The following is a 72,089-nucleotide window of genomic DNA, read 5'->3' on the forward strand; positions in this document are numbered from 1 at the left end:
AGATGCTTTAAACTTGTTTTTGTCGATCTGATTAGTAACCGAGCAAGCTGTAATTGACTCAGTAATTTTCGATTAGACAAAATTGAGATTGTTGTGCCACTTTTAATTTGCGAGTAAAAAAATCACTAACATCTGTCCAGATTCAAAGCTGTAAGGAAAACATATTTAAGGTCAAGGTGTGAAAAAATCAGAAACTTAAGGCCATATGTATCATTCCAAATTGCGATCGCAAAAGCCGAAATTCGCAGAATTTCCGTGTTTGCGATCCCAATTTGGCTCAATGGTATGTATGAAAGCAAAACTGCCTCGCAAAATAAGAAATCGCAAAATTTGTGATTCCTTATTTTGCGATTGCATGTAAGGAATCGCAAATTGCTATTCCTTAAATGCAATGTAAGAAGCACAGAAAAAGTGCAATTTGGTCTTAAGGAATCACAAATTACCACCAACTTCAAGTTGGTGGTAATTTGCGATTTGTTTTAAAAAAATGCACTTTTTTGCATTTTTCAAAGTGCCATGTGGCACACATACATGCCCTTAGGGCATGTTTGTGTGCCACATGTGCACACATGCACACTTCAGGGGTGCAATAGGGTGTCCTTTTGACACCCTGGCACCCTTGAAATTGCATTCTCAATTTGTGATTCTCTAATTGAGAATCGCAAATTAAGAATGTCTTCCCATTCTATGGGGAGATATTCCTTAATTGCGACTTGCTATTTGCACTTCACAATTAAGGAATATGTAGGATTCGCAAAAGGATTTGTAAATCCTACTTACATAGCGTTTTGCGATTCTCAAATAGCGTTTCTCTAAAAATCGTATTTGAGAATCGCAAAACCAAAGTTTCATACATATGGCCCTTTATATTCATACCTTTCCACACCTGCGAAGTTCAAAGGGTTGCGAGGCAGGGTCGGGGGCCTATGAGTCTCAAAAGACGGCAGAAATGGGACAATACAGAAAACCTTTGCACGACAAAAATGTCAAAATCATAAAGGTTTATTCAAATTTGACAGTAAATACAGACGCAAACTTAGTTTCATATTCATGAGCAATAATGCATCAAATAAAGTCAGTTGCAAGAGATAACAATTGAAGGTCACCCAGTGGCGTAACGAAATTTGAGGGGGGCCCCCTTGCAAGGTACATGGAGGGGCCAACACTACGGATTTAGTACTGTGCTGAGGGTGCCCCCTGCAGCTCAGTGCCCCCCGCACCGTGGGGGGTTAGTGGGACTGTGTTACGTCACTGAGGTCACCATCAAAAGTATGTTAAGTATTTCCGCCTCTCCCTCCCAGTGAAGGGGAAGGCCGTTCCAGGACTTGGCGGTGAGGTAAGAGAAGGAAGAGCCTCTGCTTTGACTTCCGTGGATGTGCAGTGTTTGTGCAAGGGGGATGGAGTTGATGCAAAGGTCTCTGGTTGGTTGGTGGAAGTTCAGGCAGTGGTTGATGTATGCTGGCCCTAGGTCACTGAGGGCTTTGTAGACATGGGTCAATATCTTGAATTGGCATCTTTTCTAGATGAGGAGCCCGTGGAAGTTCCTACGGTGTGGGGTGATGTGGGTCCATATGGGCAGGTTCACGATGAGTTTGGCTGCTGCGTGCTGTATTGTCTGAAGTCTCCTCATAAGTTTGGTGAGGGTTTCTGCATACAGTGCATTGCCATGGTCCAGCGGGCTGGTGACTAGTGTTCAAGTGAGGGTTTTCCTCGTGCTGATGGGTAGTCTTTTGAAGGTTCTTCAGAGCATGCAAAGACTGTGAAAGCAGGGGGAGGAGACTGCATTGATCTGTTGTTTCATAATTATTTTGCTGTCCAGGATAATGCTGAGATTGCGGCCATGTTCTGTCTGTGTGGGACTGGGTCTGAGTTTGGTGGGCCACCAGATTTAGTTCCAGGAGGAGGTGATGTTGCCAAAGATCAGCAATTCGGTCTTGTCAGTGTTGAGCTTCAGTCCGTTGGCCTTCATCCAGTCAATGACATTCTTCATGCAGTTGTGGAAGTTGGTCTTCTTGGTGGTGGGGTCTGCTGAGAGCGAGACGATGAGCTGTGTGTCGTCGTAGTAGGATCTGATGTTGAGATTGTGGGCTCTGACAACATAGGCTAGAGGTGTCACACAGATGTTGGAGATTGATTGATTGTGGGTTTCTAAAGCGCTAGAATCGACTTCCGAAGGAGTATCTCTGCGCTGTAGACCGCTGGGGAACCCGTCCTGGCTTTCCCTGTGAGATGGTCCCTACTTGGTATCTCCAAGGTAAAACCAGGCATCCCCGGCGTATGTGGGGGGCCGTTGTGGAGATGAGGCAAGCTAATGCCCAGAGTTGCCGAGTGTGATCCCTGGTTAGAGTGGGCATCGAGGCGAGAATTATCGAGTCCGCTGACCCTGGTCCACGACCCTGCCGCATCGGGGATAGAACCCTGGTCCCGGGCCATCCTCTGCTTCCGGGTCTGCCGCCTCTAACCAGTGAGCCACACCACTCCACGGGGGGGCTGAAGGAAGAACCTTGAGGGATGTCACAGATGGTGTTCTTGGGTTCAGTGGCAAAGAGAGGCAGGTGGATTCTCTGAGTTCATCCCATGAGGAATAATGCAATCCATTTGAATGCATCTCCCTGGATCCCGATGTGATGAGTGTGGGGTTTGCAAATGGTGTTGCACACTACAGAGAGGTCAAAGAGGATCAGGGCTACCAATTCTCCCCTGTCGAGGAGGGTGCGGATGTCACAGTGGCGGTGATCAGGGTGGTCTTGGTGCTGTGGTTGGCGCAGAAACCGGATTGGGAGACATCAAGCAGGTTGCTTCTCTCCAGGTGTTCAGTGAGCTGCTGATTGATGGTGTTCTCGAGGACTTTGGCGGGGAAAGGGAGCAGTGAGATTGGGCAGTAGTTCTGGAGTTTGCTGGGGTTGGCAGAGTGTTTCGTGCAGAGAGGTATGACTTCTGTGTGTTTCAATGTGTTGGGAAAGGTGGCTGTGGTGATGGAAGCGTTTAGGATGGTGGTGAGTTAGCAACTGATATCCTTGCCTCCGAGGTTAAAAAGGCAGTGGGGGCAGGGGTCCGTGGGTGCTCCTGGATGGTTGGAGTTCATGATGGTTGTGGCTTTCTGTGTGTTGAGCTGTTCCCATGCGGTGAGTGCCTGCTTGGGATGGCTTGTGTTGGAGTTAAGAGGCTGTGGAGGTCAGTGGGTTGGAGCATGAAGTTCTTGTAGATAGTAGATATCTTCTTCTGAAAATGGTTCACAACAGCATCGCTGAGTTCCGGTGAAGGAAGATGCATGTTCTTGGTGGCCATTGGGCAAAATTCTCTGACAATGCTTAAGAGCTCATTGGTGTGATTGGCGCTTTCTTCAATGTGGTTTGTTAGGGCATTTTTTTGCATGTTTGAGTTATTGGTGGAAATAGTTGAGGGCTGACTTTAAGGTGGCTCACTCCCTCTGTGGTGTCTCTGCTGGTGTGCCATCTTCTCTTTAGTTGTTTGCAGCTATATTTCAATGTCCTGAATTCAGGTGTGCAATGGCTGGCTTGTTTGATGGCTCTGCAGTCCTTTGCTGGTTTGATGCAGGTGAGTAGGTTGGTGGCATAGGTGATCCAGATTGTGAAGTTCTGTACTTCTTGTTTCAGGTTGTTTAAGGGTTTGGTCTGGGTGGTGTTGAAGGTGTCTATTGATTGGGTCTGTGCCACCTTATTCCAGTTGTGGAAGGGGGTGTTGGGGGGACTGGTGGCAGTGCATGGTGATTCTGCAATGTTTTTTTTTGTTTAAGAAGTTTTTATTGGATTTTCAATTACAAGAAATACAAGAAGAAATAAGAACAATAAAACTAAAGAAGTCATAATACATACAGCATGTTATAAAACATAAGATAAAAGACATATTATAATAGTATTAATATAAGCATAATCTGCTGGAGATAAGAAAAAGGAAAGACGAAGAAAGAAAGGGGAAATATAGGAAAGAAAGAGGGAGAAACGGAAAGGTATGAAAGGTCCAAAGAGTTGTAGAAGAATAATATGAAAGAGAAGAAAGAGAAAAGAAAGAATTAATGTACAGGAGTATGAGTAGATAGATATGAGGAAAAGGGAAGCCAGAGAAGGTCAGATTTAATTTTTTGAGAGATAGAAATGGAGGAAACAGTAGCAATTCTATGCTCGTCACAGATAAAATTCCACCATGCTAATGAAGATAATGTAGAATTATCTTTCCAAGATGATAATATAACTTTAAAAGCTAATGCAATAAAAAGATCAAATAACAAGGAAACAGGAGATGAGACATCAATATCAGACGATAAAGAACCTAGAAATACATTCTGAAATGATAATATAAGATTGCACTTAAAAATGTTCATGCATATAGACCAAACAGAGTTCTAAAACGTAAATACATTGGAACATTCATAAAGCTGATGCTTCAATGTGCCAATATCAGTAGAACAAGACCAGCAAAGAGGAGAGGAAGAGGGAGAAAACTTAGAAATATCAACAGGAGTTATAACAGCTCTATTATATATGAAATATAAAGTTTGGGTAATAAGAGCAGCAGCAGAAACTTTAAACAATTTAGACCACAATTTATCCCAAATTGTAATGGGAAAAGAAATGGACAAATCAGTTTCCCATGCAATTTCAATAGGGGATTTAGGTCTCTCAATAACATTAGATAACAATAACTTATAAACAAGAGCAGCTTTAGGTCTGTGTGTGGGAAATAAAAGGTATACATGAGAGGGCGCGGTAAGAGAAGGTGTAACATCAGGAAGGACAAAAGTAGTTAATTGTGATTGTAAGGCGTTGGTAATTATATCATATTCTTGAATACATGAGTCAGGTAAGTGATATTGTTCTTGTAAAGTAGAAAAAGGGATAACAGAATTTTGGGAGATCAATTGGTGAACAAAAATAATTCCCTTCTCTTTCCAAAATTTGTAGTAGAATGATTCACCTTTATATTTAAGATATTTGTTATACCAAATTGTGGAGGATAAAAAACACTGAAAGGGAGTAAAACCATTAGAGAATGTATTATATAGTAAACTCTGAGAGTATTTTAAAATAGGGTTATGTGACAGGAAAGTGCTGTTGGACATAAAAAGTACACTTTGAAAAGAAAAGTCTTTTAGGAAGGAGCGTTCAAAAACAATCCATCTGGGAATAGGAATATCAGCAAAATCATGTGATAAAGCAAAGGCTTGACTGATTAAGAAAGCTGAATGATAAGCTCTAAAATTAGGAAAACGAACACCACCCTCAGATTTAGGTCGAATAAGCCTGGTAAGAGCATGACACGGGTGCTTTTTGTTCCACAAAATGTTATACAAGTGGAGTTAATTTGAGAAAAAAAGGAAATGGTAGTTTGAATAGGTAACATAGATAATCTGCAGAGAACATTAGGTACAATCATCATTTTAATAGTATCCAACCTACCCCGCCAGGAAAGGTATAGGGGAGACCAAGTATGAAGGAGCGATTGGATTTTAGTGAGTAATGTATTAAACGTGTATTTAAGTGTAGCGTGCATCGAAGTGGAAAACCAAATACCCAAATATTTGATTTTAGTAGGACACCAAGTAAAATTAGTATCATTAAATATAAACTGATAACATATGGAGCTTAAAGGTAAAACTTCTGTCTTTGAGAGATTTAATTTATAACCGGAAACACTGGAGTATAATTGAACCTCTTCCAAAAAAAGGCGAGAGGGATTCTGTAGGATTTGACATGTACATTAAGATATCATCTGCATAGGCAGATATTTTGGTCTCAATGGAATTATGAATAAAGCCAGAAATTTGTGAATTAATACGGATACGCTCCAGGAAAGGTTCAAGGCATAAGACAAAAAGTAAAGGTGAAAGGGGGCAACCCTGTCTTGTACCTTTGGATAAAGAAAAAAATTTAGGAAAGTGATTATTAACAAAAATACTAGCTCAAGGACAGGAGTATAACGACTTAATAAGTGAAATAAAAGTGGGGCCAAAACGAAACCATTGAAGAGTTTTAAACATAAATTGCCAGTTAATGCGATCAAATGCCTTTTCGGCATCCAGTGACAATACTACAAGGGGAGATTTATATTTTTTAGCATATGAAATAATATTGGCAAACATTTGTGCATTATCTGATGCCAATCTAACCTTTACAAATCCGACTTGATCAGTTTTAACCAATAGAGGAACAATTGTTTCAAGTCTTGACGCAAGAATCTTGGCAAATATTTTACAACCATAATTTATTAAAGATATAGGATGGAAATATTTACACTGAGAATGGTCTTTATCTGGTTTGGGGATGATAATAATTAAGGCATCCATAAAAGAACCAGAGGCTTTGGCATAGTTGATAAAAGAGTTAAAAAGTGCTAAAAGGTGAGGAAAAAAATGGAGGTAAAAGTAGCATAAAATTCAACGGATAGACCATCAGGGCCAGGAGCTTCGGATTTTTTTAAAGAGTTAATAGCACTAACGATCTCCTGAGATGTGTTCTCACTTTCCAATGCATTAAATTCATCCGGAAGAGATGGGGGAAGGGAGGCCCGAGAAAAAGGTGGTTACATTTTGATTAGAGGGAAATGTGTCATCAGAATAGAGAGATCTATACAACTCATGAATAGCCTCTGCAATATCCTCATCTGATGATACCATTTTTTTAGTAGACTCATTAAAAATGGGACCAATGTTTTTACATTCAGATTTAATTTTCAGATAATTAGCAACCATTTTACCGGCTTTATTTTGACCACCATGGTATTTGGATTTAATTTTGAGAAGAATATTGCAGGATTCAATCGTTGCTAATTTATTGAGTTCAGATTTGGCCTTAATTAAGTCATGGAGAGTAGAAGGAGATTTGGAGGTAAAGTACTTGTTTTCTAGTAATTTGAGATGGTGTAATTGGTCAACATATTTCTTCCGCATGACCTTCTTTTTAGTTGAGACATATGAAATAGTGAAAGCACAAAAAGAGTCTTTAAAGGCATCCCAATTATTAGAAACAGAGGTATCCAATGGATTATTAAGTTAAAAAAATTCATTAATAAAAGTGGTGGCTTTTTTAATGTAAACAGTGTCAGATAATAAAAAACCATTAAGTTTCCAGCGACTAAATTGAGGAGAGGTAAATGAAAGGTCAAGGACAGCATATACGGGAGCATGGTCAGAGATAAAAATGGATCCAATCTCCGAAGATTGAATAGAAGGGAGCAGGGATTTACTAACCAGAACATAATCAATCCTAGAGCGAGTGTGCTGGGCATTGGAAAAAAAGTATATTCAAGTAAGTCAGGATTACATGTCTTCCAAACATCATAAAGTGGACGAGAGGTAATGGCTGATTGAAAAGCTTTGTGAGATTTATCAGGGTTAAACTTGCATTTAGATAATCTATCAGAAAAAGGATCTAACCATTGGTTAAAATCACCAGCAACAACATTATTAGGGCAATCTATGGAAGAGATAAAAATGTTAATGTTATGCCAAAACTTAGGATATGGTTTAACAGGGCCATAAACATTCAACAAAACTAGAGTCTTGTTGTGTATAACAACCTTTGCGATTACCCAACGTCCAACATCATCATTCTGTGTAGACAAAATTTGTACAGATAATGACTTATGAACTAATATGGCAACACCCCCATTTTTATTAGATGCAGGAGAATATACAATTTGCCCCACCCAATGCCTTTTCATCTTAAGTGATTCTGCATCAGTACAATGAGTTTCTTGGAGAAAAGAAACCTGAGAGTCAAGCTTGGATAAATGAGACAGTACCTTTTGTCTTTTGACGGGGTGTCCAAGACCACGAACGTTCCACGTGACAAACTTACACATAATGGAAGGTTAGGAGGGTAAGATACAGGTGGGGTTGATACACATCAGGAGTACTGCTAGAAAAAATAAAACAGCACATATGAGATACATAGAAAGAGAACATTAAAAAAACACACACAACACCAATACACACAGACCTCAAGTGGAGTATAATGAACAATTGAAGAGAAATTAGTGAGAAGAAAAGAAAGAAAAGAGAGATATGATGGAAAACAGAGAATAAATGAGAGAAGGAAGTGAACAAACAGATCAAGGCAAAACAACCAGAACTGTAAGAAGAGTATAGAACAATGAGGAGGGAGCATAATGACGCAAGGTTAAGCGGATCTCATAAGGGAACAAAAACGATAGTAAAAAGAGAACCTCTATAAAAGGAGAAACGTAGAGAAAAATAAAAATAAAAAAACAATATATGTCAGAGATAAGGGAGACAGGGAAAACAAATGAGTTTAAGGAGGCATTCTTGGAGAGCTAGAGAGAGCTAAAAAAAAATTAAATGTTAGTATCCATTCCAGTGGAAGAAAAGGTGCGAAGAAAAAGTTTGAGTTTTTCCGGATCATCGAATGAGCGTGAACGTCCATCATGGGTAATCTTGCAAAGACATGGATGGAGTATTCCGTATTGAATATTAAGATGTCTCATCTGGGGACGCAGGGCGAGGAATTCCTTACGACATGCGTTAATGCGTTAGTTGCATTAGAGATATCCTCCGAGATGAAAATATTATGACCAGACCAAATAAGACGCCGTTTGAGTTTAGCAGCCTTCAAGATATTCATTAGTTCAGTAAACTCCAGAAAGAGCATGATGATGGCACGTAGTTTTGTGGGATTAGAGGTAAGGCGACCCAAACGATGAGCTGTATATTGAGGGGAGTGGTTGGAGACGGAATACCTAGAAGCTCAGGAAGGAATTTCTGAAGAAACAGAACCATATTAGAACCTTCAACATTTTCCGGAAGACCTTATAGGCGTAGTTTGTTTCGACGATTATAATTTTCAAGGTCCTCTGTGTGTAGTTTCAGTTTATGAATTTCTTGTTCTAGTAGTGGGATCTTTGTAGAAATATCTTGTATGTCGCTAACCCGTTGTTCCAGTTCTAATACTTTGCCCTCCATGACAATCCATCTCTCCTCAATTTGCTGTCGTTTTTCAATTGTTGCAGACATAAATGGTTGAAGACCACGAACTTCATCTAAGATAGAGTCCAGAATTGGGTTCTGAGAGGAATGAATAGGAGACGGTGGGTCAATTTTATGTCTCTTAGGTTTCGTGCCCGTGACAGAGGACCTGGCAGAGTGTGAGTCGTTGGCCATTATAGTGTAGAAAAAAAAAAGTGTCCAATGTGAATGTAGCTTGAAGCGAGAACACAATATGCACAGGAACAGTTTCACAGGAAAAAAGACTGATGATAAAAGTTTCCTCAGTTGAAAATATCAAATGAAAAATCAAGCACAGGTGCAGCAGATTGCCAATTGAGAGAAGGGCATTAGCATTGGATACAAAAGGCTGAGTCCTTATTTAATTCAGCAAGGGCAGCACGAAGTTTGCATTGTAAAATAAGTATCGCAGCACTAATATGATAGCGATGGCACAACAAGAAAAATATGAAAACATGAGCTCAGTGGTCAGAAGTGACAGCCGCAATACAAAAAGAGTTGTCATAAAACAGGTAGAGGTTATGAGCAATAATACTTGAATTGGTGCAAACCTAAATCGTTGCACAGGACCAGAAAATCAAATGTAGAGCTCTGTAAGCTGTAATAAGCCGTCACCACACTGGAATCCGAAATGAATCCAAAGACTGTTGTCATTCACATGCACTCAGCAGCTAGAATTACTTAAATAGGTTGCTGGAAGAAAGGACAACAATAAAAAAGATAACCAGGTAGGTACAGGCACAGTAACCTAAACTGACAATCATCCACGACTCAATTGAGGAAAAAATAAAAATAAAATCAGCACAGTTCGTACAGTTTGAAAAGTGAAGAACATGCATACTCATAAACTTTGCATAGGATCAGCAAAACAAAACGTGTGCAAAGAAATAATAGTCTTCCACGTCGGAATCATAGAAGGACCAATAACTATTGCCATCCACTTACATTCTGTTTCTATGCCCTCTGAAAAAATGCTGCAGATGAGAAGGTGCCTGGGAAGATAACTTGAGGTAAAATTACCGGGCTGAAGAAGAGATGCAGGCTCAGCGACCTAAAATGGCGGCCGCCCGCTTCTCAGTTGAGTAGAAAACAGCGAGGACCGTAAAAGGAGACCAAAGGCAGAGATGAGCACCAAAAGCGGTCCAAGGATTCACCGCATCCTCAGGAGCAGATGTCCAGCACTCCGGTGCAGAAAAACGGCGTAGAAGCGGCTCTCAATAGGTTCCGAGTCCCGCTGAAGGGTGCAGCTCATGCCGGATCCGCCATTATGCCGTGGCGTCCAAGCCACGCCCCCGATTCTGCACTGTTGAATTGGACGATAGAATAATCGGTCCAGGTGAGTTTTGTGGCATAGCTGTATTTGACTCTGTCGCTGGCCATGCAGATCGGGTCCAGTGTTTGTCCTGCTCTGTGTGTGGGGTTTGTGACCAGCTGGGTGAGGTTTATGTGGCACATGCATTCCAGGGGGTTGGCAGAATTTGTGTCTGTGGGGTGATCCAGGTGGAAGCTGACGTCTCCGAGGAAGATTTAGTGCTTGGACTTGATGGCTAGAGGGGGGATGATGTTGGTAATGACGTTGCGGAAACCGGTACTTGGTCCTTGGGTCTGTAGGCAAGGTTGCCTCTGATGGTTGTTCTGCCATTGGTGTGGAGTCGGATGTTAAGATGTTCCATGATCGATGTGATGTGGTTTTCGTTGGTGGTGCATGGATTGTTTCTTTGTGGATGATGGCGATGCCTCCTCTGTGTTGTTTGGTGTAAATGTAAATGTACAGGAATTTATATAGCGCAAATCACCAAGCGGTTTCTAAGCGCTTGCTTAGGGAACCCGTCCTGGTATTCCCCTGTGAGATAACCCCGGCAGGGTATCCGCAAGGTGAAAGCCAGGCATCCCGCCGCGAGGGGCCGTTGTGGAGATTAAGCAAGCTATTGCCCAGAGTCACAGAGTGTGAACCCGTGAATCGAGTAGGCACCGGAGCGAGAATTGTCGAGTCCATGGACATTTTAGGACTCAAGAACCCGCCGAGCCGGGAATTGAACCCTGGTCCCGGGCTGACCTCTGCTTCCAGGTCTGCCTCCTCTAACCAGTGAGCCACACTGCGGTGTGGTTGCAGTGTGCCATCTTGTTGCCGTTGTGCATTACAGTTGCAATGTTGGGCTGGAGGAGAGTTTGAGAAAGGTGTCTGTGATGAAAATCATGTCAGGAGAAAGGTTGGAGATGGTGTCCCAAACGTTGATGGCATGTTTGCAGAGGGATTGGTTGTTGAGCAGGAGGCACTGGCATGGTTCTAGGGCAGTCGTGGTCAGCTAAGTGCGAGTGGCGTGGATTTCTGTGAGGGTAGGAGATCCAGCATTGCAAGTGAAAAGGCAGTGGTGGCAGGTGAAAGGTCCTACAGTGGATCGAGGAAATGCAATGCAGCATTCTTTGTTACCGTATCTGTGATCCTGGTCTCGGAGTTCCAAGCCACAATAGGCCACCACCACACCTTTGGGTTTCATAAAAATGTCCCTGTGGTCTCATGGGCTTTCTGCTATCCACGGGGGAGGCTGAAAGGCTGACAGTACTGGTAAGATTGCGGAGGCTGAAGGGGAGCCTAGGCCCTTGCCCAAGGGGCCGGTCCCCATATGAAAAAAATGCTTGGCATCTAGTGGAAGCACCAATTGGTCACATCTCACTGACATTGCTTAGTGCTTTGCCAAGAGGGAGAGGTAAAGCTGGAAAACTGAGCGGGTAATTTGCAAGCCCCTTCTGCCTCCTCTGCATCTTTTCTTTCGTGATGAATAGTGATGCACTGGTGGAGCAAGAGGCTTGTAAATAAACACCTGAGTTTCTCAGCATTTCAGTGATGCCTCCCTTTTTGCACAATTCCCCATCTACACCCCCAGGGAAACCGGGAGGCCGTTTCCTGAGTGCTCATCCAGCAAATGATATAATTGTGTCACTAATGCGGTCATGCGATTTGCAGGATCATCACACCCCCCTAAGACCAGAGAGGGAAAGTGTCCCTCTCGACCCAGATGGGAGTGAATGGAGGCACTAGACAGTACACAACTGCAGCTTCTCTGGTGCCAGACTCTTTGACGCGACCTTCACTACTTGTCCCAGAGGTCCACAGGATTCTCCCAAAACCTGTGTTGGTGGCAATGATCTGGATTAATGGATTAAAAGTTCCTCGTATTTCAGAGTGGTATTTGCTAGGCAATCAGGATTCTAAAGTATTGCCATTGATAGGGAAGTGTGCGTATATTGTCCAAATCAAAGGTACAATACTAATGCATATACATTATGGTATAGGAGATGAACTTGTGCCACTGATGCAATTGCCTCATTTTCAGGGCAGTCACACCCTTCCCCCCAGGCCGGAGCAGGAATGGCTCCCTCTCAACCAAGGAGGGACTGACGAGTGCCACTCGAGCAGAACACAACTGCAGCTTCTCTGGTGCCAGACGCTTTGACATGACCTTCACTACGTGTCCCAGTGGTCAACAGGATTCTCCCAAGACTAGTCAGTATTGGTAGTAGTCATCATCGTAGATTCATGGAATAAAAGTTCCTCGTATTTCAGAGTAGTACTTGCCCAGCAATCAAGATTCTAAAGTATTGCCAGTAGTAGTGAAGTGAATGTACGTTGTCCGAATCAAAAGTATAATATTATTGCATATACATTATACTACAGTAAATTACTTTGTTACATTGATGACAGATGTCATTTTCACATCGCTGAACGCAATTATCTATTTAGAAACATGTATTTCAGTTCAAATATTTAGTACATATATCACAAAGGTTTCATTTGTATTTCAGCTTTAGGGTGTAACATACTTTCATCCAACTGTAGCGTCATTCAGCAGAGATTGCCACAAGGTCTACTGTATGTCATGTTTGGAATAGTGAATTTAAATGCAAATGATGAAATACTAAATTAATTATTTAATGGTGCAGATATTCACACATCTAATTACTCATTGCACTTATGGCATGTCAGGCTTTTGGGGGCCCTGGAGCAATCAGATGTTGCTGAGAAGCCTCAATGGTGATTAATGGTGATTAATGCGGCCCAAGTCCTAAAGCAAGGAGTCCATTTTGATCACCATGTTACCCCACTATGCTAAACTCTTCCTTGAGTGGCAGAGTTAAGTAGGCAAGGGAATAAGGGGTACATACTCTGCTACAAAATGACACACTAAATAACACAAGGAAAACTGAATGTCTAGTCAGAGCTATAACTTTAAAAAAAATAGAATTGATTTACGTATAAGCTCAATAGGACAGTTCACATTAACAGAGACAAAGAAAACCATGAGTTACTAGCAAAAAGTGAATGACTAGAATATGATAAAATATGTTGTTGTTTATGTCTGGTTGTGTGTGTTTTTGTAGAATTTTTGTGAATGCTTGATTGTTTACTGTTTGTACTTTTCGTTTCTTTTTACCCCTATTTCGATAGTGTGGTAAATTATAAAATTATCAGAATTTAAAGAAGTGGCATACACCGCAATCATTTAAGGCTTTGAGTGGCAGATTCTTATAGGTCTGCGCAATGACTATCAGCGAGAGGTAGTCTATCAGTTGTAGACAAATTGTATTTCAACACTCCACCTGTTTGTGCACTTGCATCTATTATGAGTTGAAATAGTGGCTTTTATGTTTACCAACAGCTATGGAAACATGCAAAAAACTGGTGAAAATGGGAGAAGCAGTTGCTTGCATGTTATGCCCTGTCATTCTTCTCTAAACGCCAACATTTCCATTATGAAGCTGTTGGTAAATATATCAGTAATCCTGCGAAAGAAATGACATTTCTGACAGCAGGTACTGACAACAGGTAATGATTACTAGCATTAAAGATACAAGGTGATCTTTAATGATTGGTAACTTTGGGATAAACAACATTGTTGCCGATTGTTATTTATGTGTCCTCGCCGGAGCAATCATTAGCTGCTGGAGACTGTTGCAGATATTGCTGAAAGATGTGCAGTATTGCTGTCAAAACTAAGTGTCCAATTTATATCTTGGCAGTAAGCATACTTCATTTCTAAGGCGATGAAGTATGCTTTCCGTAAAAGATAATGGTCTGCTTACCCATTTCAGATGCAGGCAGACCTTAGGTTTGGCTACGACGACGGTGACTACTCCGTCCCCACCATAGCCAAACCTCTCCGACAGCCTGACTGAGTAAGGGCCATCTAAAAAAATGGCTATATGCTCACCCACCCAATTAGGATGGGTGGAGATATAGGGGCATATTAGCAAGAACCTCGTTAAAATGATCGCCGTGTTAGCAGCAGGAAACTGCCGCTAAAACTGAGATAATGGGCTTGCTAATATGCGTTATAGAATTCCAATAGAAGCCCAGGTTAGATGTCCTGCACCTCAAACCTGGGCTTCTATTGGAATTCTATAACGCATATTAGCAAGCCCAATGTCGCTGTCTTAGCGGCAGTTTCCTGCCGCTAAAACAGCGATAATTTTAACGAGGTTCTTGCTAATAAGCTCCATAGTTCTTTCTTACAGTCCATCTCCACATGTAAACCCTGGTGGTAAGAGAAGGTAAAAAGGAATAATGCCCACCTCAGCATGGGAGAGGGCTCCCCTGGTGAGTGGGGTATTTTCTTTATTATTTTCCAAAACAAAATCCTGTGTCAGGATTTCCTTTTTGAAAATAAAAAAGAAAGCTGTTTGGTGCAGTGCTCTGTCATGTAGCCAGGGCCTTGCACCAAATAGCGAAGAACACTGCGTGACAGTGGTTACCGCCAATGCTTTATAAATAACCAGCAGCTTGGAAGTCATTTGTAAATTTGGTTGGCACACCCCCCACCACGGGGATGGAGTTATCTAAATCAATATTCAATATAAATCAGCAATTTTAATTGGACCGAAGTTGTCTGCTTCCACTGAAGAACATTGTTTGTATCACACTTTTTGGCTTGTGGTAAAGCTTATGGTAAGCACAGCAGAACTATGTTGGTTATGGCGACAAGATATAGATCAAACCTAAAGGACTCATATATCTATTGTGAAACGTTACGTCAAATACAGCAGGCCTGACTTATTTATTGTGAAACGAATATGCAAAAGTCAAAATGCCTTTATGATTGGATTGTCCTTACACTGTGTTAAAGGCTTTAGAAATGTATTTTGCTGCAGAGATTCTTAAATTAGCAAACCTGGCAATGGTTGTGATGTTTTTCCTCCTGTGAAACTAACAATAGACGATTTACACTTGGAGACTGCTTGGTATTCAGTTTTTTGGGGGTTGTATAATGTTTTTGCTGACTGAAATTTTGTGCATATTTGTAATTTTATGACTCCTTAAAGAGTGGCTTTGAATCCAACAGTTGAATCCCCTGTGTATAGATTTTGATTGACAAAAGTTGTGTGCTTCTGCTGACAAAGAGTTATTATATTGCACTTTATTCCTTGTGGGAAACAAAGGCAGACTCAGATATTTATGGCGACAAATTACTGAATAAGGTTATATGTCAGACAATTTTTTTTGAAATGCTATGACAAATGCAGTATTTATGACTTATTTATTGTGAAAAGCATGTAAAAGTCAATAGGTCTGAAAGGTTGTATTGTCATTACATTTTGTAATGGCTTGTTGACGGGTATTTTCTTACAGGGAATTTTACTGGTTTACATAAAAGTCTGTGTTGGTTATGGGCACTAGCCATTAGTGACGCCTATAAGCCTGATCTGTTTATTATGAAAAAGCTACAATAGAAGTAGGTGGGTGGATTGATATTACACTGTTTAAAATGTTCATGGAATTTCACAGGATACTGTAATAAGCAAGGGTGATGGTGGTGATTACTTCCTTTGATAAACCCTGGGGTAGGAGATTTGCACTGTGATCATCATTGCTGGGCTCTCTTAAGAGGGCCTGGCAGGTATAGATGTCTCCTATTGTAATAAAAAAATAAAAATGCTGAATACTGCACGGGGAACGTTAGGCCAGTTCTGCAATTGGTTCTATTACCACATGAAAAGATGCATTTTGCCTGAGCATTTGTGCACATCAGCATAAAAATGGCTGTGCGTCAGAGTTAGGGTTGGTAGCCAGTCCTTTAAGGCCTCATATACAAGCCCATTGCGCAGTTGGTGTGTCACCTTTTTAGATGCACCGGTGGTGAAATGTGTCTGCTCATATTTACAAGGCCAAGAAAAGTTACCCTGCATAACTTTTCATGGCCTTGCAAATATGAGCCCTTTCACACATTACTCTGCGTGAAATGGGTATTCCATGGGTGTTGCTGTGGCTGTTCTCTCGCAGCATCCATGGAACCTAAAACATTCCCAGATTTACAAAGTGTCATGAACCTGATTATGTGTCAGAATCCTACGTCTCCCAAGGGCAGGCATAGGAGTGGCGCAACGAGGAGAAATACTTGTATTTCTCTTTGTTTTTCCTCTTTCTATGTGTGCTGCATAGCACACATGGAAACAGCACAACACCACTAATGATTATTTTTGTGCAGGAATGTGTACCTTCCTGCACAACAAAAATCATCAGTGCGACACAGGCACCCTTGCACCATGGCGCAAGAGTGTCTCCATTGGCGCACAGCTGCTGTTTGTGTGTTGGCGCAGAGGAGAAGGACAGGAACGTGCTGCATCTTGTAGATACGGTGCATTCCTGCCCTTTTATTTTGATGCATGGCCGCGCAGCAGGATGGCTTGCTGAGCTGCCATATATCAAAATATAGTAAATGAGGCCTATCATTTTTTGGTTTTCCTTTTCTAATTTCCCTCTCCTTTTTTGTTTTTGTTTGAGCCCTGCAACTTTGTCAACACCCCTTCCAGGCCACTCACTTGTTACTCATGTCCTTTGCTGTGTGTGCCCTCCTGTGTGGCCATAATTCTAAACTAGGTGGTTATATTGGAAAAGTATAGTTCATAGTGTATTCTTGTTTTACCATTCCAAGATGGAAAACATGTTTATAAGAATAATATTGCCACCTTGACTCTGGACTAAAGTGATACACTGTACATTATAGAATTAGATGCGATGTTCACTGAACAGGTATCTTGGAATAGTCTTGTGACTAGTGTATCATTTTCTTATTGCTCCAAGAAAGGCAACATAATGGTTTTTAAAGTGGCTGCATGATTGGAACTTTAAAACAATACACTAACTACAAGACCAATGGCCATTTGCTACTATGTTGAATTGTATTCATGTTATGCAACCAAGTTTAAGTGATGGCATGTTTTGTTTTTCATACTTTTATTGTCTTAACTTAATTTCCATATTCTTGCAGCAGGTTGTGTGCCTGTTTTATTACTGATGAGTACATGGATGAATGCAAGAATGGATCAGTGGGTGGATAAATGGGTATGCCTGCAGGATTGAGTGTCAAAGTACATGTATAATGGGTTTTGAGTGCCTCAATTCATCATTGACCGGAAAGGCATTTTCAGCTATAAACAAGGCCTATTGGCATTCACAAAATGTGTATCTGGAATGCTGCTCCATGATTCACATTCAACCGTTTGTGCATCTCTATAAAGCTGGAATATCCTCACTGACACCATAAATCCAATAGAAACAGCACGGCGTGAAGAAATTGAATATTTCTCTGTTTTCTTCACTTTAAAATATTCTGTCCTTCTTAAGAACGCTTCCTGCTGGGTGCATTCGAATATGACTTCAGTGTCAGCGCCAAAGTTAATCCCCCGGGAGGAAATGGATCTGTGGAGACGCTCATGCATTTCATTTTGCCCAAGCAGGCGCTGTTAAGCTTGCATTCGCTTTTCAGTTCTGGTGGGTAATACTGCAGGATGCAGCCAGACTTGTGCTACCAACTCCATGATCTCTTACAGAGAGAATGCTAAAGTAGCAATTTCCTGTACAAAAAAACACAATGGCGAAAATGAGTCTATTATCCCTGTCATCTCAATTGTCTAAGCCCATTGTTGCTCACCGAGTGCTTGATGTCAAAGCCTAAATAATATGAACCGGTGTATTTGAGAACACCCCTTACCGAAGTTTATTACTACATTTAGTGGTTAACCTGTATTTTTATAGTATTCGAAGACTATTGTATGTCAATTTTAGTATTTGATAGTGTTCTTTTTGGGAAGGCTAATGCATGAAGGCTACTGATATGTGAGTGGTACTTCTTGAATACTAACAGAATACTAAGCACATACTTATTTGTAATCGCATAGTCTTCATTTACAATGCAGAACATGTAGTTTCAGTTTCATCAACTTTTATTCGATTATCGAATTGAAAATCATAAAAAGTACATTTGATACAAAGAAAAAAAAAAACAATAAGATCACAGAAGGGTTAAATCACTATATAGTAGGACTTTTTAAAACGGTGGAATAGTTTTTACAGGTTAGAGAAATATTGATTTAGCTAAAGAGATTACGGCGTATTAATATTACTGCTTTAAGAAAGGTTGCTATAAGTTTGGCTTCATAAGGGGATTTCGGGGATTGTAAGTAGGAGAGTGCTAGATAAGAATGTCTGAGTCCACTGGATCGGAGAATAGGGATAATCCATGTTTTTCTTGCTAGTTTGTAATATTTGCAAAAAAGAACGACATGGATCGTAGATTGTGAGGCGACTCCATCACAGGGGCATCTCATCAGGTTGCGGGACCAGTTCTTCATTTCTGGGAATGAAACCAGACGGTAAAAAAGATCGAAACGTAATCTAGTGAGTAAAAACTTTTCGTGGTTCGATAAGAAATATGTCAAATAGGGCTGGATAACTTTTCCTGGCTGCACTGAACAGATTTTTCCGTTTTGTGTTTTAATAATCTCTGCCTGATTTCGGAGTTCTCTCAGATGGCCCATACACATTTGCTTTAGTTGTTTCCTTGAAATGTCTTCGACTGAGGGTGGTTCGTGGAAATAGTGCTCACAGTCCAGATCTTTAAAGAAATTATGTATGTAGTTAAGCCACGGGATTTTCCGCCAGTTTGTTAGACCGAGACAGTCAGTAATAAGGGAGCGGGTTAGATGACTTTCGGTATTACACCATATTCGATGCCACAGTAAGATGGGCTGACATCGGATGATGTCGGTAATGTATTCCATACCGAGCTCCCGGTGCGAGGCTAATATCGGGGAACTTAGGGGGAGGGCTAGGATGTATTTGATAAAGGCGTTTTCGGTAACCTGATCAATACATCCATGTCCCCAGATTCCAGCTCCATAGGTAGCCACACTATGACATTTTGCATAGTATATGGCTAACAATTCGGGTGGGGCTGGTTTGCCCAGTTTTCTCGAAAAAGAAATTAGTGCTGAGGTTGTACGGCGGAAATGAAGGTTTCTGGCTTCCACTGCCTTATGCCAGTTCATTGCGTCATCCACTAAGATGCCCAGATATGGATACACCGGGGTTCTTTCAAGACTGTTATTATTAATCAGTATGGATTTGGAAGCTTTTGTCCTGGGGCCAATATTCATTGTAAACGTTTTTTTGATGTTAACTTTAAGGCCGAGTGAGTCCATAAATGTTACGTATTTATTAAGCTGCCGCTGAAGTTGGTTTGGGGTCCGTGCTAGGATTACAGAATCGTCAGCGTACAGGAGGGTAGGAATCGGGCGGCGATTTATCTGGGGCAGGTCCTGGCTCCCTTCCAGCATCACCTGTTCAAGCCCGTTTGTATAGAGGTTGAACAGGAAGGGAGCCAGTACACAACCCTGCCTTACTCCTTTCGTTATTTGGAAGGGTCGTGACAGTTCACCTCTGGTGCCAAATCGTACTCGACCTTCTGCATTAGTGTAAAGTTCTCTTAGAAAGGTTAATATCGGGGGATCCACTCCAAGGGCAGCTAGTATTTGCCAGAGCTTTGCATGCTGGACACAATCGAATGCCGCGCTTAGATCTACGTAGACAAGGAAGATGTTGCCTCCTTTAGCGCGAGCATATTTTCCAGCCAGGAGGACGAGATTGAGGGCCTGTTCCACGGTCCCGAGCCCCTTCTGGAAACCATATTGCAGGTCGGTTATGATGTTATTCTCCCGGGCCCAAGATTGTAGTCGGTCCAGGAGTAATCGACCTGCAATCTTGCCCGTGGAATCCAGAAGGGAGATCGGTCTATAGCAAGCAGGGTCGTTGCGGTCACCTTTTTTGAAAATGGGTAATAATGTTGAGGTTGACCATGAATGAAAGAGACCAGATGAAACTACTGCTGACATGACCCGTGTGATTATTTTTGACCAGTAGTCGACGTCATGTAAGAACAGATCCATTGGGACCCCGTCGGGGCCAGGGGCTTTACCCGTTTTTGAGGCCTTAATTGCCTTTATAATTTCATTGAGGGTGAAACGTAAATTAATCGGGTAGATGTTATTCTTCACCAGTCCAAATTCTTGTGATTGATTGTTTAGTACAGCGTCTATTGGTGTTCCAAAAATTTTTGAAAAATGGGAGACCCAGTCCTCCTCGGTTATTGCCACATCGAGGTGGTCAGGGTCACTGCTGTTGGCCAAGAAGGGCGATCTTACGGTCTGCCAAAATGCAGTGCTATCTTTCCTTTGAGCACTGTCATGTAGACGCAGCCAGAGGTCTTGTTTGATCTGCTTTTTACGGTTTTTCCGAGCAGTGTTATAGGTTTTCCTCAATTGCGAGATTTTTGGGGGGTCTCTCGGTTGCTTGCATAGAGCTTCTTTGAGGGAAGTAAGTGCCTTCCGGCAGGAGGTGTCAAACCATCTCGTGGTAGGGAGCCTGGACTTGTTTTTTAAGTTGACAAATAGCTCATTCTTTATTACTTCCTGGATGCTTTGGAAGGAGGTGACAATTGTTTCTGGTGGTGTCTCCAGGGTCATGCATTTGGCTAGCCAATGGTGTGTTTTTCCGAGGATCCTCTGTGACATCTCCTCAGGATCAATCTTTGACCATTTAATTGAGTACCCATTCAGTTTGTTCATGGACATCGAGTGTTGATCAAGGGAACTAAATTTTGCGGGGAATGCGCCTGCTTGTTCCATGAGGATTTCCACGCTGAGTGAATAGTGGTCGCTTATTGGGTTTGACCCAATTTCGTAGTTAGTTAGTTGCCCTTTATAAGAATTTGAGGCTATAATGTAGTCAATAGTTGTAGAACAACCTCGCCCATGAAAGGTGGGTAGATAATCCTGCTGCGGATCGACTAGTTCGTTCACAAAGTCGAGGTCTAAAGTGAAAAGGATTTCATTTACTTTGTTGCCACATGGCGTGTGCGCGAAGTGAGGGATGGGATTCCCAAGTTCATTTTGGAGCCCGCAGTTCCCATTTTTATGCTTTGGGCACAGTGTGAGGTTGAAGTCGCCACCCCAGATAAAATAAATTGGGGATTTATTATTGTCTTTTTGAAATGAAGTTAGAAATGTGACTATTTCGTCTAGATATGAGCAGCATTCCAGAGTGCCTGAGTTATTGTAATAATTTATGAGTATGTGATGATTTCCTTTAGATAGTGATGACTGCGTGATTAGTATAATTTGAAAGATGGGTGATTCCTTTAATAGTTTCACTCTAAGAGGGAGGGTGTTGGCTATATAGGTCGTAAGGCCCCCCTTTGGTCTGCCCATATTTCCAGGTACTGCTTGGGTGAAAAAAGTTTTGTAACCCGCTAGATGCAATGGGGTTGTGCACCAGGTTTCCTGCAGACACAGAATTTGATGTCGCTTTGCTGTGTCGAGCCACGTTGAAGATGTTATTTTTGCGGTTAGGCCTGCGATATTCCAGTATGCGATGGAAAAACTCAGGTTTGGAGGTTCCATCAAAGTGTGTGGTGGATTTTTCGGGTTGTTAGCAGCCTCTACTACTGATAGTTGTCGTGGTTTAACCCAGAGGGGTTCAACTGGAACTTTAAAGGCTACAACTAGCTGGTGGCACATTCCTGGGATAGTGTCAGCTTCTGCTGAGGGAATGACAGAGGTAGCTATTTTTGAAATGTTGAGAAATGCATTAAGTGGTTCCTGAGTCGTGTGGGTAGCTTTTTTGGGAATGATAAAATGAGTATTGAGAGGTTCTTGGGATGGATTTTCATGTTTATCAGGAGGGGACTCTGGGGGTGCTGAATGCTGCATAGAGTTAACTAGTTGCGGTGTGGTAACAAGTTTTGAATGTCTTGGTTCAGCCCTGAGTGGTCAATCGACCATCTCTAGACAGTCGAAACGGTTTTGCGTTGAGAGGCCCTGCCAGCCTTCATAGGTTTGATAGGGTCTTTCTTGCCAATGGTGCCTCGGCCGTTCTCTTGGCCTTTCTCTCGGTCCATTCCTACCTGCATGGTCATATGTGTATTCCGGCTGGTTTCATGGCTCTTGGTTCCATGGCTCCTGGTTCCATGGTTCTTTAGGGAACTGGTGCCATGACCAGGGTGCGGTATTACGATGATGTTTTACTGGGGGATAAAAAAAGGAAAGATGGCAAACATCGATCCCCCCTTTTTTTTCGAGCAGGGGCCAGGCACAGATGTAATCCACTGCGGAGGGGTCTCTGCATGTCACTATGATGCAGTCTCCGCGGATTGATTTTGTTGTTTTGCCTATCCAGGCTACCCTGCGGGCTGTGGTGATCCCTCCAGATAGATGGGATTCAAGGGGTCTATTAATGCTTAACCACTGCATTACCTTGTTTTTAAGTGACCATGCAGTTTCAGGTGTATCGTCGGTTAATTCTGGAACACCTGTGAGGACTATCGTGTAGGGAGTGGCTTCTGGGGGCAAGTGAGCAGGGCGTCTAGCTGCTAGTGGTTTTTTAATGATGTTTTTAGGAGACGACTGAGAAGCCGCTGGTTTTGATGGAAGGGATGCGGGCTTTTTATCCAGAGGGGCTCTACTGGTGTCTTTATTTATCGCTGGCCCTGGAATATCCGCAGAAACTGGGACCGGGTTTTCCGTTTGTTGATTAGGTACAGCAGACATTTTATTCCGCTGTGGTTGGGGCGTTGTGGGTGGTGACTTGCGCTGTGTGGTGTTTTGTTTATGACTTTTCTGGACTGGGATAGTTGAGTTTAGATGTTGAGCTACTTTCTGTAATTGTGGTTGGAATTGTTTTTTAGGTGGCTGCGAAGAATTCCGCTGACCCTTTATATCTATACGAGTGTTGGTATCGAGAAGGGTAGCAGAAATTATAGTTAGCTGGGCTTCTAAGTTCCTGATACTAAGTTGAATGGGCTTCAAATATTGAAATAGCAGATCTTTTGTTGTGGTGAGGACTTGGGAGGTGACTTTGCATGTTCTACATAGGTTATCAGAGGGCTCATTTGATATTGCCATGTGAGATAGATTGGTTGCAGCAGGGAGTAAACTTTGCGGCGTTGTGGAATTTAGATGAGTTATCGCATGATCTGAACACGGAATCATGGTTACTGCTTTTTCGGCAGTTTTTGGGTTTCGTTTTGGGATTGCTCCTTCCCTTTCGCCTTGTTGGAGGAGGTTAACGTGTGTCTGGGCGTCCTCCTGAGTTTGACAAATTGCCAAATCAGGGGTGACTTCCAGGTCATCAAACGTTAATGAGAGGTCAGACTCGGTCTGTGTTACAGAAAGGTTTACTATCGATGGTACTGTATTTATGTCTAGTGCTGACAGGGTCACGGGGAGAGAACAGTTTTGTGAGTTAAGATGGATGGGAGAGGTGGCGTTTGCTATGGCTCCTAGAGAGGAACGCTTTGCATTCGCGTTCATAAGGTCTAATGACACTCTCTTTTCCATCAGAGCGATACTCTGATTTATTGCCTCGTGGGTCCGTGAGATGAATAGGTCAATAGGACCCGTTATTTGAGCTACCTCCTGTGCATTTTTGGATTTAGTCTTTGTGGTACTCCTGGTTTTTGGAGGCATGGTATTATCTGGCTGCGAGTTCTATGATGAAAGGGAGGAGGCCCGGTCCGGTCTCTATCGGGCACTAACGGGCAACAACGGGCCCGCCCTTGGCCCGGGCTTCGCCCGGACTTCGCCCCGCGCGCGTCCCGCGATGCGCGGTCCAGGTAGCGCTTTTAAGGAGTGAGAAGTTTTTTAGGGGCGGGGCACTGGAAGGGGGCGCGGCTCTCACGGGAAGAGGACCAGCTGGAGTTGGTGTATGCTGGTCCTCGCAGTCCCGGGGCCGGCGCCTCGTCCTCCTCTGCGGCCTCGCGGTGGTCTCAGACTCCCAGCGGCACTTGGGCAGAAAGCTGTGCTACTCCTGTAGCGGGGACGGCAGGAACAGGCTTCACAAGGTCCGTGGCAGAAAAGTAAGCTCCACGAGTGGCACCCGCAAAGCGGGTGCCGCGAGAAGTTGTAGCGCTTCACTGGGGGTGGGGCACTGGAAGGGGGCGCGGCTCTCACGGGAAGAGGACCAGCTGGAGATGGTGTATGCTGGTCCTCGCAGTCACGGGGCCGGCGCCTCGTCCTCCTCTGCGGCCTCGCGGTGGTCTCAGACTCCCAGCGGCACTTGGGCAGAAAGCTGTGCTACTCCTGTAGCGGGGACGGCAGGAACAGGCTTCACAAGGTCCGTGGCAGAAAAGTAAGCTCCACGAGTGGCACCCGCGAAGTGGGTGCCGCGAGAAGTTGTAGCGCTTCACTGGGGGCGGGGCACTGGAAGGGGGCGCGGCTCTCACGGGAAGAGGACCAGCTGGAGATGGTGTATGCTGGTCCTCGCAGTCCCGGGGCCGGCGCCTCATCCTCCTCTGCGGCCTCGCGGTGGTCTCAGACTCCCAGCGGCACTTGGGCAGAAAGCTGTGCTACTCCTGTAGCGGGGACGGCAGGAACAGGCTTCACAAGGTCCGTGGCAGAAAAGTAAGCTCCACGAGTGGCACCCGCTTCGCGGGTGCCGCGAGAAGTTGTAGCGCTTCACTGGGGGCGGGGCACTGGAAGGGGGCGCGGCTCTCACGGGAAGAGGACCAGCTGGAGATGGTGTATGCTGGTCCTCGCAGTCCCGGGGCCGGCGCCTCGTCCTCCTCTGCGGCCTCGCGGTGGTCTCAGACTCCCAGCGGCACTTGGGCAGAAAGCTGTGCTACTCCTGTAGCGGGGACGGCAGGAACAGGCTTCACAAGGTCCGTGGCAGAAAAGTAAGCTCCACGAGTGGCACCCGCGAAGTGGGTGCCGCGAGAAGTTGTAGCGCTTCACTGGGGGCGGGGCACTGGAAGGGGGCGCGCCTCTCACGGGAAGAGGACCAGCTGGAGATGGTGTATGCTGGTCCTCGCAGTCCCGGGGCCGGCGCCTCATCCTCCTCTGCGGCCTCGCGGTGGTCTCAGACTCCCAGCGGCACTTGGGCAGAAAGCTGTGCTACTCCTGTAGCGGGGACGGCAGGAACAGGCTTCACAAGGTCCGTGGCAGAAAAGTAAGCTCCACGAGTGGCACCCGCGAAGCGGGTGCCGCGAGAAGTTGTAGCGCTTCACTGGGGGCGGGGCACTGGAAGGGGGCGCGGCTCTCACGGGAAGAGGACCAGCTGGAGATGGTGTATGCTGGTCCTCGCAGTCCCGGGGCCGGCGCCTCGTCCTCCTCTGCGGCCTCGCGGTGGTCTCAGACTCCCAGCGGCACTTGGGCAGAAAGCTGTGCTACTCCTGTAGCGGGGACGGCAGGAACAGGCTTCACAAGGTCCGTGGCAGAAAAGTAAGCTCCACGAGTGGCACCCGCGAAGCGGGTGCCGCGAGAAGTTGTAGCGCTTCACTAGGGGCGGGGCACTGGAAGGGGGCGCGGCTCTCACGGGAAGAGGACCAGCTGGAGATGGTGTATGCTGGTCCTCGCAGTCCCGGGGCCGGCGCCTCGTCCTCCTCTGCGGCCTCGCGGTGGTCTCAGACTCCCAGCGGCACTTGGGCAGAAAGCTGTGCTACTCCTGTAGCGGGGACGGCAGGAACAGGCTTCACAAGGTCCGTGGCAGAAAAGTAAGCTCCACGAGTGGCACCCGCGAAGCGGGTGCCGCGAGAAGTTGTAGCGCTTCACTAGGGGCGGGGCACTGGAAGGGGGCGCGGCTCTCACGGGAAGAGGACCAGCTGGAGATGGTGTATGCTGGTCCTCGCAGTCCCGGGGCCGGCGCCTCGTCCTCCTCTGCGGCCTCGCGGTGGTCTCAGACTCCCAGCGGCACTTGGGCAGAAAGCTGTGCCACTCCTGTAGCGGGGACGGCAGGAACAGGCTTCACAATGTCCGTGGCAGAAAAGTAAGCTCCACGAGTGGCACCCGCGAAGCGGGTGCCGCGAGAAGTTGTAGCGCTTCACTGGGGGCGGGGCACTGGAAGGGGGTGCGGCTCTCACGGGAAGAGGACCAGCTGGAGATGGTGTATGCTGGTCCTCGCAGTCCCGGGGCCGGCGCCTCGTCCTCCTCTGCGGCCTCGCGGTGGTCTCAGACTCCCAGCGGCACTTGGGCAGAAAGCTGTGCTACTCCTGTAGCGGGGACGGCAGGAACAGGCTTCACAAGGTCCGTGGCAGAAAAGTAAGCTCCACGAGTGGCACCCGCAAAGCGGGTGCCGCGAGAAGTTGTAGCGCTTCACTGGGGGCGGGGCACTGGAAGGGGGCGCGGCTCTCACGGGAAGAGGACCAGCTGGAGATGGTGTATGCTGGTCCTCGCAGTCCCGGGGCCGGCGCCTCGTCCTCCTCTGCGGCCTCGCGGTGGTCTCAGACTCCCAGCGGCACTTGGGCAGAAAGCTGTGCTACTCCTGTAGCGGGGACGGCAGGAACAGGCTTCACAAGGTCCGTGGCAGAAAAGTAAGCTCCACGAGTGGCAGTGCAGAACATGTAGTGAATACAAACAATTTGAATACTACTGGACTTTACCCAGACTACTATTAACATTCTATTCAAGCTGCATGCTGAATGTTAGATTGGTGCCTGGTGGCCGGAGCACTCTAAGGTTCTGCCGCACACACAACAAGAAGATCTCAGGTAGCAGCACTGCAAGCTACCACGTTCACTGACAAGAACAGTTGAGGCATCAGTGCCATCAATCAACCAAGGATTTACATAGTGCTGCTAATCACCTGGTAGGGTATCCAGGTGCTTGCCGGTCCTGATGGGCTTATTCGAACAGCGGCAAGTCCAGTGGCATAGCAAGGGGGTGGGTGTGGGGGGGCAGTCTGCCCCGGGCTGCATGAGCTTTGGGGGCAGCCGCCTCCTCCCGCTCTTACCCGTTGTCTCGGGGGAAGAAATCGCCCGGCTCTACATCGTGGCGGTCACAGCCAAAAGTCGCCACCCCCCAACGTTCAGCAATGGGCGGCAAAAGCAGGGACCGCCACGGGCAGCCATAGACGCCTCCAAGCAGGTCTTTAGGGCCCTTTGAAATATCAGAAGTGAGGTGATGGTCCAAAGCTGTACTGGTAGGCTGTCCCAGGTCTTCGCTGCCATGTAGGAGAAGGAGCGTTCTCTGCTGGATGCGGTGTGGAGTGTAGATGCATGGATTTGGACATTTGCACAGAACCCTGGAGTGGATACTTATTCTACTGAATTGAGTGTATAGATAGATGAGAAAGTGAAAGTACCCCTTTCATTCAATTGTCATTTCCGTTCATAACACTTGCTGTTATGCTGTTTCGTGCTCCTTTCCCTCCTGGAGCATTTGGTGATGGTTCTGTCATATGCAGTAAGTCTGTTGCTCTGTTCTCTCCGGAGCCACAGTTATTATTTGTATGTCCTGTACTTTTGCTGCTATCACTTCATGTAGATCCTACTGCTGCCATTCTCTGCTAGACCTTACTGCTACATCTGCCACCAGTGCTTGCATCCTGCCCTTCCAGCTGTTATTTTGAGTTTGGCTGTCATTCAATCAGTCAATCAGTCTTGGTTTATATAGCGCAACAACTCACCCATGAGGGTCTCAAGGTGCTGAGTTGGGTGGCCTTCTTCTCCAACAGTTTAGCTGCACTCACTGAATCCTGTTGTGAATATCTTGAGCTTTGACCACTGTCATTATAAATGTTTTCTCCTGCTGTAATTTTATCCCGCAGACTTTACTTGCTTCTTCTTTTCACACACCTTAACCTCCCTTACACTCTTCCTCCAATTATTTCTCCATTTCTTTCTCGCCAACAGTTTCATACACACACTTTCACTGTTTTGCGCACTCTCTCACAGACACACCCATGCCAAGGGTGACTTTGTTTCCAGACTTCCTATTAAAAACGGAAATTTTGAATATTTGCTTTTCAAACTTACTCTGGTGAAGACAAAGTCGTGCCCCAGAAATCAGAAAGATCGACCATTACGATCATTTCTGAAAGTCATCTTTGACTTAAATCATTTCAGTGACGATTTCAAGAGTAAAGATACATATTAAGTTGTGAAAAAGAAGCAAAATACATAATTTGAGCCATATAAAAACTTCTGGAGCTTGTGTTAGTTTATAGGTTTTCCACACATTGAGGATTGCTTGTGGAGCAGTGTAGTTTTGGCTCTACCCCTTCATGTTTCATTTGGCCACATATATGTGTACGCATGGCCTCATGTACTCATGTGATGTAACATTATAATTAATGTAATGTAGTGCACTTGAACAGAGTGCAGAAAGTGCATCTACTGTGTAATCTCGACCTTCATATGAGTGTGCACACAAGCGTTTTTCTTTACAGTAACACGTTGTAGTTCTCGATTACATCTACATTTGTGTGGTTGAATAGCGTATTGCTTATATGTTCACGTATTTCATGAAGTAATACTCTCCATTTATTTAATAATTGAAAATGTATCCATTTGAATAGTGCTCTATATCTATATGTATCTGTAGTTATGCATTTAAATGTGTATTGAAATGCTTGCCGTACTAAAGTTGACCAAAGGCCTTAAGCTTTGGGATGTCACACTGCTTAACTTTTCTCTCCTCCGCAGGTGCAGTTGCATTAGATCAGGCTTAAAGAAAGGCACACTGTGTGAAAGAGATAGTGAGGCTCTTACAGAGTCTCCCTTGGCAAGGATAAGAACATTTAACGAGGAGGGGAGGACTACTGCCCGAGCGGAATAAGGGGACGGGAGGAATTCAAGAATGTTATAATGTGTAGACTTAAGGAAAGAAATCTGAAATGTAGTTGCCAAGTTTATGCGTCTGAAGCTGGGAAATAAATGGATATGTGTCATATGGTTCTCAAAGGTTCTTTTGGTGGGTATAAGTGGGCATTGCACTGTAGCTTTATTCAGATTCCCCTTTAGAATCTAAGAGGTACAGACCTCTTTGCAACATCTCTGTTGTGTAGTTTCATGTTATACAATATTCTATACCTTGAGAACTGCTACTGCAGTACTGCTATGCTGACACCTTTCTCTGCTTCCCTGACTTAGTAGGGTTTATCTGATGTAGTAGAGCTTAGTAAACAACCTCATGTAGAGGCAGGAGGATCGACATTTTCAATCTACTCACCAGACTGTATTTCTTCTTTGTGTAGTAGCACTGAATTCCTTATTTACTTCTGTTATTGAGTGTCAATTTTATTTGCTGTTTCACCTATCCTCTAGTAATTCTGTATTTTTATACTAGGTTTTTGTGATTGATTTATGTCAGCTTGGCTGTGAATTTGTAATAAATCCATATTTAACCTTATCAATTGACTGAGCTTTTGTGTGTGACCAAATGCACTATAATTGTACTTGTTTCTAACTCTTTTTATTGCTCAGGCAGCTGGAACTTTTCATTGCAGGGGGGACCAGGAAGAAGTATTCCACGTTTTATGCATTCTCGCTTGTATGTCAGAAGATAGAAATATCCTTTTACAAAAATATTGTGTCTTAAATATCAAGAAACAAAATATGGTGAAGGTAAGTACTTAATGCTAAGTATAAATTTAATATTCTTAACTCCACATCCACAACCCTTGAGGCTATTGATACCTATTGTCAATGTACATATATGTGTGGTTAAGGATAGTGAATCTATGCTTTCATTTCCTGATATTTTTATTCTGGATATTTTGGACACAGTACTTTTGTACGATAGCATTTTATTCTATAAATTCTGATACAATACCTTGATAGGTTGCCGTAACATTTAAGGCCAGCGATATTCTAAACCATCCTTTCACCTATCAAGTAACCATAAACAAGTGATGCACACATGACAGACTATGAAAAGCTTTGAATGCATGCACACCGAATGGTTAACCATCACAGTCTCAGTGTTGCACCCGTTTAAATAGTTGAGCACCACCACTGGATAAAAATGAATTAGTAGGGCTTCGACATGGCTTAACCTGCGGACATCACATTCAGCCCAGCCTTGCATGTGACACACTGGGTGTTATTAGACAAAAGCTTTAAGAGCTCCCTAAAGGAATGGATGGGTAAGTTGGGGGATGGAGTGTTCTGATGTAGTGAATTAATCTGCAGGGTTGGTGCCAGACCTCTGACACCAGAGCTAATGCTGGTAGGAAAGGGGTGGGGAACATCCTTTTCAACGAAACCCTAACAACGCGGTACCATTACAACGCAGGTTTTAGAACGAAAGTCGTTACAATAACTTTCGCTGGAGGGCGCTCTAGGATAGGGAATAGTTTAATTTACTATCCAACACCTTCCCTACTATCCACGGGGACTGGAGTTGGAATAGTAAATTAAACTATTCACTATCCAGCGCCCCCTAACGCAAGTCGTTGTAACGTCTTGCGTTGAAAAACCTGCGTTGTAACGGTACGCGTGGTAATACCACGCGTTGTACCGTCATACATCCAAAGGGGTAGTTCAAACTAGCAAGGAGGAATGTGAGAATAGAGCAATGAAGCAGGCCCAGCCAACAGATTTCTAGCAAAGAAATTCACTTTTTTATCATACAGTTTATGCTTCATTAAGGAAACCAAAAAGGATAGGGATACACCATGAGGTAGACAGTTAGAAGCAGACAAAGGCTGTTTCCAAGAAACCCACATTCTGAGCGGGGACAGACAATAAGTCCATTCTCTGAAATACCATCTCCAACTCGTCTCCTCAACAAAAAAGTGGTGTAGGGGTTGAATTTAAAGTGGGTGATCATAGAAGACCTTGAGAAGGAAGATGGGTGGCAGTGGGGGCATGCATAGGGGCACCCCCTCTGCTGATAGCCAAGGAAAGACAGGAAGAATTTCTGAAGGAGACTCTATACGTTATTGTGGCCTCAGCAGTTGGACCTTTGATACCAGGTAGGCACCCTAATAGGGTTATGGTCATGTTTGAGGACCTAGACAGTCGTCAGAAAACACATAGAGGCATGGTAGTGATCTACCCAAAAGGTAAGAATGAGTATCTGCGGATTGCCGACAGAAAGAGATTCATTTCATCCATTTATTTAACTGCTCTAATTTACTTAACTACTCTGGCTAAAGTTGCCACAGCTTTGATCAATTGCTTGCACAGTTGGTTTAAAACTCCCCTGGTTCAAGCCAATAGATATTATTAGCAGTCATAAAGTTGTCAGATTTCCACTATTCTTGATTTCAAACACATAAGTAAAATTAAGACAACTGTGCCATCTCCTTTTCTTCATTGCTTTTTTGTTAGTTACTTCCCCCAATTGCCTGATGATTGCACTTTATTTATTATGAAACATTTATGATGGTTTCTCTGAATAATCAACCTTTGACATTGGCTTTGTTGATTGCTTTTGTGAATTTAACACTTCCCTGAGACTCCTGGTGTCCCTTCCTGTACGTAAACAAATCTTTCAAAAAATGCCATTTTGTAACATTTTGCATAAAGCAGCACACATGAAAGTTACAAAATGGCATTTTAGGATTGGTTATGTGCAGGAAGGGACATCTTCCTACACATAACCAATCCTCCCCAGCGCATAGACACCCTTACACTTTGGTGGAAGGGTGTCTGCATTGGCGCTAAGTTGTGAAACTTTGCGCCATCGCAGGGGGGAACGCAAGCCTGAACCACATCCTTGTAAATATGGTGCAGCCTTGTGTTTCCGAAGTGGGGGAGTGTATAGTTAAGCCAAGGAGGCTAACGACATGCTCCGCCACTTCGTCGTATATATTACCCTTTGAATTTTGGATGTTCACCTGATTTTCCATTAAAAGTTAGTTATTTCTCCCTTAATATATTCTTTAACAGTATCACATCATCTAGGTATCTATTCTGACCATTTGTTAAATTTTAAACATTGTTGAAATGTTGTTTATCTCTTGTAAAGATTCAGACCAGTTTACCAGTTCTTTAGCCATTGTCCATTTTGTCCTTGTAGTTTCTCTAAGAAACACATTTATTGTTACACCTACACTTCCAGTATATGTGAGACTATTAACATTAATTCAGGTTTCAGAGAATATTGTTTTAATTCCCAGCGAGCTAAAATAGTTAATTCTGAATAATGAGGTAAATTGGGCACAGAGAAGATGACATCTGTTATCCTTGGATACTGTGCACACCCAGTTTTAAGCAGGTCAATTTTTTTGTTTCATTTTTTTTCCCTGACTAATTGATATGTAATATTTGTTTGGATTATTAGGTAACACAGTTAGCCCACATTCTTCGGGGTTTCTCCATGAATGAATGACATAGGCTTCACATTCAAACCAGGAATAGGATTGTGTCACTTTTGCTGTGATTGTGACTGTAAAACCTTACCATGTGAACCGACTTTCTGAAACTTACTGTTCCAGAAATATTAACATCTATGTGTGTGTGATTGGATCTTAACTCTAAACCTAAAAAAAAGTTTCCAATTGGAGCTGAGCAACCACACACGTCCAGTGATGTCCCAATGCCAGGGTTTGCCATACATATGTAAACGTCTTAATCAAGACTGCTCTGCTTTAAGATATGAACTGAACTTTAGAAACTATAGTGGACACCGCTGTAGATGGTAAAGGCTTTAGATTTTGGACATCCCAAATCAATGATTTTTGTGACCCTGTCTGTCTCCTTATCCAATCTCTGAAACTGGGACTGTGTTCACAGCGCAACCATTGACATACTCATTTATGTGTCATCAAATAGACTAGAGGTCCTTATGTTTGTCCTATGCACCAGCAAACAACAACAGGTTGCGGTTATCGACTGAGTGGTAGATTTTTGAGGTGAGAGCCTTTTAGACTACTTTAGATGGGGATCAGCAAACATTTCTTAATCTCACTGAGTTGTTGAGCTTTGCAACCAGAGTAAAGCATACTCAGGTAGAGGGTAAGGCATATGATACCAGAGAAAGTACACCATAGTCCTTTTTCTGTTGTATTTGCCCCATCAATCTGGTTTTTTGCAAGCATTGTAATATGTTCAATCAAACAAGAACTTGCAAAGCCAGATGTAGACTTTAATGTAGCAAACATATTCAAAAGTTCACCAACGAGTTCACATTTGTTATATTATGGCCTCATTATATTTTCATAGCACCTTTCATAGTCTGGACTGCTCACATCTAGCACCAATGTAGAGTCAATTGCTAAAAGGGAGGATAATGGCTAATACTTTTGAGCGCACAAATATTGGTAGCCTAGGGTCCCCAAATGGAAAAGACGATTTCCACCATTGATACTTTTCAGTATCCATTGACTCCCAAGTGCTCCCAGAAAAGACTCACAAATCGTAAGCAGGATGAAGAATTAAAATAATATTATATTTATTGTAGTATATGTCTCTATTTTGCAGGATGAGAATCGCCAATTTCAGTCAGTCAGTCAGAAATCTTTATTCAATTGTATTCCAAGCCATAAAAAGGTACATCATAAAATAAAAAAGCATTTCTGGTTAAAAAACACAATGGAATTAATAGAGTTACAGACATCAGATAGAAATTCCATTAATAGAAAGAAACAATTTACAAATGCCCAGATAACAATCTCTTAAGATGAATACTACAAAGGCATTTAAGCACAACAGTGTTTATACTAGAGATGGTAAACGGACAAGAAGGGAGCATCTATATGCGTAATACTTTTTGGCAACAATATCTAATATCATCATTAGTCACTGTGGGAAGACTAAGCAAATATTGTATTAAAATATATGGAAATCATTTTCCAACAATATTCCGAAGCCGAACTGCAGATGTCATTATAGAACATTAGGCAAATACATTAATCTTTTAAAAGCTGAAGATAGTGCAAAGCAGCCTGACATTTTCTTATATTTAGGAATTTTAAAAGTAGTATTAAAAAAGCACGTCTTGGATTAACATAAAGTTTACAAAAAAACATGAAATGCAACGTACTCTGTACTGATTCTGAATCGCATGGAATCGCATGGACATGCTTCCAATTTGGCATCAGATTATATGTTACAAGGGTATGAAACCAGGAGATAAGAAATACCAAACCTGAACCTAATAAGATCATACAATTTAGCATGGCTAAAATAAAAGGAGAGGTAAGGCTCAGTACCTAAAGAGCAAACTAGAAGTGAGTGATCAATAACACTTTTTTTTGCCATCTACCGAATTCCTCTTTTCGAATAGGAATAAGCCAAAAATTCTCTCTTCAACTTTGCCCTTGATATTTTAACAATATTTCCTGGATTGTCAAAACAATCCGACAATCCTAAATTCTTCAGCTAAGCTTTAACATAAGAAATTCAGGGGATTTTATTCACCCACTCCAATTTTAAACAATCTGTAATAACAGCACAGTTCAGGGCCGCTTCTTCCTTTACCCAAATGTTATACCACAATAATAGAGGAGCTAGTTGTATGCGAACGGACAGGGGGATCACGCCAAGTCCGCTGTGACAAATAGTGGCAGCAGTACTTATTGGAACAGTCAACAAGCGTTTCAGAAACATATTCTCAGCTCTCTGTAGGCCTGCAATGTTACAAAAACCCCAGACTCTAGCACCATTCAAACTAGCAGCACGCGTACATGCCGTATAGATTTCAATAATTACTTTTATTGGACGGGAGGCTAGTTTTTTAGTAAATCTAAGGCCTCCAGATATTGATTGAAGCCCCTAGTCCTGGCCTCTACTAAATGAAGCCGAATGGTTTTTGAATCGAAAAGAATTCCTAAATATGAGAAGGTAGGCACAGAAAGCAATTTCTCATTGTGTATATAACATGTCTTTACTGTTGTAGGAGATTTGCCCACCACCATAATGTGGGATTTCGTTACATTGGTCTTCAGGCCAAGGTCATTCATAAAGTTATTAAAACTAGTTAAAAGCCTTTGCAGCCCCACCCCAGTTTTGGACAGTAAAACACAGTCGTCTGCATATAATAATGCCAGGAACAACCTTCGGCCTATCTGAGGAGCATCCATATTCCCATGTTTAATGTAGCTTTCTAAATTTATATACAGACATAATAAAAAAAAAAAAAGGGGCAAGAACACAGTCCTGACGGACCCCGCGGCTCATTTTGATTGGGGCAGTGAGTTTCCCTCCTGCTCCATAGCGAACACCCCCCATGACATCCTGATGCATAGCTGCTAAAAAATGCACGATAGCTGGCTCAATACCCATTGCCAGCCTCTTCTCCCAAAGCCTTTCTCTCAAAGGAAGACATCAAGTCCATGAACCCTAAATAAAGGGATCCAGGTTTGGTCCTGGTGTATTTACCTATGACCAGATGCAGGTTGAGGCACTGTTCTACCGTGCCCAGGCCTCTCCTGAAACCATTTTGGATATCCGAAAACGTACTGTTTTCTGATACCCAGGGCTCCAGCCTTTCTAACTCTGCCCATGATCTTGCAGGTGCAGTCAATTAAAGATATTGGCTGATAACATTTGGGATCCGCCCTGTCACCTTTTTTAAAGATGGGAACTATTGTCACTAATCTCCAGGAATCGTGGGGTCCTTGAGCCACATAGCAACTTAGGAGTTTGTTAGCAGTGGGAGCCACAGGGGTGAGTTGGCTAAAAACAAATCTGTGGGCATACCGTCAGGACCTGAGGCCTTGTTCCTCACAGTCTGGGTTAGGGCCCAGTCCACCTCGTCTAATGTTGGGATGCCATAGTTGTTGCCCCATATTTGATGTTAATACCAAAATAAGGATCACTACCAATTTTATAGAGGCCTGAAAAGTGTTCGACCCAAGTCTTGGGTATAATTGCCACATCAATTTTACCACTATCGGTACCATTAAAATAATCTTTGGTTGACAGTTTGCCAGAAATGTATAGAATCTCTGCTTCAGAAGGCTACATAAAGTTGTTCCCAAGCTTCATATCTAATTTCTAGCTTGATAAATTTCAGGGTTTTGTTTTCAGTATCCTAATGAATTTGTTATGAAAAATGTGCATTCACTGTTAATCCACCCTTCTTCCCTCTTTGGCCTAGACTTAGATTTCTTAGTTTTTTTTTTTTTTTTCAGGGGACAACATTAGTTTATTTATGGAAAAATAAAATTCCGCCATTTAGGGACAAAAACGTTTTTTTCTCAGAAAATGACAAGTTTATATTCGGGAAAATGTGTTTACAGAAAAATGACAAGCAATATTTAGGGCCAAAGTGAGTTTACTCAACATCTCAAGTTAGAATTGAGGACAACATGATGATGTTTTAAACACTGCACTTTTCTCTATGGGTATAAAGTTGGTAAATTTTCAAAAATTCGAAATATTTAAAATTGATATTTACATGATAATTTTTTTTTTTTTTTTTTTTTTTTTTTTTTTGGTAGACCTTTATTGCACATGTTGAATAAAACACAGCGGAGTGCCTACAACCCCCTGGCAGGGCCGGCCGCAATCAGTGCAACTTACATTCACATTAGATCTCAGTAATACACATCTTTGGTACAAATGCAGTCCCAGACTGAGCTCCTGTAGGCACCATATATGTTCAAATTGCAGTGGTCAGAGCATACGATGATGTCAGCCGTATAGCCCTCATGTGATCTCGGTCTCATTTTCTGATTGTGCAGAACGGAGTCAACCGACTAACAAGCCCAACACCCTCCCACCCCTCCCACCCCTGGTCTAAGTGAGCCTAACTATTGGACATATACCACTCTCAAGGTTCAGTTGTCGCAGGAACCGGCCTAGGGTGCACGGCCATCTTAGGTGACGTATCGCCGATCTTACAGCGTATACTCGGATCGCAGCTGGGCAGAATAATGCAGTCCGGCCTGCTCAATCTATCCCATCAAATGTTTATCACTCATGAAGCACAACAGCACGAGCACATTGCACCACGCAGCCACCTTCACCGCTTTCAAACAACAGTCAATCCGATACAGTATCATGTTCCGGTATATCAGCAATCGTATTCCTTTCGCTATCTGAATCTTCTAGAGACAAGACATACAGCGTAAATGGAGCCCATATGTCTCTCGGGCGAGATCTCTCCGGCAAATCCTCATAATAACAGGTCAGTTGGTCTCTGCAGTGCGCCATATCCTTCAGCCATAGTTGCATGTCTGGTGCCCTCCTACCCCCCCATCCCATAGCGACTCTCCTCTTGGCTAATTGGAGTGCCAGTACCACTAGACGTCGTGATTGTGCTGCCACCCCAGAGGCTATACCCAACAGGCAGAACCGCACATCAAGTGGAACCTCAACCGAGGTCATAACCGTCAGACACTCTGTTACCGCCTTCCAAAAGTCATACACACGCGGGCAGCCCCAGGCAAGATGTATAAAATCAGCATCATCCGCACCGCATCTCACACAGCACGCAGTAGTGCGAAGCCCATACCTGACCAGTTGAATCGGTGTGTAGTACCACTGATGCAAAAATTTATAATGTAAGAGCCGGAAGTTTCCATTTATCACATATCCTCCCGTCATGCTGCAACACTCATGCCATTCGTCATCAGTAAGCGGGTCAGGAAGACTTCTATCCCATCGTGCTCTTGCCAGGTCCGCCCCCCCACCCTCATCCTCCTGTGCAGCCTTGTATAGTTTAGAGACTAATTTAGCCCTGTCCTTCGCTGTGTAAAGTAACTGCAATGCACCGAGTGTTGGGGGCTCCTCTGGGTATGTTGGGTACAAATCCTTTATCGCAGCCCGCAGCCGGGCATAAATAAAAGTAGGCATGCATGTATTAGCCGATCCAGCCGTCATGGCCTGCAAAGAGAGAAACGACGCCCCGGGAAAAAGGTCCCCCATGGATTGCAATCCGGCCTCCCTCAGGACTTGCAACCCTCCGATCTCTCCAGTTACTGAAATATCAGAGTGGTAAAGTAGCGGCATAGCCGGTGCATATAACGGCAGGCGGGCCGCTCTACGACCAAGTTGTTCCCAAGCCGTCGCTGTAATCCGCACTGTGTCTATCTCTCCCTTCTCAAAAACCGAGTGTTCATTAACTACCATGGCCCTCAGCGGATATGGCAGAACCGCACTCGCCTCTAGCGCCACGTGCGGGGTGTATGGTGGAGCATTCAACCAATAACTCGCAAAATGCGCCTGTGCGCAGAGATAGTACAGCCTCATGTCCGGCAGGGCGAACCCTCCCAGTGCATACGGCTTGGTCAACACCTCCCAGGTCACTCTTGGTTTCTTGCCAGCCCATGTGAGAGTTATTAGGAGCGATCTGATTCTTGCAAAGAAATGCGACTTCAACGGGATAGGGATATTAATGAAAAGGTAGAGAAATTTTGGCAACACCACCATTTTAATTAGGGATATTCGGTCCGCTAGAGTCAACGGGAGTCGAGTCCAGCGCGCCACTTGATCTTCTAGTTTCGATACCGCAACACCATAGTTGGCTCGGATAATCTCCTGGCAGTCCCTGTGTACCCAGACCCCCAGATACCGAACTGACTCTGTTGCCCACTCCAGGGGGAACTCCAGCTGGGTCTGGCGGGTCGCCTCCGTGAGCGGCACGATCACAGATTTGTCCCAATTTATGGTGAGACCAGAGTGTCGACCAAACTTAATGAATTCGCGTAGGATGTTCTCCAGGTGGAGCGCCGGATCTCTAACATACAGTACCATGTCATCCGCGTACATTGATACCGCCAGAGCACGAAGTGGGAATTTCAATGCGGCTTCAGCATATCGTTGACGCAAAATACAGGCTAGGGGTTCCATCATAATGGCAAACAGTAATGGAGACAGAGGACACCCCTGTCTCGTTCCTCTCTGTATCGGGAACGAGGAAGAGACGCGGCCGTTGACCCTGACTCTTGCCGTGGGTGCAGTGTATAATAGGGCAACGAGTGACGTGAAAAAGAACGGTACCCCCATCCGGTGCAGGACAGCCATCATGTATTTCCATGCCACCGAATCGAAGGCCTTAGCTGCGTCCAGCATGACCGCAGCTGCAGGCAGTTCAGGTTTAAGCAGGTGCAGTACAGCAAAGAGTGTCCTTAAATTATGTGTAGTGGATCTGAGTGGGATGAAACCTGACTGGTCCGGTAAGACCATGACAGGCAGCAGTAACCGTAACCGCGTGGCCAGGATTTTTGCAATTATCTTCACATCAGTGTTCATAAGTGAAAGGGGGCGATATGAGTCACACTTGTCAGGTGGTTTCCCGGGTTTAGGCAGTGCCACCAGCAGTGCCTCCCTCATGGTTGGCGGCAATTGTCCGCAGTCAAACGCTTCCTCCAACACCTGTGCCAGCTGCGGGATCAGTAAATCCGCATATGTTTTATAGAACTCGGAGGGTAAGCCGTCCGTACCAGCCGCCTTACCACTAGGGAGGGCCGCTATTGCATCTCTGAATTCGGCCTCAGTTACGTGAAGCATAAGGAAGTCCTGCTGCCCCCTAGATAGCCACACCAGGGCTACATCTTCCAGATATCTATTCACTTCCTCCTCATCTGCTGTATCCCTATGTGCATAGAGTTGCTCATAATGTTTGGAGAAGCAGGCCAGTATACCCTCTGTGTCAGTAACTACCTTTCCCTGATCCATAATTTCTTGCACTGTGCAGTGTCGTGCCCATGGCTCCCTGATTCTATCCGCCAGGCCTTTGCCTGGTCTGCCCCCTTCGCCATAGTACCTAGCTGTGGCTTTCTTGGAGAGGAATTTTACCTCCTGCTCCGCCAGATCGTTATATTCGTCCACTTTCGTTCGAATGTCTGCTAGAACCGTGCCATTCACTCCCTCCTCTAGTTGCCGCTCCAGAATCAGTAATTCTCTTTCCAACCTGGTCATGGAGCCCCTAACGGACGTGAGCACCCCTGACCTCAGCCCAATGCACGCACCCCTCACCGTCACCTTGAAGGCCTCCCAGACCGTAGCCATTTTATCAACAGATCCCACGTTGTTAGTAAAAAATTCCTCAATAATCTGCCTTAGTTTCACAGACAACACCTGATCCGTCAGTACCCCAGAGGAAAGTCGCCAGGTGAAAGGAGTGGGGACATGAGATGTGAGCTGCAGCACCAGTGTGACGGGAGCATGATCAGAGATAGTACGAGGTAAATGGTCAACGCCCACCACCCATCCACTGACATCTCGTGTCGTTAGCCAGTAGTCCAATCGCGACCAGGTATCATGTGCTGAGGTGTAGCAGGTGCCCTCCCGCTTAGTCGGGTTACGTAGTCTCCATACATCCAGCAGTCGCAACCCATCCATGCCCTCGCACACCGCATCCACTGCCTTCCTACGTGCAGAAGCTCTGTCTTGTTTCCTATCTAGGTCTGAATCTAGAGTGATGTTCCAATCTCCCCCACATATGATAGCCGAAGGTGCAAGTGAATATAGCTTGTTCCAGAGAGTTACATAAAATTCAGGGTCATCCACATTTGGTCCATAAACATTGAGCAAAGTTACCAGTGTGCCACATAATTTGCCCTGCACTAAGATGTATCTACCATTCAAGTCAATGTCTTCATACACAATTTCAAATGGAACATTTCTCTTAATCAGGATCATCACCCCTCTTGCATAGGAAGAATATTTCGTAGCCAGTTTCACCCCCGCCCATTGTTTGCCCACCTTTTCGGCCGCCTTACCCTGAAGGTGCGTTTCCTGAAGGAATGCCACCTGTACGCCATGTCTATTCAAAAAGGCAAACATTTGTCTAGTCTTTTGTGGCCTATTGAGTCCCCGCACATTCCAAGTAATGCATTTAATCTTACCCCCCCCCTCCATAACACCAATCCCGCAATCCACCCTCAATGCAATAGTCTTTCCCCGGCTTCCATCTCAGAGGGCCATCCACAGCCACCAACATCACATAAGAGACAGTAGACCCTCCACCTCGAAGACCGCTCCAGTACCAGACATTCCAAGCGCAGTTAAAGAGTAACATAGGTCTCACTTCCCTGACCAGGTAAACGAACAGTACCCCAACATCCCCCAGAAATTCAACCCCCACCCCTCCACCCACTTCAGCGTGCCCAATATGCCAAAGCAATCCCATTGTCCCCCCTGTCCCAAACCCCAACAGTATCAACAACATTAGTGTGTGGGGATCTCCCATATCGGGGGGCGTAGCGGCACACAACTCTCGCCAGGAATGACGAGAGTGTAGACCAAACTCAAGAACAACATCCTCGCCCCTGCATCCCTGATCCCATGACCTTGCCAGCCAGTATTTAACTATCAAACAGCAGCACAGTGCCAGTGGTGCCCCTGACGTTATCGTGCCCGATGAGACAGCGCATGACTAACTGAGCGTGTCACCAACGAGTAATGCAGCCCTGGCACATTTTCCTCCATGCCCCACCACCCCCCGCCCTGCCTTCCGCTGTGCCAACGGGAGGAGTAATTCAGCAAATATCAATGCAGCCGCAGACAATACGTCCCCACCTGCCATCTTTTCCCTCCCGCCAAAGCATACATGGTATGAGTCTGAGGCATGACAGGGGCCAGTGGACCTCACAATCAGGCAACATCAACCAAAGGCAAAACAATGGAAGTAACATAACGCAGCGATCAGTGACGGCACCCCTGTCGCAGTCAGTAGCATCCATCAGGTCAAGCGACCTCATCCTGCCTCTCCTCTTCATCATCCCGACGGCCGTTCAGCTCTTTAGCCCGTTTTTTCAGTTTTTTGGCGTAGTCCATAGCCGCCTTAGGGGTAGAAAAAATCTTATTGTCCGCAGGAGGCCCAATCCGGAGACGTGCGGGATATAACATGGCGTATGCTACGTTCTCAGCTCTCAGCACCTGCTTGACCGTGGCAAATTCTTTACGAGCTGTCTGTACCGCCATGGTGAAGTCCGGATAGAACTCAATTTTGTTACCCTGATATTCAATGGAGCCCTTTTCCCTTGCAAGACGTAGAATAGTATCCCGGTCCCTATAGTTCAGGATTCTGGCCACTATTGGACGCGGCGTCGCCCCAGGCGGTGGGCGTTTGGCTAGGGATCGGTGGGCGCGTTCCACTATAAAGACACGGGACAGGTGGTCAGCCCCGAATATGTCAATGAGCATTCTTTCCATGTAGTCCTCCATGCGCCCCACATTCGTTGATTCCGGCAGGCCCGTGACTCTGACGTTGTTCCTTCTGGACCTCCCTTCCAACTCCTCGTTCTTCGCTTGTATGACCGCCAATACCCTTTCCATATTAAACACTTTAGATGAGACTGTGGCTAGACCGTCCTCCGTGGCAGAGACTCTCTGTTCCACTTCCCCCATCCGCTCGTTTTGGCGGTCAAATTGTGTTGCCATTTGGTCGAGGCGGTGATTTACTGATTCCATTGTGCCTTCAATCGATTGTAGGGTCTTTTGCATGGCTACCAATGTGGATTCCAAATTCGGAGCACCCCCTGCAGCCCCCCCCTGGTCTGCGTCAGCGGATGTCTGGGAAGATATGGGCGCAGTTTTTTTGGCTTCAAAGGTGATCTTAGGTTGGTTCCTCTCCGTTCTGCCCATGGCGATATACAGGACAACCCAGGCAAAGGTGCAGATGTAAATGGTAGGTATACCAGGTGTTGTTTGCAGGGATGCCCTAGTGCCTATACCAGTGGGCCTACACCAGCCCCAACCACCTACAGCGCTCTTTATCTCAATGCCAGTAGGTCTTCTGCGTTCGGCGGGAAAGAATCGACCTCCCCAGGGCGACCTCCAAAGTTTCTATAGCCCTCCTGCAGCCTGTAATTCTGTACTCGATAAATATCACACTTGCACAACACCAGGGTCAGGAGTCTCGTGTCCCCCTCTCGCCAGCTCTCCCATGCGGGTCAGTGGTACTTGGCATACATAGCGCCGGTCCAATGTCAATGCTTACTGCACCCAGGGAGCAGGTACTGTAAAATGGCGGGCGCCCCGCGAGCCACCGGGCATCCAGGAGCAGCAATTACCGCAGCAGCTCTCTAGTGTCCAGGGTCACGCAGCAACACATCCCCAGACGATTGCCCGCTCAAGAGGCAGAGTGCCTCCGCTCCGCTCCTTCTCGCTGTGGATCCCCTCGCCCTGCCCCCACCAGCCTCAGATCGCGCGGCGGGGCCCAGTCAGGCCCGGCGCCACCTCCGCAGCCCCGGGCTTGCGTAGCGCCCCGCCCCACTCACCGATACCAGCAGGGCCGAGTCCGGGCCGTCCTCCGCTCCGCCTCCGCCTCAGGGTCACTCCGCCAACAGACTTCGCCGTCGTGAGACCCTCGCAGGACCCAGAGCTCACCTCCGCAGGCCCGCTCTCGCCGGGATCAGCCAATGTCCCAGCCCCGGCCAGCTCCTCCAGCAGCGGGCGGGCTCCCCCGCAGAGCGCGGCGTCTCCGCCAGCAAGTGCCCGGCTCAGCGCGGCTCCGGTCCAGGAGCGCCGAGCGCAGCTTCGGATGACAGGTACAGAAGATTCCAGCGAGCCCTGGACACCAGCGGGGTCCTCTCAGTCCAGGTACAGGGCACAGGTTAGCGATTCTGAAGGATTAATGGGCGAATTTTTGTTGGTCTAGACGGAGCCTCACGTAAGTGCGGCCATCTTGTCCGGCGCCCTCTAGCGCCCCCTTAGATTTCTTAGTTAATCCGACATTTATAGTCTCTGTTATTGCCGTGAAAGATGTTACCATAACTGAAGGATTTATGTTATCTTACAGTCAATCTAGGACTTGAGCAAAATTAGTTGTTCAAATTTGACGTAAAACCAGGTCAGGATTTATGGTAGATCACTTCCGTAATAACCCCTTGTTCTTGATATAAATTAATGGGCCTGATCTAAGAAGTGCAATTTGATCATCGAGGTGGGTCACCAGCTCTAAGGTTAAGGGGTAGTGATCACTGTGACAAATTTTATGAATGGTAAAAACCAAGGAGTGGTGTTTAAAATACTCAAAAAAAGTAATAAAACCAATTAAAGTGCCTCGGCCTCTCCCAATGTATGTTACTAAATCAGTGCCTACTGAATTAATAAGATCCACAGTAAGGAAAAGAGAAATTTTTACAATAATGAATTAAAAATATTCCCACAGGGATTTTGATTAAAATGACACCTGCCATCTGTGACCCCCGGTACTAAATAACATGCGGTCTGTTGCGAAAGAGGGCATCATTTGTAATTAAAGTCGCCTCCCCAAAGTACAACGAAATCCGTATTTATCTCCTATATGTGGCTTCACAATGCGTATTCCAGCTCTTGGGCACTACTTATATTTGTAAAATTGAAATTATTGTGATAAAATTTTACAAGGATCAATGTCAAAAATTTCCTAAAGGAGATATTAATGATCTGAAAATGCGATGAATCAGTTTTAATCTTTCCTAATTTACCATTCAGTGTCGTTGAGATGACGGTCAATAATCCTCCATTTGCATCACCGCCAAGGGAGACATTAGCTGGAGTATGAATGGAAAGAAAACCAATTATATGTGCAATATCTCCCATCCAGGTTTCCTGAAGGCATACTATACTATAGTTTTTAATAAAGGCAACCCATTCTTTAATTTCTCATTTTTGCAACAAACCTGCAATGTTCCAAAAAAATAGTTCTACAGGTGTTCATGTATTGTGACAAATTGGCCCCCCTGCTGTGGAGGTGAAAGTGGAACATATCAATTGATGCAGCGGGAAGTTACAGCTCTCCAGACAGCATAGCATTTAATGGTGATGCAATGTTCTCCAGTAGTACTTGAAAAGTAGAGCTAACTAGATTAGACTTGAAGTCTGACATTGGGAAGTGTTGGAAGATTCCCTGCGAAATTGACACTATCTGTCACGGTCATAAAGGGAGATGGAAAATTAACCGTCCTGAACACCTGGATATTAGGTAGTAAATGTGATGAGCCACATTTAACCCCAGGAAAACTCCAGACTGAAGAATGCAGAAAATCTACATGATCTAAAGAAGAGAAACGATTAAAAGTTGGGATAACAAAAGCAGATAAATATAAGCAACTGTGGGTTCAGACCTAGGGCCTCTATTTGTGGGCGGCTTATAAAAGTACCCCAGTAGTACTGCTTCAATGGGGCCTCTCGCGTTGTCACTGCAGAGGAGCCTATCCATGAGCCAGTACACTAGGGACCTATCCCTAAAGTTGACAACAATACAATCGCCTATTTCTGTTTTTGCCTGAGAGCCCAGCCATGAGACCCGTTCAACATTATTTATATTGAGATACAATTTGTCACTACATGACCAGTCCGCGTCTTTTGCCAACCAATGAACAGTTGTATTCTTGAGCTGCTTCCAGTCCTCTTCTTTGTCAGAAACGGTGGAACGTTTTTAAGAACGATGACATATGGGGTAGCATCTGGCGAAAGATGAAGTGTTCTTTTAGTGTTTTTTCGTTTATCACTTAAACGTGCATTATGTTGTCTATCTGCGGATTTGAACTCTCCAGTGTCCCTATTCCTAGATGTTACACCTGTCCGGCCATCACCCGATACTTGAGCTTCAACTATTTGCGGCGTCGCTGATTGCAATGCAATCTGAGGGGTGTTGATAGAGCAGTCTTTAGCTGGGGGTTCCAAATGAAAAGACATTACTTTGGGTATATCCTGCTTCGAGTTAAAAGTAGGATTAGGCACAGTACCTGAGCCAGAAGTTAGCTTGGAAACACTGGAGCCAATTAATATTTTAAAGAAGTGTCAATGCTGTTCAGCACTCCCAACAATGGTTCAAGGAGTGACTTGATAATAACCTCCAGTGTGCTGGTAAGAAGTGTCAATGACACAGAGTCCCTTGTAGTTTTGATGTTTTTAGAGGCTGGAGCAGTATCTAGGACTGTCGCCATTTCTGCTTTCCTTGCAAGGGGCACCAGGGTTTTCTTTACTGGTGCCGGGGGCAATGCGTCTTTCTTAGCCTTACCACATGCCTTAGGTTTTTTTGATGGTGGGGGGCATAAGGTGTCTAGAACCCCCCCCCCCGATGTATAATGCTGGTATTGGCTACAGTCCTGACTGTTTCGGGGATCATTTGGTGCTGGGGCCCCCACGGTTTGATCAATACTCCTTGAACTTGCGCCATCAGCTTTACACTCCAGTACTCGCTCCAGCTCAGGGTCTAGCTCAGATAGTGTTCCGCTGTGTAATGCTCTTTCTGTGGTCCCCAGTCTCTCCTCCACAGACTCTATTTCACTTGTTATCACCCCCATTGCTGTAGTCAGAAAGCTAGTAATCAATGTTGTTAGAGGGCCGTCGTTTGCAGAAGGCATAACGGTTTTATGTTTCCCTATTTTCCTTACCTTTAGGTGGGCTAGCTTTGCCAATACGATGTCCCTGACCTTCTGATGTGATGCCAAGAGTCCTGGCCAAGCCCAGCCTTGTCCAGTCATGGACGGGCGCAGATGTGCCTGCCCTTGGCCCGGGCTTAGCCCGGGCATGGCCCGGGCACGCCAGCACACGTCCCATGCTGCGGAAGCCCGCAGCTGCTTAAGAGCACTGCCTGGCACGAGCAATGTGTGTTGGCACCTCCTGGCGCGGAGACTGCTGGTCAATGTGGTCCCGTTGGACCTGCCGGTTATGCAAAAGTGACGACGTGCGAGTAAAGTGCTCCGTGCTGTGCCACTTTATACTGGAACTGCTGCCAACAGATGAGAAGGCTTCCGCCAATTTAATCCAGCCAGACTTTTTTGCATTTTACATCACACGGTTTTGGACTTTTTACTGTGGGTGAGTCTCACCACATGTGTCTCACCTAGAGGAATCATGTGGCAAATGTACTGTATATCTTTACCACCAGTGTCCACCTTTTAATATGTACACATGCGAGGGCTTCACATGTGAGATTACAATTGTGCGCAGCATGATTACTGTGCACAGGTAGCCTGGTGCAGAGGGGACTCTGCAGGATTAGTTATTTACCTGGGGAGTCCTTACAATGTTAGTGTACACTCTGAAGAAAAGTCAGTGTTGTTTACTGTTTTGCTTGCAGTGACACTTTATTTTACACTTGGGGGGGAAAAGTACTTTGGTAGTGCAGTTTTGTTTCCCTTTGACCTACAAAGTCAAATGACGTATCAAAATGGGGTGGAAACGTGCACCAAAATCCAATCTGAGAGTTCCAAGATGGTATCTGTACCACTTATGGGTCACAAGAATTGCCATCTTTCTCTGGCTCAGCTCAGGATCAGAGCCCTGGCTTTTTGTCACACTATGTAAAGGAGCGGCTGCTCCAGCGGAGTACTCACAATACCCCTCCCGCCCGCGTTACACACTACTTGGCTAATGTATTTATATTTCTCTCAAACAGCTGGAACAAAGCCTTCCTACACAAAGTAATTAACAGTGCCTCCCTCAGCTCCTGAGCAGGAAGGGGCAGGATGAAAATCTGCACCTTTAAATTACCTTTCACACTGTACCAGGGCTCGGGACAGCCCAGGCCCACTAAATGAAGGAGCTGAGGCAACTGGAGCCAACATAGGATGGGGCTCGTCTTTGAAGTTTTGATGTGAAAGGCCATGGCAGTGATGTCATGAGGCACGAAGCTGAGACACTAAGAGCAGATATGACTAGTTACTCCTAGATGCCACCATCTGGAACTGTCCAGCATGCTGTTCAAGAGGGTTGGGACAGGGTGGACTGGTGATGTGTCAGCCCAGGATTTGCCAGGGTTGCCTGGCTTCTAGAACCTTCCACTCCCTTTTAAAACGTTTGCACAAGGGACATAAGTGCTGTTGGTGCTTTTTGCTCCTGGACCCCGAGACTGTGACAGCCATAGACAACTGGAAGAAGAAGTCCCCTGATGCCCAAGAAGACCAAGGACACTGCCCCAGTTGACCCCCAGGACTAGTTGGTGTATCCAAAGGCCAGTAAAGCTGGACCCGTTACACCACCTGAGGAACAGTTGGGGAAAGAGCTGGACTTATATGCCTGAGACAAAGAGAAGAGATGGCGCAAGGTGTGAGTGGAGACAGCTCCCTGAGAAATACAATGCCTTGGAGGGGAGGATGTCTGCAAAAAATTCTCGTGGTGACTAGAGCTCGCCCCTAGGAGTAAAATGAACTTACGAGCATATGAATCAGACCAGTTATAACCTTTTAAAAGGTAGTTACATTTGACCCTTTTTCTAGAATGGAACATGTGGAGCTACACTGCCTGGTCAAGAATTTCCCTGGGATGGGCCATGGCCTGGGGGTTGGTGGAAGGAGGATTCTTTAATTTCCACCCAGGTAGAGGCATGAGTGGGGCCCCCACCCCAGTCTCATTTCTGCCCCGAGGTCCCTCATCTTCCCAGGGGCCATTTCAGAGCACCATTGTGCTTCCCCAAGAGCAGGAGGGGTCTGGGATCCCAAATCTGGGTGTCGGCAGCAGAAGTAGGAAGCCTGGCTTCCACCTCCCGTACCCGTGTCTGGGGGCACCGGGCAGCCACCACAGATGAGATCTCCCTGCACGCAGGAGCTGACAGGGGAGGAGAGATGCTGGCTCCCATGGGCAGCGGAAGAGATTCAGCCCTCATAGGGAGCAGGCGGGCAGCAGGGTTCGGCTTCCTGGACTGCCACTAACAAATGGAGGCATATAGGGTGCTCCTCAGGGACCCCCAAAAATAAGGAATTCTAAAGGAAACTAAGAAACACAGGCTTCCAGCACAGTTGGAGACCCGATGTTAAGATATTCACTGCTCCTGGCTGGAATGCCCCATAATGCCTTGAGGGGCATTCTCATTTACATATTTTTCCCACCTGGGTCCAGAAGGACAGGAGCACCACTAAAAATTTAGGAAAGTATTGTAGAGGGGCTGTAGGAGCTACAGAAGCCCCCCAGAAGGAATACTTGGACATTGACCCTATGTTTGTGGTTTTAAGAAAACCATAACCCTGTAGGATTTTCTTCTTTTTCTAAAAAACACTCACAAGGCTGGAGTTTTTGTTCTACAGTTGGGAGTGCAGTTCTCTCCAGGGGCTGATTCTATGACTACATTTATTGTGGTCAGAAAATGGTGCTCTTTTGAGGCCAAGTGCTTTTTATGTAGTTTGAAACTATATGAAATTCACACAAACTCAGTGCTGTGTTCATTTTCAAATGTTTTAATGAAGTAATAATGGTAACAGTAATTACTGATGAAGGTTGATATGCTTTATTGATATTAATAATTGCATTTATGCATGGTAATATTGATCATTGAACGCAGAAAACAATGGTATTTTTAATATGTGATTTCTTTCTCTTGTAATATGTTGAAGACTTGATAAAGCCAAATGGGCTGATCTATTTAAATTGGCACCACTCTATATTATGATGTGTGTCTGGTATAGGTAGGGGACACTGTTTTTTTGGTACATGACCCTTTAAGGGTCAAACATGATTTAACTGTTATCTAAGGTATTTTCAATTTGCTTTATGCATGTTTGTAAATTAATGCAGAGTATTCAGTAGTGTGTGTAATAATTGTATTTTTGTTTTTCTAAAGAAAAAGCACTGACCAAACAATTATTGATAGAATTTGATTATTGCGTCCCAACGATGGTGATTACTAGCCCACACCACCTCCTCTGAGTAGACTTTGGACTGCTCTGCCTTTCTACCCTGAGAGATTAAAGTGCTACAATGGGGATAGTATGGGGAAATTTTGGACCTATTACTTGTGCATGCCTCATATCCTGTACAACGTCTAACTCAATTTCCTGTAGGCTGCAAATGTCTTTTGTTGGAGAGTGTTCGTGGTTGCTATATGATGCTTTATGTTTGGTTTGGGTAGTGCTCGCTTTTTCATTTTCCGTATTGTATTTACTTATTAAATTTCATGATAGTCCATTCTTTCTGGGAAGTCGAAGATCATCTGGTATAGATATGAGAAGAGAAGAGGTTAGAATTTCACCCGTACTACATCCAAACAGAAAATTCCATGCAGGATTTGCAATGGGCAAACATCCAGTAATCCTATGTTTGCATTGAGTTCCTTTCAAGCATTTATTCTGGTAGTAGGTAGGAGATGAAAACAACCAGAAGCAGCTGCATGCCATTCACAAAAGAATAGGAAATAAAAGTATACAAATTAATCAGATGTTTTGTAGGTCTTTTGTGACTATTAAAAGGCATAGGGAGGTGAGGTCATGGGCCTTATGGATCTCAGCTTAGACAGACATGAGGTAAAACATGAAATTCTTCAGCAATGTTATCTCAGGCAGATTGGAAGACATCTACATTTAACAAAATGAAAAGTGCATGACGAGTTCATATGCTTTCCAGTAGTCCTCAAGAACTTATTAGATTGGTTTGTGGTACAGATAAAAGCCAGAATTAGAGCACAAAAGAGTCTCAATGTTTTAAAATCTGAAATTGCAGTATGTAGATGTGCCTAATTGGGTTTTGGTTTGAATAGGATGTTAATCCGGCTCAAGCAATAGCCATATTCCCGGTCAGAGTGAAGTACAAAGTCAATGTTATTAGTTTACGTGGCAGTGGTGAGTGAAGTATGTTCTCTAGGGCTGATAAGGGGGGGGCTGGAAAATCGCTGTGCAATGCACGGCAGGCAGCTCGTATTTTGTGATAGAGAAATATCTCCCCGAATGGCATACTCTAGTGCCCTAAATGTGTCTCCCACGTAGAGGTCCACAAATGTGTGAAGTTTCGTCTTCTGTGCTATTGTGTGCCAATGTTACCATATTTTGTGGAGTGAGCACAAGCAGTTCAGCACTGTTTAGCAGTGGTAAAGTGCACAGAGTCCTAAGCACAGCAAAAATAAAATCAGAAAAATAGAAGGATGAAGCCAAAACGTTTTTAGGAAGACCACCCTAATGCTGACAGGTCTAATAGCAAAGAATAAATAAATCCCAATCAGGTTAAATACATTTTGATACAAGTCTGAAAAAACAAACGTATACAAGATGTAAAAATACAATGAAGTCTGCAGAAGGTATAGAAGAAACGTAATAAATATATTATAGAGAACAGGGAGGGGAAAGAAAAAGAAAGCAAAAGGAAGAAAGATATTAATATAGAATCAGTGAAGTGGTTCAGATTCACAATGTAGTACAATGGTAATATTATTGCAGGAAAGTGAAATATTATTTGGTATGACTGGGTAGCCAGACAATGTAATATTATCACAATACCGCAAAGATGGTCCTTGGACTCACACTAATAAATCCTTAGCTTGGCAAAGAGCAGTCAAACTTTAAAATATGAACATTTGTTAAACATTTCAGAGTACCAACATGGATGATAAGCAACTAACACGACTCACGAGAAATCGTTCACCAATTTATAAAAATAGAGTCTATTTTTATATTAAGTTGAACACCAAAATTAATGGAATAGCATACATATAACCGGAGTTATAGATTTTTGAAGTAATAATATATTATTGCAGTAAAATACAAAGACAAATTAAGATTCCGATCAATGGGTAAAACCACTAGTGACAATCAATCACTTGCAGGTTGAGGTATGTGGAACCCTTCCAGGGTTAATGTCATGCTGGCCCAGGTCCAGGCCACAACAGTCAGATCAATTTTACCTAGCCAGTGCAATCGGGGTGCAGAGTTGTTCCGGGTGTCCTTGGTGCTGAAAGGCAGCCAACAGTGATGCTGTTTGTGCCACGTATACGGTGCTGCAGCAAATGCCAAAACACACAATAGATACACATCTGCTGACATAAGATGATGGTTACACAGTGTTCCCTGTAAATTCAGCGTCGCATGTGGGGGTCGGTTACCGGATTGGTGGTCAACAATCCTTGGCAGTAGTAAGCACAGCAAAAAGCATCTGGAACTTCAGTGGGTCCAGGAGAGCAACGCAGAGACCTGAAACTTCGGGGTAGGTGACACTACAGCTCCCACAAGGCACTGGACCACCTGGATTGGGGCAATCCCATGGAGGGCCTGAGGAACAGTGATTCTTTGGTTCCAGTGAGTGCTTTTACCCGTAGTTTGCAGGAGACTAGTACCACTAGTCCATGGGAGACTGAGGGTGCTTTTGGCTTCCACAATGGTCACTCTCATCAGGAGTGTCGGGTTTTAGCCAGGGATATGGGTCATTCACTCTGTTCCAAATCTATTGCCTCTGGAACAAAGTAGCCCTCTTGTTTTTTGTGCTGTGGCCAAAGTCCTGTTGACAGCATCACAGGTCTCCTCTTGGCCCTTCTTTGAAATACGTTGTTCAGATCTGAGGTTCTGGTGTTATGGGGGCCTTAAATCCTATATTTAGGTTGTGGGAGCTAGTAGCCAATGAGCGGCTAGTGTCTGCAGCTAATCCGCCACTGAGGTGAACACATACAGTTGTGTAGGTCACTTTTTCTACCCGGAACCCACTATTTCTGCAGATGTGAGGGAGTCTCCTCTCCTTGTAATTTGGGTGCCTGCCAAGCAGTCCGCTGCACTGCCTCTGAGGGCTGTGGTGCTGCCTTGGGAGAGTTAGAAGCATTGCTCACTCTGGTCTGACTCCACGGGTCGGCTCAGTGCCTGCACCAGCCACAGCTGCTGCTCCCATGAGACTCTGCTACCGGAATTCTCTGTCTGAGGATGCCACACGTCATTTGTGGCAGTGAATACTAAACTGGATTAAGGATGTCAAAGGAGCAGATTTGAGAATACCTCAACATTTTTTGATGAATCCTTACCATCCAGCAAGCCTGACAAAAAGTCAAGCAGGGTCGACACCCACGTTCCTCAGCATAGGAGAGCAGAGGAGACGCAGGGAGTAGAGCGACCAAAGAGAGCAGTCTGGTATGGTGCGGTTGGACAGCGAGTACTGGCTCCAGGTTCAAGGACAGGCGGCAGTGGAATCAGAGACGAGGACATCCGTAAGGCAAAGCGTGACTGAGTGGAGGGGGTGTAGTGACTCCCTTCAGAGTGCAATCCCAGGCCCCAGCGGAAGCAGTCTAGACAGGTCTGGGCACAGCATGTGGGCTGGCCTAGTGGCTCCTGCTTGGTCCCGATGCTTCCCTCCTTATCACTTCTACCACCCCATCTCCTGCCTAGATCAATCTTCCGTCTAAACAACCCCAGCATCCTTGACTGCTACGGGGAAATGACTGAAAGCAAGCAATGGACTGACAGCATCAGGCGCCTCACAGCCATTACCCGCATTGTCACCGGCACCACCACCTAATTTTAGCAGTAGCAGCAGTGAGGAAGTTGCGTGGACCAACTGAGGTGTTGTGCCGCAGCTGTCTGTCCAACCCAGCTCCAGCCCAGAGTAGACTGAGGTAATTCGGAGTATATCGCAAGTGGCTAATCAGTGAGCTCCCTACCTTCGTGCACAGTCTGTCTTGCCCAGAAAAGCTCTCCCAGAGGCAAGTCACGGCAAGGTACATCCTGCAATGGCCACGACAGACCCAGTGGTGCATTAAAAGCAGCCAGTATTAGTCCTGTGTGGCCGGTGCATAAGTGGAGAGCAGCCAAAATGATAATAACAGGCACAATAAGAAAGAGTTATTCACCACAACGGACAAGGGGCAATAAAGGAGGTGCAGGCAGAAGATTATTGATCCTCGGGAAGAAGTTAATCTTAAAGAAAGACATTGAATATCTCACAAAAAACAACAAACAGCAAAAACAAATTAAGCACACATTCTTCTGGAAAAAGTGTCCACCATCAGAGGTGCAGGCACAGCAAAATCTTGAAAGCAGAGGAGCGAGGGAAAAGAAATGTAATGCAGTCCAGAAGAAGTTGAGGGGTCCCAGGTCAGGAGGAAAAGAAACAAACAGAAAGAGCAAGGAAAAAAGTCCCCCAAGCCCGACTCCATGTCGGAATCAGTGGTATGTCTAGGTATTGGAAAAGAGCTGAAATTTCCCCCTCAAACATCACTCCTGAAAAAAGCAAAGGCATTGGTAACAGAAAAGAAGGAGGGGTTTAGGATAACAGATTTCTTAACAGCGAAACTCACAGTTAAGCTAGATTCTACAAAGAATAGCCTACTTTTAGAACCAGGGGCCGAACGTAAGTCAGCAGCAGGAAGTAAAAGTGTCCCATGGTCAAGTAGTCATGGTCAAGAGGAGTTGACTGCAGATCTAATTACGCAAGGAACTGCAATAATTAAGACAGTGGCAACAGAAGCAGAGGTCTACAACCTAACTATAAGAGAGTTATTTTTTCCCCTCAATCTCAGCAGCTACAACTGTTCGAGTCCGAGGGCCCTAACAGAAAAATTACCAGGCCCCATTAGGACCCCTGGAGTGACAGGAACAACCCCCTAAATGAACATTTAGGAAGAACACCGCTCATGCATGAGAATAGTCAATTCCGTATCAATTACCCACTGGTCCCACCGCTAGTCTCTCAGGTAGTGGAGGGGAGACAGATGGACAATGATCAGTCAGCCTAAGTCCATTTGTTGCAGGCAGCAGCAGTTCACTGGACAAAAACCAATGAATCTCTGGAAATATATCCCCAAAACCCTAATTAGGAATGTGGAGTTAGAGGAGAAAGTGACAACAGGTAGAAGAGGATCCTCTCCTAAAATAAATAAAAGGGCCCAGTATCCAGCAGCTAAAGTTCCAGTCAAAAAATGGAGGGCACTTTGTTCGACTATGGACGGAATGTTATCAGCAACCCACCATCAAGCTGACAAACAGGACCTTCAGGTGGACCTTTTAAGCTTCCTGGCAGTGCACATTGCGGGCATTGGCAAGAAGTTACAGGCACTAAGTGGCCTTATTCAGAGAGCTCAAAACTACAATTATAAACAGGAAGTTTCATGCCAGTGTGCAAACTTAGGTGACAAGCCCCAAGTTCTATCATCACGTCTCACTGATATATTGAAGAACATAAAGTCACAAGCAGAAATACAGCTTATGAGGCTAAGAGTTTAAGAATAGGAGGCAAAACATTAACAAAGCAAACACAAAGAGATAATGGACAGAGTGCTGAAACCTTTCAGACACTCACCCCCAGTCACAGATCTAGGTTGAATCCAGCATTCAACGGGTGGCTGTTACTAGGGCTAAAAATGCTAACTGGGCCGGTAAGAGCTTTTTTCTCAGAGCCACCAATGCCTGGAATGACCTTCTGTTTTACCTAGGGTCTGCCATGGAATGCCTTTCATTTAGGAAAGGTTTGAAAACATGGTTGTTTCCAGCTTAGTCTCAGTCTGGTTGTAGGGATGGAGGTTTTCCAGGTAGACAGTGCTCAGCGCCAGGACACCCTTGGGTAACAGCGCGCTTTACAAACTCATATAACATAACATAACATAACAACATCTTTATCTCATTTCACCACCACAGGTAAGACCCAGCCATATACAAACCAGCCTTGACTCTGTTCCCCATGGGAACAGTCCAGCCCCAACTGCCAAGCCAGGTCTTCTCTGGACTGGAAACATGCATCCTGGGACCAGTTTTAGGGTAGCTCCTCTCATCGGCCAGGCTTGCTTGAATTCAGTGACAAAGTGAGCAAGGGACCCACGTCTGGACATACCCTGCCAACTTAGGCCAAACAAAGTAAACACAAGAAGATAATGGACGGAGCAAAAACAATTAACAAAAACAAATGATATACAAGAATTGCCCAAAAAAAGCGATGACTGTGTTTCCATCATCCAAACCCCTGCTCAGGCAAAATATCAAACAGTGAATTCAAGAGATATAAAGCCCCGTCGACAAGCCATATCCAGCATTGGAAATAAAAAAAAGGAATGTAAAGCCAAATACACAGAGGAAGTAAAACAGGAGGTATCAAAAAGGGAAAGAAAGGCAAAAAAAGACAATAAAGAAAAGATTAGAGGCTGAGAAATGTAAAAAGTTGGAACTAGAACCCAAAGAAATACGTCAGGAAACCACGCGAGGGATCAAAATCACAGCAAACATGGCACAATCAAAAACAAGTTGAGCAGGAAAAAAGAAACACGAATTGGTTTTGGCTCTCGATATGACAATTATAGACCATCTGGACGGTGATACCGACATAATCAAATAAACAAATAAGGAAGTGTAGAGGTAACGGTGATAGAGTCACCCTCCTAAACTGTATACATAAACAAAAGAATTCTATCGATGTGCACTTGGAAATAGTTTTTATTTTTGTTTTGTAATATTTATCTGGAGTTGTGAGGACGGCCCCCTTTGCTGGTGGCAAAGGCAAGCACTATGTGTTTTTAAAATACCCCTCACACACTAAGAATACTTTAGTGTCATGCTTCATCATGGGGGTCTTCCCGTCCCTCTACGGGGCGTGGCGTGCTACGACCTACGAGCTACGCGGGAGCACTTTGTTGTGTGACAATAGGCTATGTGTGGTGTGAAAGCAGTGAAGGTGAAGTGTAGGGACCTAAATATGTGACTGTTGATTAAAAATTAAAAATTCCATGGCTAGTAGAAAAAAATGATTTATTGGCTTCTCTGGCTGGGAACATTAAAAAAGGGGGTTATAGTAGAGCTTTGATATGTTCTACCAGGTCGACATGTTTCATAAGCAGTCCCCTACTGCTTACTCCTCAGGACCTCTGTTGGTCCCTACTGTTTATACTCAAATAACTCTCTAAATAGTATGCCTATTGTCCTAAAATAAAACAGCAAAAATAAGCTACTTTATTTAGCTCCTGGGCTTGAGTCGGCCCTTGTTGAAAAGCAAAAAAATGGGTGACCTCTTATGGTCTTGGCATGCGAAATCTAGCGTGCCCCATGAGCCAGCATCAAAAGGTTTTCTTGCGGTCAGTCACCGCTGCCGAGTATTTGCCTCGATCCTTCCCTTGTGCTGCTCCGTGGGATACCGACACACAGCCAAAAAAAGAGACCAAGCAGCTAGACATGCCACAGCAAAGTTTGAAAGAAACAGATGCATTTAGAGCATCTGAACACAAGGATAATCAAAATGGTCTAGAGAACAAGGAAAGTCAAAGGGCAGGTCTGAACCAGACATTTATACGAGTACAATATGAAGAAAGTTCAAGGACATCTTAAGACAGGGAAAAAAGTTGGCAGCCGGAGGACACTCAACAACAAAATCGTAACTCATCATGGAATAGTCACCAGGAGAAGCAACAAATAAAAGGGGGCCTCCAAGCAAACAAACTCCTACTAATTCCGAACTATATGTCAAGAGGGCTATTTGACACCTTAAGAAGAGGTACTATCTTAAAGTTAACAGAGGAAATATGGGACCTTGCCCATATCAAATCTTTCAACTTCATATCTGTGGAATTCAGATATCATCTTCACAGAAACAACAGTGAGGATGCAGTGACAAATCGGTCCACAAAGGAAATAGTCGATCAAATACTGACAAATCAACTAATTTTCAGGACGTCGGGGATAGAGCTACAAAAGATCAACCGCCCCCACTACCTAGGACCACTGCTTCCCCCAAAAGAAAGAGTGGTTACAGTCCTAAGGGGAGTAGCAGGTGCAGGATCGAATAAGAGACCCTTTCAAGTTTGCAATCAAGTCCCATCTGGGCATGGATCCGCAGGTGCACTATGATATTAGCACTTCAAAAAATCAGGAAAGATCATGGCTTTACAATAATCAAGCAATAACTCAGCCCAAACAAAAACAACTAAAGACCAGACATGGTGCAGGATGGGATCAATACGTTCTCCTGGAACACTCATGGGCTAGAAAACTTGCTGCAAAATAACAATGTCGTGGTATTCCTTTAGAATTATGACATAATCCTGATGCAGGAAAGGTGGTATCTAGAACCAACACACATCATAGGATATACAGATTAGAAAGAATTGGCAATGAAGTCATCAAAATTCGGTCATCCCAAGGGGGGGCCTCGCCCTTTTCTGTTCGACAAAATTCAACTGGCAAATAGAAAAATTGGAAACTGGGTTAAACTGGATTCAAGAGACTAAGATCGAAAGACAAAAAATCAAGTATGGCGCTAATAGTAATCCCGTTAATAAATGTTTATATCCACCCCAGAAAAGAGAAAAAGGGGAGTATATGATAATCCTGCTTGAAATAATTAAAACAATTCAGAGGCAACACAAGAGATTTTAATACAGATTTGTGTAAAAAAAAAAAGAAGAACCATCATCACAGTGGGAACATACACAGAAACCAGCAGAAAAAACTAGGATTAAGGTATTCGAATGGAAATACAAAATAGGATTCACATGCATCAATCACTTTTCTAAGTAGAAGCAAAAGTTCAACGATAGATCACATTCTAGTAAGCCAATTTGCAATGTTACAGGTATGTCAATTTAAAATCTCCCCGCATGGACAGTGACCACTTTCCCCAAATCATGTGAATAAATCATAAATTCAATTTAATTCCACTAACCAAAGACCTAATCTTGGCCTCTGTAGCATTTAACATAAAAAGCTAGAAATGGAGGGCAAGGGGATAAAGCAGCTGATGATTGAGGTCTATCTACATGCCGGAATCATTGATGTAATAAAAAATATACTAAAAATCTGGAAAATGAGCAATTCGAAGAGCTACAAAAGGCATGGGACACATTAAACAACACGTTATTGGAAACATTCTCAACAAAAAATCAGTCACTCAAGCACAATTGCAGTGAAAAGCACAATGGGGGAAACGGAATGCAAACTTGGCACAGCAGCAAGTTATGAAATAAAAAAATCCAAATATTGCGAGAAACTAAAAAAAATCACAAAGCAGCTAAAAGCAATGAATAAGGCCAGACAATAGCAGATTACGTGAATTAAGAACACAATAAATGAAAAACTGTTGGAAAGTAAATACAAGACACCAAGCCGAATTGTGGAACAAACTTCTTATATGAAGCAAACAACCGAACAGCAAAAAATGTTGGATTGTCATTCGGACAGACTAGACAACAAAACTCAGGAATTAATGCAGCCACATGGGAAACATGTGCAAATGTACGCAGAATCAGAGACCAAAGAGAAGTTGGACAGAGCAGATGGAAAAACCAAAATGAGCAGAGGTCTAGCATTAGCGAGACAGACAGATGGAAGGGAAAACATAAATACAACTCACTGTACGAAAAATCTATTCCTAGTCATGGAAATAGAACAATTGACAAAAATCAAAAGAATCTAAAATCAAGAAGGCACAGCAGGCCCAAATGGAATCCCCAACACACTTTTCAAAGAAAACATAATTTATTGGGCTTATTATTTTGCACCACTTTTTAATGAGCTATATCATACTAATTGCATCCAAGAATCCTGGAAAGGCAACATTTTCCAAACGATTTTTAAAAGGGGAAATCCGAAAATACCAACAAACTATGGGGCAGATTAATGTTAACTGGCGCATCCCCAGGGATGCGCCAGTTAATGTGCGCCACAGTGCGCCACTGCTCCGCCACCCATGGTGCAAGGCAGTGAAGATGCGTGACGCATCTCTCGGCGTACGGGCGGCGCATTGCGACATGACTCCTGCAATGCACAGGGGCCACCACTTCATAGCATGTTGCGTCACCCTTACGCCTGCTTCAAGCAGGCGTAAGGAATTGACGTAGAAAGTGACTGAGTGAAATCTCATAGATTTCACTCAGCCACTTTTAGGAGACGTTCCTGCGCAGGAACGCCCCCCCCCTGCGCAGGAACGCCTCCTTATGGCGCAGGGCTTTCCAACGTGACGCATCTCCTAGTTGCGTCACGTTGTAAATAGGGCGCATTGTTTGCGCCGCCGTTGCGTCACATTAAGTGACGCAATTGCGGTGCAAAGAGGCGCAAGGGCCTCATAAATCTGCCCCGCGATGCTCATAGGACTAATGGACGTAGAAGCAAAGCTCTATGCATCCTGTTTACTTTAGCATCTCAAATCATGGATAGAATTCAACAAGCTTACTTCAGTTCCAAACGGGGTTTAGGGGCGGCATGGGGACGCAATCGAATCTAACAGCACTATCACTTCTAACAGAAAAGCCCAAAAAAAGAAAAACTCCGCTTTCTGCCTGTTTTGTAGATCATAAGTCTGCATTTGATCGAGTGTCTCGGTGGCGCTTATGGCAAAAAAATGGCCAAATGTGGTATTCCAAACAGCTTATTGTGGCCAATCATAGAGCTATATACAGGAACTTGGGCTCTGGTTAAAATTGGAGATGGCACTCTTACGAAAAACAAAATCAACACAAAATATTGATTAAAACAGGGGCGAGTTCTAGCACTATGCTTGTTTAACTTATATCTTACAGGCACACTCCCGAAGAAAAAATGCCACCCACCAACCTTGGTTCAAGAGGAAATAGAATGGCTTCAATATGTAGAGATTGCCATAATAAGCTAAACGCCAATGAGACAACAACGCAGAGTGAAGGCCCTAGGCCCTGGATAAACAAGAGCTAGAACTAAACTTGAAAAAGAGTAAAGTAGTATGATTGGTAGACCCGAAACACAAGTTACACTCTTGGTTCTTGTATGGAAAAAATTGTCAAGGTAGTTGATACATATAAATACCTGGGATTTAACGTGGAACATCAAATGAATGGTAAACAACATTTAGTAGCTCTGCTGGCTAAAGCTCAATCACTAACCTATGGCTTTTACTCTTTCGATGCTGATGACGGAACCGCTCCATCATCAGCTGCAGTAGCGCTGTGCTGATGACGGAGCGGTTCTGTCATGGCCCGCTCGCCGCGCCTGTGCGGCGCAGATTCCGCGCCTTCGCTGGGCGTTCCATTGAGCGGGTGGGGCCATGACGGAACCGCTCCGTCATGAGCACAGCCAAACCGCGGCTGGTGAGGGAGCGGTTCCGTCACCAGCATGCGCCCGCCGCGCGGCCGCCCTGCCCCCTTAGCACTGCGGCGGAATAGCCGCCGCAGCGATGTGGTTAAACTACTAAAAACATAAACTGTGCTGCCTTCATTTGGCCATCTGCTAACCATCATGCATGCCAGTTAATGTCAACAGTGACATATGGCATGGAAATGTCGTGAAGCAGCCATCCTAAACAATATACAAATCTGTGTTTTTTAACATCTCGACATCAGCATCCTCAGCCCAAGTACACCGAGAGTTCAGTTTGTTAAACCAAAAATGTCAATGTAAAAGCGCATACATTGAACTATGCTGGAGACTGCATTCATTTATAAGAGGATCTATCAATAACTTGTACTGGCAGGAAATCGAGGCGCAAATACAGATCAGCAATAAAGGATCCTGAGGATTCCACCTATACCAGGCTATCGAGGAACTAGGTGCACAAGAAGCCTGGAGTGTGAGCATTTGGAAATTGACTTTTAATCAAGCAATAAAGACTGCAACCAAATATGTGTCTCATTCAATAGACAAGAATACCCTCACACAAGACGACACCCCTGCACAGTTATTAATTAATTTAAAAATGTACTGCCCCAGAAATATCTTTCAGCTCACTACTCATTGTCCACAAAATACTAGTTTCTGAAATTCCATTTTGGCATGTGGGAAACAAAAGATCGTATCCCCACTTGGGAGGACTGGTTGCAAAACCAAGAATGTGCAAATATAAGCAAGAAACATTAATTCACATTATTTGCGCATGCCCGCCGTTCATGTCTGAAAGAAAAACGTCTGAAAGCAATTTTCATAAAACTGAAAACTTGATCCTGTAGGCAAGCTCTAGTCACTTGGTTAGGTGCCTCTACTTGTTGGCAAGGTTACCATTTTTTAATAATGAACCTTAACGGAATAGAACAAACTAAAGGTTAACAATATAAAATCACCTAAGCGTGAACCGATCACTGGGGAATATTCAAGATCACCCACATCTTAGTAATGAGTGAGTCATCATAGCAACATCTACCTCAAGATCCCAACTTGTACAAGGCACTTGTACTTTCAAAAATCCTAGGATTAATATGAGCTACAAAGAAACATGTCATCACAGCATAGCAGTTTTAAAGAAATTCAAAGAACAATTACATCAATTAACATCTATTGAGGCCTTACCTTGATGGGAAACCTCTACCCCTTAACAGCAAATTTGGTCTTCATTTATTGCAGAGTTATTGAATTCATAAAAAAAAGAACCGCAAGACTCAAATGGGTTTACAATTTTATAAATAATTTAATAATGGTTTTACCAGGTTGCTTTTACACATCACTTTTAACTATGAACCTGAAAGAAGCATAAGAGCGCACAACGTATTTTACAATAAAGCTTGATTAAAATGTAGCTCTGCTGAAATCTAGTAAAGATATTGATTAATAACGCTCTTCTTCAGGAGAGACAAGCCTGACAAACAAAGTATGTTAAAAAAAGTATAAATAAATAAAAAATCTATCTGCCACAACTGCCCAGGTCTACATTTTTATATTCATAGTGCGGAAAATTAAATTACTAAACACTTGAAAAAAGAACTTGAACCACTATTTCTGCCCCCCTAAGATGACTACTTTAGGTGTACAGATCAGGCTGCACCCCCCGCCCTAGAGGTGTGTCCAGACTTCCTTGATGTGTACAACTCCTGGATATAATATTGTCCTGCCTTGCCCTGGAGCAAGTGCACCTGGAGCAAGGGGAGAGCTATGTCTTCCTAAGGCAGATAGCCCAGATGTATATCAGACGTGGTGCAGCCTATGAAGCTCACCCCCTTGATTTACCACTTTACTAGCCTCCTTGGGAGGAGGGAGATGTGAGCTCCTTCCTGCTCAAGCCTTTGTTCCTGACTGTTTGGAGGGATCATACTGCCTAGCATGAGGTCAGAATCCTGTCTTGGTGTCAGCAGGTGGAAAAGCACTGGCTGGTCAGCCAGAGGACAGTGAAGCTGGGGCAACCAGGTGTACAACATCTAAGGAGCCACCTGGGTGCATGCCACGTCACCCAGGGCATGAGAATTGTGTCAGAGGTGTGAAGGCATGTTGTTTGATACCAAACATGACATATTTCGGTTGTACTATAATGGAGCTGTCAATCTCGAGGGTGCCCAGTTGGAAGCCCATGTTATCCTTTAGACCTCTTACACTTTTATAAGTTTCCTAAGCGGAACGCCACTATATATGACTTGCACTTTTATGTCCACACCTTAATTATAATGCACCCTGTCCCTGGGCTGGGAAAGCCTTCATTAGGGGAGCCTGACATATAGATAGTGTATAGGGTGTGCCGCAGATGGTGAGGGCACAGTTGAGTTTGAGCAGTTTGCACTGCTTCCACAGTTTGCAAATGCAGGTGTCTGATGCCATTAGTTTGTTTGGATCACCCAGGGTGGCACAAAACTGTCCTGCAGCTGTGGGGACTCTGCCCTGGGACAATATATAAGGGGATAAAAGGGACTTATAAAGGGATAGAGTCTTTACCAATTTGAGATTATCAAGTAGAGCATAACAATCTTGACGGAGCACAGGCATTGGGGTCTGGGCCACAGACTCCAGTGCACTGAGTCATAACCTTCAGCATTTGGAGCAAAAGTGGTGGGTGGCCAGACAAAAAGGGCACTTTCCTTCAATTATCAATGTCAAAAAGCTGCACAAAATACTTTGTGCATAAATCGTATTAAAAGAGTAAATGCTTCATTCTCTGAATATTAAATTACTTCCTAGGATATAGCTTAGTCGCTGATGTCGCCTGGACCAGCTATTCTCAAGGACAGGAAGCTTCCATGAATTCATGCCATTCTTTATTTATAAGGGGTCATTGTTTGTAGTTGTATTTAAACCTGATAGTGCTATAGCGTCTTAAAGTAAGTTTTTCCTTTCAGCAGTAGCCTTTCAAAAGGTACCAAGGCCAGCGTATACGCAGGTGAGATGATGTAGCCAATCAGCAACAAACAAACATATGCCAAATGCATTTATTTTTTGTTGTCAATGCGATGCAATCCGTTTTATGTTGTGTTTCTTTTTTTAGGCACAAATTTGCTGCTGTGCTGAAAAGAAAATGCAAACAAAGATACAGAAGGTAATAAAATATCATAAAACAGCAGTGAATGATGTCAAAGAAAATCCCGACAATGCTCATTATATACACTCCTGATAGAGGTCATCATTAGCACTGATGAAGCAAAAACTGATAATCTGCTGTGAAGTTCCCTTTTGCATGTTCTCTGCTAGATACATATAGATCTCACCTGACAGTCAAGGCACTACAATTTGACCAAACCCGGGATGAAATTCGGCTGATTTGCTTTCTGCAATGTATGGAAAATTGACCAAACATTATGCAAAAGTTCTCACAATCCAGGTCCATCATTTTTATAGCTCATAATTCTTTCTTTCATCGATACATTTTGTGTAAATAAAAACGCAAAATCACATCTGATGTGAACAGCCATTCGCGTTCTGTTCATTCGCATTATTCCCATGCTCCCACAATAGGATTTTTACCTGAATAACATGTCGACTTGGCACAATGGTGTAATCTTGGACATTTCACGTAACAATCATAACACGAAATGCCATAAATTATGAAGAATTATTCTAGCATAAACAAAAGCTTGTCAAAGCCTGCTTTGAACTCAGTCCTGAAACGTACGGGCAGCTGTTGAAGGTGCAATTATTGCCTATTTAGGATTTTACATACTTACTTGTGGTGTACTCCAAGCTTCATTCCAAATCTTTACAATTAGCCAGGAGTAAGCCATTTAACATTCTGACTCGTTCCTAAAATTCTGGTGTAGGCCAGGAGTAATACAAGAATATACACACGTGTTCATAGCAAAATCTTTCTGAATCAAGCTATACTGTAGTGTCTAATTACTATTTTGCCTGACCCTGGTTGTCAGTCAAGCAATAGCATGTTATTTCATATGTTGTTTAAAAAAAGTCTTACTTAGGGCCATATAATGGTAAAGCTAAATCAGGTGCTAAAACTCTACCTAACAATTATAGATTGCACAATTTTGGCACATAATTTAAACTTATGATTTAAGGTTCCACTGCATTAAAGTTACTGTGGTAAGTACGTAGAGGTGTCATGTAATATAGGTCACCTCTTGATAACGTCTGCAAGTGACCCCAGGTTCACCTCCAAAATTAAAGAGCATCATCTAAAGATTACATTATTGTAACCACTACAGCCATTACTGCCATATTCAATTACCTAATTAGAAAACTAGGGTTTAGTGCAAAAATATATGCCAGAGGAGGATGATGCAATTTTTTGCATTCATTTTGTATGTATGTGTTATGTGGTACTTGAATAGCACAAACATAGCCAAAAAGGCCCTTTACTGGGTCAATGGCAAAGAATCACTGACAGACTGTCGACTACAAGAATATCGACGATAAAAATATCAGACCCAAAATATTGATGTCCAGAATATCGAAGTTCTATCTACAGAAAGGTAAGTACAAAAATATCGAGAAAAAAATATCGTTAACAAAAATGTTGTTAAAAATATCGTGTTTAAAAAATAATGTAAATAATGTATATAAATAAAACATAGATAACATTAATTAAACATTTTAGGGGGGAAGTATCTTTATTGCCATTTTCAATTTTTACAATACAAATCTTATAAAATAGGCATATTCAAAACATTCAAAAGTACAGTTATCGGGATAGTCACAATGCATAATATTTGCCATAGGTCACGATACATGGCCCGTCCTACTCAATACTTGACAATGTGCAGTGTAGGGCTAACCATCAATCTACCAGGGACCCCAAATAACAATTTGAATTTGCAAAGTTCCACTTCAATTATCGAACACATAATTCCAATAGCATGATAATAAAAAAACTCCAAAACAAATGGCCCAACTGGGGCAAAAGAAATGAAAAAAGGTGAAACAGCAACAACAAAAACCCCAAATAAAATACCTTCTGCAGAGGGGCAAACATATCATGTACATCTATTTCGGCTTGAGGTGAGGGAATTTTATAGAAAGAAATTACAGCAGAAAACAAGCGGGTTGACACATAGGTGAAAGGCCCATAGCTACCAATAAAGGCACCTACTCCAGGTTACACAGATTCTGTAAGCTCTAACTCACTCAGCAAATGGACATGTTGCCCCATCAGTGCCCCAAGCCTACTCAAGTAGCGGTAGGTGATGCAGGCTGAGTCGCCCCTGGGTGTGCATCCTTATTTGATTCGGGGCCCAAACCCATCTCCCTCTCCTCCTGTCCCCTCGGGATTCTCCCAGATCGCCAACACTTCCCTTTATTGGCTAGCCATGGGGAGCTTCCTCATGCCCTTAGATTCTTCCCAACGGAGTGCTCTACTCTCTGCTCCACCTGGCACAATAACATCTCTATGCCAGGTCGCAAACCGTGGACCCCTGGCAGATTTCCAATCCAGTGCAATACGGCGTTTCGCTATTCCCAGCGCTAGGTCCACAACGCTGTTACCCACCTTACGATTCTGTGGCCTAGGAAAAAGACCCAAAACGCAAGTCTGGAAGGTGAAGGTAAATCTCTGCCCAGTACTTCAGTTACCCTATACAGGACTGGCTCCCAGAAAGGTCGCAAGGCACCACACTCCCAGATAATGTGACCAAAGTCCGCATCTGGGTGAGAGCATCTGGGGCAAGAATGAACCTCACCTCCATATGTCACATTGAGTCGATGTGGGGTCATGTAGGCCATATGCGTATAATTATCGGAATATATTTGAGGCGGGTGTTTCGAGAGATGTTCTTGAGATAACGCAAGACCCTTCACCATTCCATATCTGTTAACTCTTTACCCCCAATCTCATCCCATTTAGCACATAGTCTGGTCAAGCGGCGTACTGAGGCCTCCTGGAGGGCCTCATATATGCCATTTCACAAGGTGCCTCGCCGTGCCAACTGTGAACAAGGCATGAAGCACCGGATGTGTTTCCGGTTCATCTCTACCCACCTCTCACAACTGTGCAAAAGTTAGGACCAAGGCTGTATAATGCAGGAACTTTCCAGGGGGCAGACCACTATCCTCCACTAAGCCATCAAAGGGAATTAAGGGCCTGTCCAAAAACAATCTCCAACCACGTCTAGTCCCACATCTTTCAAGGACGCCAGTTGCTTGATGGTAAAAACGGACTGGGGGTCACCATGCAGCAGGCCCAACAGGGGCAGCACCGTGGTGTATTTAGCGGTCTGCCGACCTCGGTTCACACATCTCCGCCAGGGCTGAAAGGCCGTGCATTGTAGTAAGGAACAGTACTGTGTAAGCATCCTAGGCCATTGCAATTTTGCCATTACCAATCTAGGACGGGCATCCGGGTGTGCCAAGAATGTACATTCCTCATTTACCTCTTCCATCCACTGTGCCAGCCACTGTAATTGACCAGCTAGCATATAGTATTAAAAATTCGGCACACCCAGACCACCCTCAGCAGCCGGACGCAGCAGCGATGCCAGTGACACCTGGGAACGGCCATCTCCCCACACCAGATCCCGAAGCATAGCATTCAGGGGGCGGAACCACCGGCTAGGCATGAGGACAGGAAGATTGACAAAAAAGTACAACAAGCATGGAAGCATGACCATTTTAGATAAAGAGACCCTGGACATCACTGGCAGCTGCAGCATATGCTAAAACTGAACACTCCCTCGCAGGGATCGCACCACCTTTCCGAGAGTATCCTCCTTCAAGTCATCTAATGAATGGAACACTTGTATACCCAGATATTTAAACGTGAGCTGAGCCCATACAATATTGGGCGCCAATGCATCTGACCTAGGAAGGGGGCCTGCCACAGGGAATAGGTACGTTTTCGCTTTGTTAACCTGCAAGCCTGAGAGGCCAGCAAAATCATCCAATAATTGCATTACTGTTGGGGCGCCCACCACAGCATCCCCGAGTTACACCAGAAGATCAACTGCATATAGGGAGATGTAATGCATCTGCCCAGCAGAGTCCAGTCAAATTCCAATACCCCCTTGATGCAATCTCTCGGCTATAGGTTCGATCGCCAAGGCGAAAAGAAGGGGGGAGAGGGGGCTCCCCTGTCTGGTCCCTCAAAATACACCGTATTCCCTGGATATTGTCCTACTCGTTCGAACTCTGGCAGAAGGCGCCTCTTATAATAACCGCACCCAACGGATCCATTCGTCTCCTAACCCCATGCGCCTCATCACCTCAAACAAAAACTTCCATCCCACTGCATCGATGGCCTTTTCCAGGTCAACAGAAAGCACCACAGCTCGAGGGTGAAGCGGAGCATCAGCATGGTACAGTACGGAATAAAGCCTACGAAGGGGAGTGTTACGGTTAGGTATGAACCCATTCTGATCCGGATGCACAAGCACCTCCATGTGAGGGGCCAGCCTGCCGGCCAGCTCCTTGCTCAGGATCTTGAAATCCAGGTTGAGCACGGAAAGGGGCCTATAATCCTTGATTCTGGCCTTCTGCGACTTGATTTTTGGAAGAGGGATTACGAGGGCGCTCCAAGTGGAGTCAGGTAGAACCCCGGCCTCATAGGCATCTGCATACATCCGGACCAATTGTGGCGCCAGTGTGTGAGAGAAGCACTGGTAGAATTCGGCCGGAAGGCCATCCGGCCCTGGCGTCTTACCAGCTGCCAAGGCATGAATGGCGGCTTTAATTTCTTGCAGAGTAAATGGGTCACCCAACTCCTCCCGACCCCCATCCGCCAACACCCGAAGGGGCAAAGGTTCCAAAAACTCTCCAATCACAGAACAAGGGACCTCCGCCGGAGCCGTATAAAGGCGTTCATAATATGCGGCAAAGGAATCATTAATGTCATTGGGGCAGTACCAGCCTCGGTATCCAATTGTGTAATAGGAGAGCCACCCAGTTCAGGTTGGATCAATCTAACTAAAAGACGGCCCGATTTCGTTAAAATTAATTTAAAATGTTTAGAATTATAACTAATACATCTAGGGGCCGATTCCGATTCGGGAAAAACCGCTCCGAATAGCCGTTCGGAGCGTTTTTCCCGTACGAATCGTACCCTGCAACGTCCCCCGTATGTACGACGAAGTACGATTCATACCAGGAGCCGTACTCCGTACGAATCATACAGAGACTGAACGACTCTAATCTCTGTACGATTCTCCCTTGCAACCCGCTGTACGCGACATCTGTATGGTTCGCGGCTGGTTTTTACGACCCAGCAAGTACGATACATGTCGGGTACGCACCGTACGATCACAGGGGTACGGTGCGTACCCCTGCGATCATGGGGTGTATGCACTGTACCCCATGTACGCTGGGTGTACGCATCGTACCCCATGTACGCTGGGTGTACGCATCGTACCCCATGTACGCTGGGTGTACGCATCGTACATGGGGTACGGTGCGTACACACAGCGTACATGGGGTACGGTGCGTACACCCATCATACATGGGGTACGGTGCGTACACCCATCGTATATGGGGTACGGTGCGTACACCCATCATACATGGGGTACGGTGCATACACCCCATGATCGCAGGGGTACGCACCGTACCCTTGCGATCATGGGGTGTACGGACCATACGGTGTGTATGTGTTTGTGTTCTTTTCCGTACGACTCGCCCTTACCTGACGTGGACCGTACGAAATGCGTCATCATACCTCGGTCCGGATCGTACTCGTCGGGTCGTACGGTATGTGTACGAGTCGTACGGCATGTGTACGAGTCGTACGGTTCACGGTTTCAGTTTTGCAATACGTACGGATCGCAACGATTCGGACGGATTCACGGAATACGGATCGTACTACGCGACTCGGACGGACGGGTACGATTCATATGGAGAGATCTCCGGATACAAATCGTACGGACGATTTTTTCCCCGAATCCAAATTGACCCCATAATGTAAGAATAAATTAAACATATATATATATATATAAAATATTCAATATATACTTACCTAATAACACTTATAAATAATTATTTTAATAACTTATAAATTAAAAATTATAAATACATATAAAAAAAAAATATATATATATATATATATATATATATATATATATATATATATATATATATATATATATATATATATATATATATATATATATATATATTACCTACTGGCAGTCGCCAGTAGGTATATATAGTTAGGATTTTTTCTCTATGGGATTTTTGAAAATTCTATGTCTAATAACTTTGGCGTTTGTGGACGGAATTGGCTGAAATTTTCAGGAAAATGGAACATTTTGTTTCTGAGCAGCCACTGAAAATTTGGGGGGGTTTGTCAAGGGGGGGCCGAGAAAAAAGGGGGGTCCCGAAATGCGTTTTTCCCATGTTAATTTCTATAGGGCGGTTGGCCTCACTTTTAGCCCGAACGGCTGAATGGATTTGCACGAAACTTGGCAAAATTGTAGGGACTGTTAGCCCGATGTGCCTTTGCTAGGTCTCAAGATATGTGCTCCAGTGGATTTTGAGAAATTAACGTTCAAAAAAATATATATATCTGTAAGCGCGCTCCGGGCAGCGCCCCGGTTCGCGTACTTGACGCGTAACGGAACTTCGCGAAGTGAAGCTGATTGGCTCTCCGGTGTCTGTCAACATTCTAAACAGTCTGGAGCGGCCGCCATCTTGTCTCTCGGTAGGATCGAGAGACAAGAGGAGGCCAAAACAAAGGGGGAAATGACCATAAGGGGGCATAGTAGATCCTCCCTGGCCCCCTAGGTTTGATGTGGAGGCTTTAAAAGGGCCCCGTGGGGCAAAAAAAAAAAAATATATATTGTTTTTTTGTGTGGGGAGCGCCCGGTTCGCGAACCGGGAAGTGGTCCGGGGAGTGTACTATAAGGAAAAAAGAATGATAGACTATGATATTTTGAAATATTGTATGTTTATTGATTGTTCTTTTTGTTGTTGTTTTTTTTTTTTTTAAGTAGCAGTATTAATGATTATTAAATATAAATGTATTTTTGGAATTGTGCACAGTATACTATAAGTCTGACTTTACATTATAATCAATTTGGTACTAGTTTATGAATTACATATAAAAATGATTAAAGACTCAAACAATTTTTTAATATTAAATATAATTTTATTTTTCAGATTCTTTTTCAAAATGTAATAGATCGTCTAACATTTGACTGTCCGATATGTCCTCTTGTTGAGTGAACATAACTTCCCACATTTGACCGTCATCATAATGAAGTAAATAATCCACAGATTCTACACATTGTAGAAGTTCATGGTCTCGTGATTCATCCATGAATTCCAAGTCAATGGGTTCAATTATTTCCTCATTATTCATGTCTAGGACAATTTCAAAGGAAACGTTCTGTTCTCCTTGCATTTTTGTGCTGAAATTTGAATAAAAAATAAATATATCAGTAGAGATAGGGCACTGTTGGGTTTAAGTTCAGACAGGTACTTTTGAGGCATGAAGTAGTACTATTAAAAAGTGCCTGTGAGAAAGCCAAAGTAAATTCATAATTATACCACAGAAACCTAAATCAATCCATAATTATAATAAACAAGCCTTTCTCAATGTCTAACTCTTACAGAGGGATAGTATATAACTATCTGAAAATGTTTTCAAATTTATGAAATAATATCTTACCTTTTAAAAACAAGTTTAAGTTGTGAGTGAAAATGATCTTGCAATGTAGTTCAGGAAGTAGTAGTCAAAATGGCTGTGTTTCTCTCTCTTTTTTTTATATATATTCAGGTACATAACCAATCAAATGTCAGGTAAAAAAAAGTAGAAAATGAAAGTAACATTTTAATTGGTTGTCAATTCCAACACTTCAGATGTGTTTTGTGAAGTAATTTACCTCAGGGTATTTAGAGAGGTCTACAGGCTAAATGGCTAAATAAAAATACAACCAAATTTGTGAAAATGGTAGGGATTGGTATGTAGTATGAGCAAATCTATATTTGGTGAAAGTGTCTCCAGGGTTTCTTCTGTAAATTACTTTCCCACCTTTTTTAATGGAGCGCTTCCCGGTGAGCGCCCCGGTACACGAACCGGCAGCGTTGCGGGAGTCCACCATTTTGTGTTTCGGTCGAATTAAGATACAAAATGAAGGGCAAATAATGTTCAGAATGAGTAGAAGGGGGCACGGTAGACGTATTTTGACCCCCTAGGTTTTCTGAGGGTGGCTGAGGAGGCCTATATGTGCGAAAAAAAACCATTTTTTTTTTAAATTTCGCGCGGTTAGCTTCCGATTCGCGTACCGGGTAGCGCTCCGGGGAGCGTACTTTGTTGAAAATTAGTGAAAAAAGTTAGAGTAAAATAATAATTGTGAGTGATCAGATGTAGGGTAGCTCTGAGAAGAGCTTTTGGGTTTATGGTACATTTAGGTACTTATAAGTAGGTACCAATGCACAGTCTTAAATTCAGAATGAAAACTCTGTTCCCTTCATCTGAGAAGTGAACTCCATCTCCTCTGTAGATATCTTGCATGTAGTAACGTAAGTTATTGTTGTACATGGAGCCCATTC

The sequence above is a fragment of the Lissotriton helveticus genome, chromosome 7 (assembly GCF_964261635.1).
Source record: "Lissotriton helveticus chromosome 7, aLisHel1.1, whole genome shotgun sequence".
NCBI classification, from domain to species: domain Eukaryota; kingdom Metazoa; phylum Chordata; class Amphibia; order Caudata; family Salamandridae; genus Lissotriton; species Lissotriton helveticus.